The sequence below is a fragment of the Nicotiana tabacum genome, chromosome 1 (genome assembly GCF_000715075.1).
Source record: "Nicotiana tabacum cultivar K326 chromosome 1, ASM71507v2, whole genome shotgun sequence".
Classification (NCBI taxonomy): domain Eukaryota; kingdom Viridiplantae; phylum Streptophyta; class Magnoliopsida; order Solanales; family Solanaceae; genus Nicotiana; species Nicotiana tabacum.
In genome coordinates, this window is record NC_134080.1 from 216,323,640 (window position 1) to 216,395,728 (window position 72,089).

Here is a 72,089-nt window from a genome sequence, read left to right on the forward strand (position 1 = left end):
TAAGTCGCAAGCTAAAGTATGGCAGAGCGACAAAGTTTTAAGGAAACATGAGTGGGGATGAGGACATGAAAGTGAAAAAGTGATGAGCATAGATAAGTCCTCGGGATTTAGTCCATAGAAACAAGAGAGGTAATGATATCTCTAAATTATTGAAAGTTCGGTATTGCGTAAGAAATTTCAAAGATCAATATTGAAGTAAATCAATAATGGATGAACAAAAGTCACAAAGTATGACATGAGATTAGGCCATGATTCTTAAGACGAACGGTAATGAAGGGGGCATTAAAGGACTAAGATTTATACCTAAAGGATAGGCAACAAAAGTAACTGGAAACTTGGTAAGCATGCCTCAGCAAAGGTAGATTGAAGCAAAAATTATGGTATAGTACAAACCATGTAAATGCAGTAATGTCGTGTGGATGGGTAACCAGATCTATGAAATAAGATATGGCCGTATTCGCAAGTTCTACAAAGTATCGAGCAAAGGACTTCGGTATACCTATAGAGGCCTAGAGAGGCATCCTATTAAGACTTGAATATACAATGTAAGGCCTTCAAATTGACTAAAAGTTAAAAGGAAAAAGGAAAGATGAATCTCATAAGTGCACTTACAAAGCCAGGGTTATAAAGGCTGCATGACAGGAAGTAACAAAAGTTGCAAGATTAGGTAGATTTCGACCACAAGTCATGATATGAGCAAAACGACAAAAGTGGGGAATACCCTAGACTTTGAATTTATTCACACAACAACTGCTTAAATGTCAAGATGAGTATTAAGGTATTCACAAGAGCTATAAGTTACGGAAATGATAAGAGCATCAGTCAACATTCAAGGACGAATGTTCCAAAGGGGGGAATGATGTTACGCCCCGCAATATTATGTCAATATTATGTTCCGCAGTATTATATTACGACGATGTTATGCTCTGCAGTAATATGTTACAATGGTGTTACCCTCTGCAGTAATATATTACGACTGATATTACGCTTCGCAGTAATAAGTTACAATGATGTTGCACCCTGCAGTATTTTACGTTGAATTTGTCGTAAGGAAATTGACATCAGTCCAAGGAAAAGATTATTTGGGGATTATAAGGATTATGCTATTTTACAAGTGATTAGTAAATTTGTAAAAGTGAGAGGGGAAGCAAGTCGAAGAAAATGAATTTCGTTGAAATTTGGTATTTTGGGATAAAATACAGCTCGAGCTAATATACTCAGTATTTATGGACTAGTACCATACAAGGTACCACATAACCATAATAGTAAGGCATATAAGGTATGTAAAAAGTGAGTAATATTTCAAGTAAGTGGAAATAATTCTCAATTATGCGGGTAATAGTTTAATTACCGGGTAACGGAATATTATCCAATTAACTAATAAGTGGATAAAGATTAATAATTATCTCAAAATAAACATGGCAGCCACCTAAAGAAATGACTGAGAGTCATTCTTATTAGGTGTCATGTAGATATACTTCACTACATTTAAAAATCTTTCAACATTCAAGACCTTGTATTATTAAAATCAAGGTAGGACATTTTAACAAGTTCCATTTTTTAAACACAAAATTCATTCTCCAAAAACTTTTTAGCTAGTTGAGCCTTCACACTTCCTTGGAAAAAAATTCAGACAATCAATTATCAGGTTAATTATTAAATTAAGTGGGTAAGTGTAAGAATTGTCTTGTTCACGTGGGACCATGACAATTAAAGGAATCTATGACTAATATGCATGCTACGTTGGTGTCACAATTTGGGAACAAGAAATCTTGCTATGCATTAAAGTTATAAATGGGGCCTACCAACCAAGACTTTTAAAGAATGCATTTGAAACTCAAAGAATCATTTTGAAACTCAAGTCTTTGGACGTAAGCTTGCTAAGATAAGAACGGATGGAGATCACTATTTTTTTTAAAGACTTCTTTATATTGGAATCTCTTTATCCTTACTTTATTAAGGAATTCATATAAGATTATCCAAGATCTCATTATCTACAAAGTGACATATGGATTTATCAAAGAAAGAATTCCTGTGCATTCTTGAATTCATGTGAATTCTTTACAAGCAGTAGAAGTAGATGTAAACATGATTTCTTCAGCAAACACATACAAAAAGTATGTCCAACAAGAAGCCACGAAATTCATACAAGAGTAAGACGATAGCAACGTGGGTTGCTACAACAAAACATCATATGGATTCTCCTTACTCTGATTTTGCTGTCACGTGTTTTGTCACAGTTAACGTGTGTTAGAAGGATTGCTAAGAGAATTGACTCGGATATGTTAAGGCTATCCCTTCTTTTTTTTGGCATGATCCCTACGATATGAACGGAACGTGCAAATGCACAAATTCCAAAAGTGACTCTACTCATAGAAGTAATAGAAATATCTATGTTCTTTAATTTCCAGGTGTCATAATATTTTATCATCTGTTCATGGGTCTTAGAAAAATATGAAAGTTGAATGGACGTTACTTTGTGATATTGCTCAAGGGGCAAAATGGTCTTATGACATTCTGAATGGTTTTATTGACGTACTTTTCATGCATTGCATCCACGTGCATTGAATCATGACCAGATGGCGTTATATACGCGTATATATGTAAATAGATGTATATGGGATATGGGAAAAGGTTATGGCGTTATATACGCACCACCACCTGATCAGCTGGTGTATGATGATGATGTTGCCCACAGTGGCTGAAATATGATTCAAACGGTGTTATATACGCATATATGGGTATTTATTCAAATGGCGTTATATACGCATATATATGTATGTATTCAAATGGCGTTATATACGCGTATATTTGTATGTATATATATGTATATGAGATATGGGAAAGGTTATGGCGTTATATACGCACCACCACCTGATCAGCTGGTATACGATGATGATTTTGCCCACAGTGGCCGATATAATATGATGGGATGCCCTCAGAGGCTGATGATGTTATGAAACATATACCTATGCACGGCATGACATTCATACGCATATGCATGACGCTGAAAGTAATTTATGATTTACAAAGTTATTCAGACGTACGGGTTGAGTCATGTACTCTATATGTCTTCCATGTCTCCTATGTATTTATTTATGTGCCTTACATACTCAGTACATTATTCGTACTGACGTCCCTTTTGTCTGGTGACACTGCGTTTCATGCCCACAGGTCCGGATAGACAGGTCGAGAGCCTTCCAAGTAGGCTATCAGCTCAGCGGAAGATGTTGGTGCGCTCCATTTGCTTCGGAGCTGCGTATTTGGTTAGTATGATTTAGACGTCTATTGTTTGGTATGGCGGGACTCTGTTCCGACCTTTGTGACACTTATGTACTCTTAGAGGCTTGTAGACATATGTCATGTACGTGGAAGATTGTACGGCCTTGTCGGCCTATGTTTAAGTTTATAAATGATTATGTTAGCCTATTAGGCCCATATGTCACATGTATATAATGATGTAATCAGAAAGGTGCATTACGTTGGTACTCAGTCAAGTAAGGTACTGGGTGCCCATCGCGGCCCATCGGTTTGGGTCGTGATAAAAGTGGTATCAGAGCAGTTCTATCCTAGGAAGTCTACAAGTCGTGTCTAGTAGAGTCTTGTTTATGGGTGTGTCGTGCACCACACTTATAAGCAGGAGGCTACAGGGCATTTAGGATTGTCACTCTTTCTTCTTGCTCTAGATCGTGAGGTAGAGCTCACTTATAAGAATCCAAGTTCTGAAATTCTATTTTATTCGTAATAAGATGATGCCTGCTAACAACGTTTGTAATTGAGGCAGAGGAACATAAGCCTTTTGAGTTATAGTCAATAGTAACAGAGGTATATACAATTGGTCGCACCCATTCCAAATATGCCCTATGGGGATTAACAGAAGTAGTATAAGAAGATATGATGGATGAATTGTTTGCGTCAGTTGACATTTCCGAAAGACATTACAAATATGCTAATAGATCTCTTTATGAGACACCGGATGATGCCCTCTGAAATAGTGCAGCCAGCTATGAATACCACAAAGACATGCACTATAAGCCTTGATGGAATAAATATTACCTTAGTGTGGCTCGCGTCTCTAGTAAAGCGAGAATGTTAAGCAACTTGAAGAACCATTGGATAGAGCAAAGGGAAGCTAAGAGCAAAAGAATCTCTTGTTCAAGTTTTTAAAATAAAGTAATAAGCATAAATGTTAGCGGGAAATTATAAAAGAGTTAATAAAGCATTATGAGTAAGATGTGATACATGGATGACAACGGTATATCAAAAGATGACAATGTTACAAAATCTATAGTCAAGTGAAGGAAGAAACGAGAAGTGACAGGCCTTAGGACAACAAAAGAGTATAGGCCATAAAGTCATATCCTCACTTCGAGAAACAAGTTCGCGATGCTAACGTGATTCAGAAGAAAAAGTTAGACCCCAGAGTAATTGAATTCAGCATGGACTGGTGGAAAAAGACGAACTAAATATGAATTAGGGACTGAGTAATTTGATGGTGGTCGGAATTATGAGAACTTCATATTGATTTCCGGTGATAATAGAATAGACCACAGAGGAAGATTCATGAGAAACCCAGAGAATGGTTATTCAGGAAGACGTTTCCCTACAACAAGCAATGTGAGCAAAGTTCAGTTTAAGGGACTGTATGTGCCAGCTATACTAAATTTTACCATCGCGAGTGAGGAACTTTGTTATCCTTGGTACAGAAGGATTGCCGCAAGGAGAGTAAGGGTCATTGATGATGTGAAAAGACGCCAATGATAAAGAGGTAACACATCTATAGGTAGATCATCGTAGCTTCAGCTCTTAATACACCCCTAAAAGGGTGGAATATGGAATGATGTGGTATTATGTCAGAATTAAGTGGTTCTAGTGACTATGGAATGGTAAATGAAGAATGCGATAAATAAAAGAGGAATGAAACGGCACTTATCCAAATCTTACAGATACGCTCCGATTCAAGAATATTGTGCAAGCATGACGTCAAGGAGAGGAAGTAAAGGTTCCTGCCTGAACTGTTATTAATAAATAAAGAGCATGTGTGAGACGTAAGTTAAGACAAAGGAAATAACCCAAGAAAGATTACAAGGAATATTGATATGAGAATGGGTCAACGAGTAGTTAGTAATTGTTCAGGAAGATCCCAATTATAGCTAAACAGGAGGTTACAGACGAGTCATCAAACCGTGTGAGATAAACAAAGTAGAACCCAACATGGAGAGTTCATCCTCAAAGAATACCATTATAATACTTGAAATATATTCAAACAAGAGTCGGGGTAGCTAAAGATATTGTATGAGTGTTACGGGGATAAAAGAAGGTGCCACTGAGAAGGCAGTCAAAATATCAGTTTAGAAGCAACCATACGAGCACAAGGGCATGGAAGTAAGCAACTACGGATGATTACAGGCAAGTAAGGACATCAAAAAGGTTCGTAATAAGCTCACAACTTTATGAGAGTCAAGGGTTCTCCCTAAATACTACAACAAAAGACTAGCTGAAGAGATAAGAAAGAAGGCTTCAACCTAAGCACAACGACCTAAAGAGGAAATGGTCATGTAACAACAATCTCGTAATAACATTGTAAGCATTCCAAAGGGAAATGGCACTTAACGTGGCTAATGAATGGGAAGTATGAATTAAAAGTAATATTCAAGATCATATGAGTTGTACGAAAACTCTGGTAAGTGTGGGCACTAAGATAAGCTAAGTATGGATGAAACCAGGAGTAGAAAGACCAGGAAAAGTAATAGCTTACGTTGAAAGAAAGCTGAGATGGAACAAAATAATTATCCGATCAATGATCCAGAGCTAGTACATTATGGATACACTCAAGATTCTGGAGCATTATCTGGGCAACATATTTGTTGACAATCATACAGCCATAAAAGACTCTGATATAAGTTAAAAAGAAGAATTGAGCCCATGGCGTAGACACATGATTGAATTGTTAGAAGATTGTATCATGGATAGATATTCCACGAAAGATTGTATCATGGATGGATATTCCGTAATGCCCATGAAAGGCTAAGGTAATAACTGATACCATGAGCCACAAATCGGAAAATAGCTTAAGCCTACATGAAGGCTGATCGGAAGGAAGAGGATGCTAAAGAATTACATCACCCAAGTAAATCAAGAGTTTGATTATTGGACGTAGAAAAATTATAGAAGTTGTTCTTGAGAACATGACACAATCACTCTTAATATCAGATGTTCTAGAGAAATCATAACGACCATAATCTATAATGGCTCAACAAGGAAGCCAGTTAGAAGAAGTACCAGCCTTATAGGAAGACAGTATGAAGCTCCCACCAGATTGTGTATGTACCAGAGGTGCAAGTATTATAATAAAGCTTCAAGTAATGGACGTGAATTACACCTAGGTGGAAGGAAAGTTATGAAAGAGATAGAAGATATGATACGAGATTTTAAGCAAGTGAGGTAAAAGGTGAACAACATACGAGATACTCAAGGTAGAAAATATGAATAGTATATACTTCGGATAGAAGGCTAGAAGTGCTGGGATTCAATATCCATGAATGATAGTGGCATAGTCAGTGACATATCTCATAGCCTATGGTTTCTAAATACTAAGAGATCTAGTTAAGAGAGTAGAGAAAAGTTGGAGACGATGTGATGTCTCGCTTGACGTGCCAGAATAATATAAGAAAATCTATGGTTCAAGCAAGTTGAAGGAGAGTTGTGAGTAGTATAAATGGATATGTATAAGTCGCAAGCTAAAGTATGGCAGAGCGACAAAGTTTTAAGGAAACATGAGTGGGGATGAGGACATGAAAGTGAAAAAGTGATGAGCATAGATAAGTCCTCGGGATTTAGTCCATAGAAACAAGAGAGGTAATGATATCTCTAAATTATTGAAAGTTCGGTATTGCGTAAGAAATTTCAAAGATCAATATTGAAGTAAATCAATAATGGATGAACAAAAGTCACAAAGTATGACATGAGATTAGGCCATGATTCTTAAGACGAACGGTAATGAAGGGGGCATTAAAGGACTAAGATTTATACCTAAAGGATAGGCAACAAAAGTAACTGGAAACTTGGTAAGCATGCCTCAGCAAAGGTAGATTGAAGCAAAAATTATGGTATAGTACAAACCATGTAAATGCAGTAATGTCGTGTGGATGGGTAACCAGATCTATGAAATAAGATATGGCCGTATTCGCAAGTTCTACAAAGTATCGAGCAAAGGACTTCGGTATACCTATAGAGGCCTAGAGAGGCATCCTATTAAGACTTGAATATACAATGTAAGGCCTTCAAATTGACTAAAAGTTAAAAGGAAAAAGGAAAGATGAATCTCATAAGTGCACTTACAAAGCCAGGGTTATAAAGGCTGCATGACAGGAAGTAACAAAAGTTGCAAGATTAGGTAGATTTCGACCACAAGTCATGATATGAGCAAAACGACAAAAGTGGGGAATACCCTAGACTTTGAATTTATTCACACAACAACTGCTTAAATGTCAAGATGAGTATTAAGGTATTCACAAGAGCTATAAGTTACGGAAATGATAAGAGCATCAGTCAACATTCAAGGACGAATGTTCCAAAGGGGGGAATGATGTTACGCCCCGCAATATTATGTCAATATTATGTTCCGCAGTATTATATTACGACGATGTTATGCTCTGCAGTAATATGTTACAATGGTGTTACCCTCTGCAGTAATATATTACGACTGATATTACGCTTCGCAGTAATAAGTTACAATGATGTTGCACCCTGCAGTATTTTACGTTGAATTTGTCGTAAGGAAATTGACATCAGTCCAAGGAAAAGATTATTTGGGGATTATAAGGATTATGCTATTTCACAAGTGATTAGTAAATTCGTGAAAGTGAGAGGGGAAGCAAGTCGAAGAAAATGAATTTCGTTGAAATTTGGTATTTTGGGATAAAATATAGCTCGAGCTAATATACTCGGTATTTATGGACTAGTACCATACAAGGTACCACATGACCATAATAGTAAGGCGTATAAGGTATGTGAAAAGTGAGTAATATTTCAAGTAAGTGGGAATAATTCTCAATTATGCGGGTAATAGTTTAATTATCGGGTAAGGGAACATTATCCAATTAACTAATAAGTGGATAAAGATTAATAATTATCTCAAAATAAACGTGGCAGCCACCTAAAGAAATGACTGAGAGTCATTCTTATTAGGTGTCATGTAGATATACTTTACTACATTTAAAAATCTTTCAACATTCAAGACATTGTATTATTAAAATCAAGGTAGGACATTTTAACAAGTTCCATTTTTTAAACACAAAATTCATTCTCCAAAAACCTTTTAGCTAGTTGAGCCTTCACACTTCCTTGAAAAAAATATTCAGACAATCAATTATCAGGTTAATTATTAAATTAAGTGGGTAAGTGTAAGAATTGTCTTGTTCACGTGGGACCATGACAATTAAAGGAATGACTAATATGCATGCTACGTTGGTGTCACAATTTGGGAACAAGAAGTCTTGCTATGCATTAAAGTTATAAATGGGGCCTACCAACCAAGACTTTTAAAGAATGCATTTGAAACTCAAAGAATCATTTTGAAACTCAAGTCTTTGGACGTAAGCTTGCTAAGATAAGAACGGATGGAGCTCACTATTTTTTTAAAGACTTCTTTATCTTGGAATCTCTTTATCCTTACTGTATTAAGGAATTCATATAAGATTATCCAAGATCTCATTATCTATACAGTGACGTATGGATTTATCAAAGAAAGAATTCCTGTGAATTCTTTACAAGCAGTAGATGTAAACGTGATTTCTTCAGCAAACACATACAAAAAGTATGTCCAACAAGAAGCCACGAAATTCATACAAGAGTAAGACGATAGCGACGTGGGTTGCTACAACAAAATTTCATATGGATTCTCCTTACTCTGATTTTGCTGTCACGTGTTTTGTCACAGTTAACGTGTGTTAGAAGGATTTCTAAGAGAATTGACTCAGGTATGTTAAGGCTATCCCTTCTTTCTTTTGCCACGATCCCTATGATATGAACGAAACGTGCAAATGCACAAATTCCAAAAGTGACTCTACTCATAGAAGTAATAGAAATATCTATGTTCTTTAATTCCCAGGTGTCATAATATTTTATCATCTGTTCATGGGTCTCAGAAAAATATGAAAGTTGAAAGGACGTTACTTTGTGATATTTCTCAAGGGGAAAAATGGTCTTATGACATTCTGAATGGTTTTATTGACGTACTTTCCATGCATTGCATCCACGTGCATTGACCCATGACCAGATGGCGTTATATACGCGTATATATGTAAATATATGTATATGGGATATGGGAAAAGGTTATGGCATTATATACGCACCACCACCTGATCAGCTGGTATATGATGATGATGTTGCCCACAGTGGCTGAAATATGATTCAAACGGCGTTATATACGCATATATGGGTATGTATTCAAATGGCGTTATATACGCATATATATGTATGTATTCAAACGGCGTTATATACGCGTATATATGTATGTATATATATGTATATGGGATATGGGAAAGGTTATGGCGTTATATACGTACCACCACCTGATCAGCTGGTATACGATGATGATTTTGCCCACAGTGGCCGATATGATATGATGGGATGCCCTCAGAGGCTGATGATGTTATGAAACATATACCTATGCACGGCATGACATTCATACGCATATGCATGATGCTGAAAGTAATTTATGATTTACAAAGTTATTCAGGCGTACGGGTTGAGTCATGTACTCCATATGTCTTCCATGTCTCCTATGTATTTATTTATGTGTCTTACATACTCGGTACATTATTCGTACTGACGTCCCTTTTGCCTGGGGACACTGCGTTTCATGCCCGCAGGTCCGGATAGACAGGTCGAGAGCCTTCCAAGTAGGCTATCAGCTCAGCGGAAGATGTTGGTGCGCTCCATTTGCTTCGGAGCTGCGTATTTGGTTAGTATGATTTAGACGTCTATTGTTTGGTATGGCGGGACTCTGTTCCGACCTTTGTGACACTTATGTACTCTTAGAGGCTTGTAGACATATGTCATGTACGTGGAAGATTGTACGGCCTTGTCGGCCTATGTTTAAGTTTATAAATGATTATGTTAGCCTATTAGGCCCATATGTCACATGTATATAATGATGTAATAAGAAAGGTATATTACGTTGGTACTCAGTCAAGTAAGGTATTGGGTGCCCATCGCGGCCCATCGGTTTGGGTCGTGACACACCCCATATTTTAGTACGTGAAAGTATGCCATAGGTAAATTGATAGAAGCTCGGAAATGAGATGTTACACCCTACATTTTTCGTACTTTAAAGTTTCGTCGTAAGTTAAGCGACATAAGTTCAAGAATGAGAGTATTTTGGAATTATAAGCATTACATTATTTCAAACAAGTGATAAGTAAATTCGTGAAGGTGAGAGGGTAAGAAAATCGAAGAAGATGAGTTTCGTCGAAGTTTCAAAAATTGAGATAAAATATGGTCCAAGCTATAATACTCTGTATTTATGGACTAATATCATACAAGGTACCACATGACCATGATAGCAAGATGTATAAAGTGTGTTAACAGTGAGTAATATTTTGAGTAACTTGAGATAATTCTTAATTATGCGGGTAATTGGTAATTATCCAAAATGTTTTGGATAAGACATAACGTGGCAGATTTTGGCTTGAAAAACATTGTGACTCATGCACTATTAATATATGTGGCATGCTCAAATGGACCATGAGAAATGGATAAGCTGGCGACAATATGTAAAGAATAAACATAAGAATTATTTTACTCTTTTCCATTCAATATTTTACTTTAGATCTAAGGAAGCTTATATTTTATTGTCACTTGATAAGTCTTGGTGTTGGAATTTGATCCAAAAAGAAGCAGCCATGACTACTGCTATTTTAAGCATTAGTCCAAGTCATACTAGGCTTGAGGGGAAATTTACGTGTATGCTTGTTTGTTGGATTCTGCGACATGGTTCACTTGTTTGTTGGAATAGTTTATTATGCACCGTATCCGAATTATCATCCTTCAAGGGTATTAACCCTAGTCTATCAACCATTTGCACTTGGAACAATGGCATTTCTTGCCTATAATGAGGCAAAAGTTCATACAAGAATGGACAACTTAGCTGGATATACTCTTTTCACCTTAAGCACATATTCACTCATAGTGTCTATCATACCTCCTTTTTCCTACCCCCGGAGAAGGGTGTATATAAGGGAGTTTTTTTCAACTTAAAGTGACAATCGAAACGAGATTATTTTATTTAAAATCAGAGTCGCCACTTGGGATAATTTATGGTGTCCCAAGACACCGGTTCAAATCCCGAATCGAGAAAAAGATTGACTCTGTATTACAATCCGCGAACCAGAAATCTGAGTAAGGAATTCTATTAACCCGGGAGAAGGTGTTAGGCATTCCCGAGTTTCGTGGTTCTAGCACGGTCGCTCAACTGTTATAATTAGCTTAATTATCTGATTTTAGTACATGTTTTAGCCTATGTGCATTTTTAACCTTAAAACCGCTTTTATTTAAATATTTTTAGGAAGATTCAACGTCACATAAAATGCGTCTCGAACCACGTCACATAAATGCACTCGTAATTCGCAACACATTTTATTTAACATTGTTGAGATTTGGATTTTGGGTCACATAAATGCGCACCCGAGTTTAGAAATTAAGCATCACAACTACGTCACGGGAACTGTACTCGTATTCACGATGATACTTTATGCCAGAGCTAAAAGAGAACCTTTAATCCTTGGCCAAAATTCCATTGGATAGTAAGAACAAATAAGACTGTTTGCTAGCAAGAAAGAGGGGATGGAAATTTTCCCCGCTTGAAACTATTAAAAATGTCTTGAAGATGTTGCACATGCTATATACTAGATAGATTAAAAAAATAATTAACGATATGGCTAGTTCACACTTAGTCCCAAAGAGAGAAAAAAAACAAAGCGCCATCAGGCTCTATGCAAAATATATTCTATCATTTTATTCATGACTCTACCTTAATTTAAATTTATGGTTAATGTTTAACTCAAGGCAGTGGAAGGGACATCGTTGAATCGAATTCAATATTTTTACTCTATAATGCAAAACAAAAATAATTACAACATAAAACACCAATTAATCTTTGAAAAGTTGAAAAACAGCATACATCTAAAAACAGTAAACAAAACTAATATTTCTTTGTCAAATCAACAGTATAGAAAGGTGAAATCTTTAACAAAGGCAATAAGCTAAAAGGGGAAAATAGAAACACCAATGCAAATGGACATTTAATACACTTAAGGAATATTCAGTGAGAGCTAAACAACTGCCAGTTTAAAGGGGCTAACATCAATGCCTGAAGCATGCAAGTAGATTTAATTTCTAATGTTCACCAACTTGCTTAATATTAAATCAAACTGACTCGCTAAGATCGAATCATATTTAATTATCGCCGACCCCATGAAGTGATTATTAATTGACTACACTTAACAAAGTTATCAGCCAACAAACTCAAGATAAATACACCATTTTGAACAGATTATAGATTGATAGTGAGACAAGCAAAACAATGTCATAGCAACCATGATCATCCAAACCTTTAACAAGAACACACAGATGAAGCTTAAGAGGGTGATTAAGTAAGAAATGGACCTTTATGTGTAGCTTTTCAATAGCAGAATTTCTTTAAGAAACAGCTTTACACTCGAAATGTAACGAACCGCGGGCGAAATTCAAATCGGAAACCGGTAGACAGTGCCTCGACGCACGACTGAAACGGACTCCTTGCACAACGACCTCCAGTGACCTCAAAAATCGCCGGAAGACTCGAACTAAACTAGAAAATGAAACCAGCAAACTCTATGACAGTTACGGGTGTTTTTTCTTGTGTGTTTCTCGCTGGGTTTGGAGCTAGTTTTGACAGCGGCTGGCGGGGAGGTTCCGGGGTTTTGTGTTGAAGAAGAAGGGTGTTGAAGATTGAAGATGAAGCAGCAGGCACGTCTATGGTGTTCTAGCATTTTCGTTAGAGATAGGGGTCTATTTTGTGTGTATTTTTGCTCCACAAGATAGGGTCTCCAGAAGATGAAGCTCGACGGTTGATACTTGCTTGTGGCTGCGGCGGCTGTTCATGGTCAAGCCATGTTAGGTTCAATCTCCTAATGTTTCCATGGCTGCTTCTTTGTGTGTGTAGAAGAAAATGTTAGGGGGGGTGGGGTTCTTCTGAAAAGCTGCACAGTTGAGTATATTCCCTCTCCTCCTTTTTTGATTTTTTTTAAGCACTAATTTATAGGTAGAGTCTAGGTTTAGGTGTATTTTTGTGTATTTTTCCCATTAGTCCCTAGGTCTTTTGTGTTAAGTCCTTAGGGTCTTCTTTATTTATTTTTTTATTCCAAAGAAGAGTCTAGAAGGGTCCCTAGGCTTAATGGACTAATCCGAATTGGGCCAAGAATTGGGTTCTAAAACTCTTAAAATTATGATCCAACACCTTAACTGACTCATTTTAAAGTAAGATAAAAATACTACCCCATGCCAAAGGCTAACAGGAAATTATTATATATTATTTATTTTCAAAATTATATAAAGATAAAAATAAGTACTATTTTTGTATATTTTTATTTAAATTTATGAAAGATACGTAAGCTAAAAATATATTTTTTCGTAATTTTCCAGTTTTATGACGAAAATAAAGTAAAGAAGTTAAAAATAGTTAAAATAGCTATATTAGGCCTAAATTAAATATTTACATGCTAAAATATAAAAAATCTTGGGAAGGGTCAAAAATCACATGTCTACAGTGTCGGATTTGGCAACGTCTGGTAAAGGTGGACATGGAAATTACATTTGTGTATGTGCTATAATTGGTACAATCTTTCTCAAGAATATCATAAGGATTCTTCCCTACTTTGATCTAACATTGCGTGTTCTTCGCAAATCGGTCCCTAGGCCCCATTGCTAGAAAGGCTCGGCTTCAAAACCGTACGTGGAGCTTCCACCTCATACGGCTCCTCTAGGGATAGAGGTAGGCCCAGCACAGGCTTGTGCGGCTAAGGTTGTTGTACACGACCTCATAAGAAAAGAATGAAAAAAACGATGTTTCCAGTTTCTGGTCTTTGACATAAAGAAATAAGTAATGACGAGACGTGTGCTAAAGGAGTGCTAAGAGAATTGGTCCAGGTATGTTAAGGTTAAGCTCTTCCTTCATTTTGCATGATCTCGTCATTACATAAGTTTGATAACGATGCATAAAGAAAAATTCCTATCCCGGAATTTACATATATTTTGCTAGTCTCACAAGTTACAATATTTTCTTTATCGGGACTTCATATTCCATTGAGTATTTCCTTCTTCCAGTCAAGAAAGCATAGAGTTTTTATATACAATATTAAAGTATTTTCATTACCATCGAGCTATAATCGATGGGTAGGCCCCTATTGGGCAACCTCTGATCAGATGGTTAGTTATATACCGAGCCTACTGTGGCCGAGTGCTTATGAGCGAGCCCAGTTGGTCGAGATACAGAGCCTAGTATGGTCGAGCGCCTATGAGCGAGTCTACTACGGCAGATCATATATATATATATATATATATACCGAGCCTTATAGGGCCGGACAGCTATTTTACTTATTATATTAAGAGAGTTGAGTCGGTATTAGTAGGTAAGCATATTTTCAGATTATCTTTGACTTCCAGCTACTTGTAGTTATTATATTATCAGTTCAGTTTCAGCTTTCAGTATATTGCCTTACATACTCAGTACATTATTTCGTACCGACGTCCCATTTCTAGGAGCGCTGCATTTCATGTGTGCAGGTCAGACAGACAGACGGGTAGGCCTCTTCAATAAGTGTTGCCTGAGTTCAGCTTGATCGGTAAGCTCCATGCCTTTCGGAGTTTCCGGGTCTAGAGCCTTATGTACATCTTGTATATATACATATATATGTTATGAGTAGGTCGGGGAGCTGTTCCGATCATAGTATATCCATCAGTAGAGGCTTGTAGACATATCCTGTCAATTAGTACAATATGTTGGGCTTGTAGGCCTTGTATGTATATTTGGTTGGTTTGTCAGCTGTAATAGTTATGACGGCCTTGTCGGCCCAGTTTTATATTGATATTTAGTCAGCATTCGCAGTTATCTTGCAATGTGGCCCATGGCCAAAGTATGACATCATATGTTCAAAGTCCCTTAGTTGCAAGTTGGTACGCGAGGATAGGTAAGGTATCGGGTGCCCGTCGCGGCCCATCGGTTTGGGTCCTGACACCGCCCTTGAGGTATATTCAGAATGTCGTGGCAGCACCTCGAGGCTGTGGGATCGTGATTGGGCTCCTTATCTTAAGGATCATCCGCGGTCCCGTAGTGGCTCCGAGGTTGAAGGATCCGTCCGCGGCCCAGCAAAGGTTACAAAGACAGGGGACTCCTGAGGCAAGCAGCTAGAATCAATAGGTCCTGGTGTCCTGTCTAGCCGTCTCATCCCCGTATCTTTACATTTAATGCACTCTGTACCATGCTGGGTCCCCTCGCCTATATAAGAGGAGCTCATACCATCTTGTAAAGGACTGATGTTGCTCCATTTCTCCACAAGTGCAATAATATATCTCTCTCTCTCTCTTTTCTTCTAAGTGGTTCATCCTCGTAGGCTCGAGACCTCCTTAGCATTTATCATTTTCTTACTTGTTCTTCACTGTATCGTTTAGTATTGGCAATATAGAGCCTTGCTTAATAATACCTCTAACTGTTATCCCATCCCCGGCCATCCTCGATAGTCCGAGATCGATACCAACGCCGACCCCGAGGTCTCATCGACCATCTCCGAGCTCGAGCAACAGGCCCCTTTAGTTCGATTACTGCCTCGCCTTAACTCGCATTTTATCTTTATACTTCACGCTCTTAGCATTAACTGCTTTAACAACTAGCTCGGGAATAGATCATATATTTTTAGAGTCTCATTTACAAATTTAATTGTTGTTACCATTTTCACGGTAAACAAAAGCTAGTTAGAAAAATACCAGCCTTATAAGAATTCAGTATGGAGCTCCCACCAGATTGTATATGCACCATATGTGCAAGTATTATAATAGAGCTTCAAATTATGGACGTGAATTATACCTATATGGAAGGGAGGTCATGAAAGAGATAAAAGATACGATATGAGATTTTAAGGTAAGTAAGGTAAAGGTGAACAACGTAGAAGATACTCAAAGGTAGAAGATCGTGAATAGTCCATGCTTCAGATAGAAGGCTAGACGCACTAGGATTCAATATCTAGCAATAATAGCAACATTGTCAGTGGCGTACCTTCCAGCCTATGGTTTCTAAGTACCGAGAGATCTAGTCAAGAGAGTAAAGAAGAGTTAGAGACGATGTGATGTCTCTCTTGATGTTCCAGAATAACATAAGAAAATCTATGGTGCAAGCAAGTTGAAGGAAGGCTAACTAGATATGTATAGGTCTCAAGCTAAAGTATAGTAAAACGACAAAGTTTTATGACAGGAGTAAGAACGAGAAAGGGCGAGTGAGAAGGTGACGAGAATGGATAAGTTCTTGGGATTAAGCTCATGAAAATAAGAGAGCTGATGGGTTCTCTAAGTTATAGAAGGTTAAGTAACTCAAAGGAGTCTAAGACTAGTAGCATTTAGAAGAGATGGAATGTTGCCCTGGTAGTGGAATAAGGGCGTAATTGCGATAAATAAAGGATGACGTTTGGGCCTTAGATTGAGTAATGACTTAAAGAGGATTTCATGAATTGTAAGGGGATAAAATATACATATAAGGTGAGTCACATTGGGATGCTATAAAGTACGGTTATGGAAGTATAGTATCAGCCCTAGGTGGATCAATCTAATTACTCCGGATGTCCCCGATGAGACGCGAGCCCTAGCGGCGGTGTTACATAAGAGATCAAGTTATTAGTGGTAGATGATGGATCAACAATAGATGGATAAAAGTTCAACAGTATGAGATGAGATTAGACCATCAGTCTTAAGGATAAGCAACGAGAGTAACCTGGAGTTGGTTGCAGACCTCACTAACAATAAATCGAAGTAAGAGTTATGGTCTAGTATGACCTACATAGATGGAGTAAAGTCATACGAATAGATAACCAGGTCTATGAAATAAGATATAGCAATATTCATAAGTTCCACAAAATACCGAGCGAAGAACTTCAGTAATGGCTAAAAATCGGAGGAAAAAGGAAAGAAGAGATGCATAAGCGCACTTACAAGGTCAGAGTCGTACAGGCTGCATGATAGAAGGTAGCAACAGTTACGAGACTGGAAGGATTCCGACCATAAGTCGTGGTATGAAAAAGATGCCTAAAGGGGGGAATTCCCTGGCCTTTGGATTTAATCACAAAATAGTTGCCTAGATAGCAAAGAGAGTAATAAAGTATTCGGAAGACATAGGCTAACAAAGTGATAAGTGCACCAGTCAACATTCGAGGACGAATATTCCAAAGGGGGGAATGATGTTACATCCCGCATTTTCGTATGTTAAAGTTTCGTCGTAAGTTAATCGACATAAGTTCAGGAATGAGATTATTTTGAGATTATAAGTATTATGCTATTTCAAACAAGTGATGAGTAAATTCGTGAAGGTGAGAGGGGAAGTAAGTCAAAGAAAGTGAATTTTCGTCAAAATTTGGCACTTTGAGGATAAAATACGGTTCAAGCTATAATACCCTGTATTTATGGACTAGTGCCATACAAGGTACCACATGACCGTGATTATAAGATGTATAAAGTGTGTTAAAAGTGAGTAGTATTTTAAGTAGTTTGAGATAACTCTTAATTATGCGGGTAATTGGTAATTATCTAAAATATCTTGGATAAGACCACCACGTGGCAGACTTTGCCTTAACAAAATTTGTGACTCATGCATTAATTGATATATGTGGCAAGATTTGAGAAAGGCTTTTGCTTATATCTGATTTCCCCAACTTGAAGACGGTGGTATTTGTAAGGCTAAAATACAGAAACATAGTTGAGGCTTTAGGTTGGGGTTTCGTGAAATGGATAAAAAGAAAGTGTTACTGCCATTATGTAATGACATATTCTTGCTAAGCAACATTGTATACTTTGTAGTATCTAGTTGATGACTGGATTGTCATTATGATATATAGCAGACAACTTACAGTAGTAAAGAAAGGCCAAAGATTGTGTTACTTTAGAATTTTTGTGTCAGATGACCTATTTCCTTATGTATGGTCATGGGCAATACTTAATTTAGCACAAAAAAAATTCATCAAAGGTATTCTTGATTATAATTCTCTGGTGCCGCAGCAAACTAGTTTTCACTTAAAAGAAGTCTAGGGAGTACATTGCATCTCAAGAATATCATACGGATTTTTTCTTACTCCGATCCATTGTTACGTGTTTCATCACGATTGGCATGTGTTGGAAGGATTGTCAAGAGAATTGGTTCAGGTATGTTAAAGTATCCCTTCTTTCTTTTTGGCATGATCTATACGACACAAGTGAAACGAATAAATGCAAAATTTTCATAAATTACTTTATTCGTAGAAATGCTAGAGATGTGTACATTCTTATTCTCCCATAAGTCTTATTATTCTATTGTCTGTTCATGAGTCTCTGAAAATACGTAAGTTGATAAAGTCTATTTCATAATATTAATCAGAGGCAAAATGGTATTATGACACCCGAAAATTTTTATTAACGTACTTATCATGAATTGCATTTATTTATACTGACCCATGACCAGATGGTGTTATATACGCGTATATATGAAAATATATGTATATGGGATATGAAAAAAGGTTACGGCATTATATACGCACCACCACCTGATCAGTTGGTATATGTTGATGATATTGCCCGTAGTGGCCAAGATGATATGGTAGGATGCCCTCAGAGGCCTGATGATATTATGAAACATGTACATATGCACAACATGACACTCATATGCAGATGTATGATACTATAATTATTTCATGAATTACAGAGTTATCCAGACTTACAGGTTGAGTCATTTATTCTATATTTCTTCCATGTGTGTTATGTACTTATTTATGTGCCTTACATACTAGGTACATTATTCGTACTGACGTACCTTTTGCCTGGGGATGCTGCATTTCATGGCCGCAGGTCCCGATAGACGGGTCGAGAGCCCTCTAAGTAGGCTATCAGCTCGGCGAAAGATGTTGGTGCGCTCCATTTGCTTCAGAGTTGCTTGTTTGGTTAGTATGATTTAGACGTGTATTGTTTAGTGTGGCGGGACTCTGTCCCAACCTTTATGAAAATTATGTATTCTTAGAGGCTTGTAGACAGATGTCATCTACGTAAAAGATTGTATGGCCTTGTCGGCCTATGTTCGGTGTATGAGTGATTATTTTGGTCTTATAGGCCCATATGTCTTATGTATAAGTTGGTATCACAGATTGTATTCTACTTATCTCACGGCAGCCTTCTGGCTGAGTTATCTATGATAGTATGACATGAGGTACCGGGTGCCCGTCGCGACCCATAGGTTTGGGTCGTGACACATCCTTCCGCTCTTAATTAGAAATTTGCCTTAAACATGAAGAGCATTTCTGTAGGAAGTGTTTTACTCTTGTAATGGCCGTGTCCAATACAAATTTAAATTAGTCGGGTTAGTAAATTTCAACACACTTAAATAAAAAAAATTACAATTAAGCAAAGTTAAGTATGCATTTGACCATTATGAATTCTAGTTCAAACTCTACCATAACATTAGATTTATTGAGTTCAAAATTATTATTTTTTATAGTATTAGCCAAAACTATAGGGTACCGATTGTTTACCCGTAAAATGATATAGTTGAATTTATAGTGTGGTTTATAGACAAGCGAATTGATTTGATCCAAAGACGATAATAAACAAGAAAAAATAGGATCAACACCTGAATTTAAAGGAGATGACAAGTCTCACTCTGAACTTTGTTGTCACGGCCTGAAATACCACCACAAGCGTCGTGATGGCACATAGTCTCTAAGACTACGTAAGCTGATTACTATAACAAATTTTAAGCCATTTTTAAAAAATATATATTTGAAACAGGGTTTAACACAACTATCGAAACCAAAAGTAGAAATATACATGCAACCTCCCAAGACTGATAATACAAAGTCATGAATTTTAACTGAATACATGAAATGATATCAAGGATCGAAATAGAATATTGTTCAAATGATAACTGACAGTACAATATAAGGAAAAGACTCCAAGGGACTGCGATGATCAAGCAGCTCTACCTTGAATCTTTGCGATCATCAAGCTAACTCTGCCCGAGTCCGATACCTCCAATACCTGACTCTGCATAAAAATGTACAGAAGTATAGTATGAGCACATCATGGTCGGCACCCAATAAGTATCAAGACTAACCTCGGTGGAATAGTGACGAGGTACAATCAAGACACTCACTGTCAAAACTCAAAATAACATGTGCATTATAACAGTATAACGATAATAATGGAAAACAGGGAGCAGTAAATGGAAACAAGAAACAACCAGTAATATAAACAGTAAAGCAGTAATAATACTGTAAAGTACCGATCAAACCAAATAAGGAACACAAGGACAACCAATTAATCAAGTCTTCTAACACAAGTTTTCACACCAAAGTCACTATGTGGCACCTCATCTCATAGTCACAGATCACGGGTCTCAACCCACCATCATATAGTCACGACACCTCGTGCCCACATCTCAAATCACAATCGCACGGACAACTCACGTGCCAACAATATCAATATATGGATCCGCACAGATAACTCACGTATTGTACGGATAACTCACGTGCCAATAACATAATCATCATATACTCACAGAACCTCATGCCCATATCTTAAATCACAATCCACACAGACATGATTACAGGCTCAATAGTATATAAAACGGATAATACTAGAATACATGGACATAATCAATAAATGTCAAGTTTTGTACTCATGAGCTAGTATACATAACATACTATAGTGTATGCTTGTGCAAGTGTACTACTGCAGCTCAAATCAACAAGTAATATTAAGGATATTGAACAGTTCATCGAAACAACAATAGATCACGCACCGCGTATGACCAAACACAAGTAAAATCACAACATCACATAAAAATCATCAACACAATGCCCCCATATCATCACACATCATTCCTGACATTGCTACCCTTGTCTCTCTTATAACTATCTGTATCACTCCGTCATGACAATATCATTAGCCACCCTTATCTCTCCCTTATCTCTCCTATAGCCATTCGTATCTCTCATATAGCCACTCGTATCACATCGCCCTGACAATATCAATAGCCATCATTATCTCTCCATAGCCACCCATATCACTCCGCCCTAACAATATCAATATCCGCCTTTATCGCTCCTATAGCCTCTCGTATCACTCCTTATAATAGCCACCACATATCACTCCGTGTATTTAACAACAGTGAGATGCCACCCTTATGCCCCGTATAACAACAACGGTAAAATGTCACCCTTATACTCCACATAACAACAATGGTGAAATGCCACACTTATACTCCACATAACAACAATCAAACCACACAATAATTTATAAGTGCTATTATCACAACAAGACAACATAATCCACTCGTATCACAAATGCCTGTAGGCCCCAACCTTTCCAAAGGTTCAATGATATCAAATAATTTCACAACAAATAGCCCACGGCTCAACACAACGTATATAAAGATCTCAATAACAACAACATCTCTTTTAAACATAACTTCAGGTAAAATAAATCATTGCCTCTTGATTATTCAATTCCAATTAATTAATTAAGGAAAAAAATCAATAATGAAAATACCTTTCATAAAGTGGCAACTCAACAAATCACAGAATTCACGTAAAGGTTAAAGTAGTAACATGTCCAAATAAGCATATAAAACAAACTCGGTAAGTAAAGAAAGTGACATATAACAACAATTTTCAATAAAGCATGTAATGTTGAACATGGCGAATGAAAAACATAACATGTGCTAATGGTTTCCAATTAAATACATAAAAGATGTCTAAGTGTTTAAACCGATAGAATTTTCACATATAAGTCCGAGTACATACTCGTCATTTCATGTACACGGCTTTCACATTGTAAAAATTACACGGGGCGCCCTATTTGGTTGCCCCCATTTAACCTATATCCATTTTTTTAAAAAGTTTTAACTTGTAACCACTTTTTAAACAACTTCAACCCTCTTTCTCCATCTCCTTCTCCTCCTTTGTTTTCTTCTTCGTTCTTCTGTTGGTGTTGGTGCTGCTACGAAGGTTCAGTTCATAGGGATGAACTTTCTGCTGAATATTAACGTTTGCTGCTTATGTACTTCGACCAACCTAATAACTTCCAAACAAATAAATACAGAAAGCTAGCCACAAATCATCTTTGTAGTGAGCCCGTTGTCTTCAAGCACCTTCAATACAAAAAAGCTAAGGGATGATAGCAAGAGAAAAAACAATTATGGACCTCGCAAAAGAAGAAATTCCTTCGTAGTTTACACCCTTTCCAACTCAATGTTGTGTTTGTCTAATTGGTCCTTCAACTTCTTCCTCCAATTTTGAATCAGTCTCTTCTGCTTGGTTATAAGCTCAGTCTTTGTTTTCAACTCTTCTTCCATTTTTGCAATCTCATATTCTTAACTTTTGGTTATAAGCAGCAAAAGTTAAGAATGCTGAAGTTCAGCAAATATAAACAAAAACTCCAGCTCCTAGAATGCTGAAGTTCAGCAAATACAAAAAAACTTCAGCCCTAAAGTTTATCACAAACATAACAAAGCTTTAGCTAAAAAATGCTGAAGTTCAGCAAATATAGAACAAAACTTCAGCTAAAACATGCTGAAGTTCAGCAAATAGAGAACAAAACTTTAGCTACTAGAATGCTTAAGTTCAGCAATTACAAATAAAAACTTCAGCAAATAGAGAACAAAACTCCAGCTACTAGAATGCTCAAGTTCAGCAATTACAAACAAAAACTTCAGCCAACACTTGGTTCAGCAATTTATGCTACTTCAGGCTCGTCTACTAGAATGCTGAAGTTTGCGTGATTGTCTTTGGTACTTTAGGTCCGTATTCCTAAAGTTACGCTAAAAGTGGGTACGCTTGCAATTTTTTTTGCAAAGCGGGTATAAGTTAAAACGTGACCCAAAAATGGGTATATATACAAATAACCCTTTCACATTTAGACAAATTGCACATACGACTCAATGCCTAAGGGGTAATTTTTCCCCACAAGGTTAGGCAAGATACTTACATTGGCGAAGCTAATCCGATACTTTAAAATTTCCCTCGCGAGTAAAACGACCTCCGGACAGCTCTAATCTAGCCAAAATAATTTCCTAACATCCATAAAACTCATAGGTATTATTTTCGAATAATAAAATTTCGACTTTTAATTTTACACTAAAAAGTCAACCCGGGGTCCGCACCTCGGGACCCAACAAAAATTCACAAAATCCAAAGATCCATTCCGATATGAGTCCAACTATACCGAAATTATCAAATTCCGATAACAAATCGCCCTCCAAATCTTCATTTTTCTTTTTTGAAAGATTTTACAATTTTCTCAATTTCTTCCATTCAATTCACTAATAAATGATGAAAATAATCATGGAATCAAGAAATATAATCAATTTCGGATATAGAACACTTATCCAAATCAAACTCGTGAAGAACTCCTCCAGAATTGCCCAAAACCCGAGCTTCAAACTCCAAAACGAAATGAAGAAAATGACCAATTTCCGATCCTTAACATTCTGCCCAGAATCGCATTTGTGAACAAATATGCGCGCCTGCGAGCTCGCATTTGTGAGCCAAAGCATCGCATTTGCGGACTTCACTTGCCTGCCCAGTTTGTGCACATGCGAGACATTTTCTCAGATCTGCGATATCGCAAAAGCGACCATAACACCGCAGAAGCGGACGGTCAATTCGCACCCCAAGCTCGGAGAAGTGACCAAAACTTCGCAGGAGTGCTTGCGCATCAGTGCATCTTCCTCCGCAGAAGCGGTACTCGCCACAGCACCTCCCCTTTCGCAGAAGCAAAGCATTCCTCGCATTCCAAATTTGTGTGCAGGTGTGAAGAACCAACACCAGAACTGCCAACATGACCAAAAATGATTCGAAGCTCATTCGAGCCACTTAGGATCCCGTCGAAACATACCAACAAGTTCAATATCATCACGCGGATCTACTCGAGGCCTTAAATTACATTACATAACGTCAAAATTACGAATCACATCTCAAATCAAACTTATGTATTTTTAAATCTTCCAACTTCCAGAACTCGTGCCGGAACATATCAAATCAATTTCGATTGACCTCAAAATTTGCACACAAGTCATAAATGACATAATGGACCTACTTCAATTTTCGGAGTTGAAATTCGAACCCGATATCAACAAAATCAACTCCCGGTCAAACCTCACAACCTTCCAAAACTTCAACTTTCCAATTTTCACCAAAATGCATCAAATTATCCTACGGGCTTCCAAAAATCCAAATCCGGACACACGTCTGAGTCCAAAATCACCATACGAAGCTATCGGAATCATCAGAACACCATTCCAGAGTCGTCTGCACAAAAATCAAACTCCGGTCAACTCTTACCGCTTAAACTTCCAACAAGAATTATTCCTCCAAATTGATATCGAATCATCAAAAACCGAACTCGACCATACACGCAAGTCGTAATACATAACACGAAGCTGCTCGAGACTTTAAGCCGCCGAACGGGATGCTAATCCTCAAAACGACCCGTCGGGTCGTTACATTTACCTTTCTGAAGACAACAGTAAAAGCAATTGTTTAACTTGTTCAAATTGAGCGTAACAAGATAATAGACGGTAGCTTTTGTATGCAGAATGTTTCATGTCTACAATAGTATATAGAGGGACAAGATCCAAAAATCAAACTCCTCTTGAATGAGAACAACATTGTCATTGCTGGTACATAATTACTGGCTATAAATGCAAATATTTTCTGTAACGTCTGCCCAACAAATATTACTCGATGACAAGAATGCAAATCTTTGCTATGGATTGTTTTGTCTCCAGGAGCTCGCTGCTTGCATTCGGTGAAAACTGTGTGATGACCACATGTCACACCGTCATTCGCCAATAAGACCTTTACCCCATAGACCAATAAACTTATAATTTATGTACTACATCCGCCTATAAATTGCCAAAATATTATTCCAAAACAGAAGTATTATTCTAAAATAAAAGTGCGTACAGTTACCAATATTTTCCCGCAGTAAGTGTGACCCTGCTCTAATTTGAAGTAGAACAGTTCTGCCATTAAAATTCAACCAAGCTACCATTTTTTTCTTGTAATAATTCTTGTTATCTTCAAAAAGAAAAAGAAATCAAGTGTTTCAGTTATTTCAATTACAAATTCCAGCTTCTGGGGTTGGAATCAGTAAGCCTAACCCTAACCCTAACCCTAACCCTAAGTCCGTTTTTGTAGAGGCCATGGACGAGAATGAAGCTGCCGAAGGGGACGGGTTTGGGAATCGGGTCGGGGCTCCGATGGAGGAGTTCCACAGGAATGAAACTATCTCCGCTGTTGCGGATGATGGGTTTCTTGTTGACGAAGAAGATGATGATTATGAGGATCTTTATAACGACGTTAATGTTGGTGAAAATTTTCTTCAGTCAGTTCGTAAGAATGAAGATTTAGGGTTTAAGAAGGAGGCTGAGCTTGTTGCTCCACTGCCGGAGAGTAGCCGTGCCGCTCTGTCAGTTGCAGTTGGAGAGGTGAAAGTTGAGAAAGAAGAGAATGTAGTGTCTAGGGTTTTGGATGGAGCTGACTGGTTTAGGGATTTAGGGTTTAGAGAGAATGAGTTGGGAGGTAGAGATCCGGTAAAGGTCGAGTCTTGTGATCCGGTAAAGGTTGAGTCTTGTGATCCGTCGGGTAAGGTAGCTGATTTAGAGCAGAATGGGGGCGATAATGTTGTGAATCGAGGGGTAATTCAACGTCCTAATGCTGCTGGTGTGGGTGGTTTAGGCAATGTTGGTAATTCTGGGAATGATAATTTGGTTAGGCACGAAATGGTGAATGGGAATTCTGCGGGTAACAATGTTGCCAGTGTAGGGGTTTTGGGTGGAGGAGGAGGCGGAGGTGGAGGGACGGTTCTATTTGTTGGTGATCTGCATTGGTGGACAACAGATGCTGAGCTGGAGGCAGAGTTAAGCAAGTATGGAACTGTGAAGGAGGTTAAATTTTTCGACGAAAAAGCTAGTGGGAAGTCGAAAGGTTATTGCCAGGCTGAGTTTCATGAGCCTGCAGCCGCCACAGCTTGTAAAGAAGGGATGAATGGACATGTGTTCAATGGGCGGGCCTGTGTGGTCGCCTTTGCTTCGCCATTCACTGTGAAGAGAATGGGTGAGGCTCAGATGAATCGAAATCAGCAGACGGCTCAGGCTGCTCCTGTGAATTCACAGGCGAGACGGGCCCCTGGTGATACAGCTGTTAAAACTGGTCTTAACAACAACAATGCTACAGGTGGTAATTTTCAAGGTGGTGGGGATAATAACAGGAATTTTGGGAGAGGAAATTGGGGCAGAGGAGGTCCTCAGGGGATGGGGAATAGGGGTCCCGTTGGTCCTATGAGAAATAGGCCTGGTGGTGGCGTTGTAGGAAGGGGGTTTATGGGAAATGGTGGGAGCGGATTTGGACAAGGTATGGGTGCTGGACCTCCGCTGATGCATCCTCAAACAATGATGGGTCAAGGCTTTGATCCTGCTTTTGGAGGACCTATGGGGAGAATGGGTGGTTATGGAGGATTTCCTGGTGCTCCAAATCCACCATTTTCGGGTATGTTGCCGTCATTTCCACCAGTTGGAGGAGGTGTTGGTTTGCCTGGTGTAGCTCCTCATGTAAATCCTGCATTCTTTGGGAGAGGAATGCCAATGAATGGTATGGGAATGATGCCTCGTGCTGGTATGGAGGGGCCTAACATGGGTATGTGGTCTGAGCCTAACATGGGTGGTGGATGGGCGAGAGACGAGCATGGCTACAGAGCGGGAGAGTCGAGTTATGGGGAAGAAGCTGTATCTGATCATCAGTATGGAGAAGAAAGCCGTGATAGAGGGGCTTGGCCTAGTAACAAAGAAAAAGATAGAGGCTCAGAACGAAATTGGTCTGGTTCTTCAGACAGAAGACATAGAGATGATAGAGAACCTTCTTATGAAAGAGATAAGGCTAGAGATAAGAATACAGGGCATGATGATGATTGGCAAGAGGAGAGGCGACACCAAGATGATAGAGACGTTGGACGAGAGAGTGTGAGAGAGAGGGATCGTGACCACAGTCGCACACGCTCTAGAGATCGTGACCGTGACCTTGAGAAGGATCGAGGTAGTGGACGGGAGCGTGACCGTCATAGGGATGATAGAGATAGATATGGTGATCATCATAGGTACAAGGACCGTGAGCAAGAATATGATGATGAATGGGACAGGGGAAGATCATCAAGGAGACACACCAAATCACGGTTACCGCAAGAAGATGATTCACGGTCAAGATCACGGGATCTAGATTATGAAAAGAGGCGTCGTCTGACCACTGATTAATCTGCTGGCCTACTGCATTTTTCTAGGATAACTTTGGCTGTTTTTCTCTCAGTATTCCTTTTGCAAGGAGCATTGTCACTAATCATTAAGACGATGTAAGTTCAAGATTTCGCCCTTTCTTTTCAATTAATGCTTTTGGTAGATAGTTCTATATTTGTTTACTATCTCTTCCCCCTTTGAAGGAGGATATTCAGTGTAGAAAATCTGTCTCAGAATGATAACCATTATTGTTCTCTTTTCTGAGTGTATTAGGTGTCTGCTACTGCTAATTAGATGCCATATCTGTGAGCTTTAATTTCTTCTACCAAAATGATGATGGTTATGCACTAAAAAGGTATAAAGCTGTTCCGTTAGGTGTAGTTGCAGTGGATAGTTATAGAATACAAATATCTCATTTAGTTCAAAAGTTGTGCATGGTAGTCAAGCCTTTAGTCCATTCATACTGATCACTAATAGGAGCCTTATTCTTAGAACTTACCTCATAAATAAATACATATACAATAGAAACTTGTCTCTAAGGATTATATTGCATAATATTGAATATATGCTACTTTTATAGGAAATTTATGTTATTTTGCATTCTGAAAACAAGGCGGTAGCTTATCATTTCCAAAAATAAGTCAGCAGAGCTTTCTCTTTTGTTTGCACAATTCAGTTACTATTTGATAATAGTGGAGCTGATTTATGTGTGGTTAATCATTATAACAGCATTTGAGTATGATTGTCATGTGACCTTTTGACAAGCATCCATCGAGATTTTGATGTGTTAAAATTATCTATTTGTCTACCAATAAAGAATATATATATCTTTTTTCCGCTTTCTAGCTCCAACAAGACTCATGTTTTACGGTTTAATTGTAGAACAAAAGACCCTTTACTTGATTTCTTTGCATTGAACTCTAGATTAAAAATTACCACATTCACTAGAAGGTGCAAGTAACATACATTGAGAATAAATGAGAGAACATCTCTTGAGATGGTTTGGTAATGTCTTGCATTGACCTAAAGATGTACCGGATCATAGGTGGGAAGCTATGGTGAGTGAAGGTGTTATAAAGGGATGAGGGAGACCTAAAATCACGTGAAAAAAGTTCTCTTAAAAGTTGACAATTTCCTGAAATTCATGTTGACTTAACGAAAGATATAATACAATCAAAGAAGGGAATTTATATAGGGGAGACCATGTTGTTGGGAATATGTTTTAGTCATGTTAGTACGTTTACTTTAAGTAGTATCAAGTATGCTTTTGCCTTTTTGCCTTGTCAAAGATCTATGTCAGTAGAAAATATAGAGAATTCCTAGTATTTTTTTTGGTCAGAGTAAAAAAAAAAATTATTCAACCAAGTAGCAATATATACAGGGTAGCTCATTTGACTCTAGAGCTAGACCATACAAAAATAACCAAGACTAACCAAAATAACCGCTCGAAGTGCTATCGGATATAAGTGAAGTCCCCACATCCAGCAGCAAGACAGTTAGCTCACAAGGAAAACTATTCAACCTATCTAATAATTCAACCTATCTAATAAACTCTTCCTTTTACATTGCATTTGCCCTACAATATGTAACTGTAAAACTATGTCTTTGATCTTCTCAGAACTCCCTTTACTCTTTTGTTGAAATCTGTGGTTGTTCCTCTCAATACAGATGTGATATATTGTAGCAGCAAAGAGAAACCCCAACACAACACCCTTAGGCCTACTGTTGTTAACTACTGATATGAGCCATTTAGTTTCATCTTCCCAGTTTCCAGCATCCCACTTGCCTGCTCATGTCCAGCCAATTTGAAAGAATACTCCTCGAGTAAAAACAGTCAAAGAATAGATGAGTATGTTTCAGAAGCACACAACACGCATTCTTTAGCCACATGGACACCCGATCTACCCAATCTATCCACAGTTGAAAGCCTTCCTTGAAGAGCCAGCCAAAGGATAACTGATGCCTAGCAACCAATCCTTTAACCATTGTAAGATTCTTCCATGGCACTTTCTGATATAATGGAAGGAAAGATCCATAGGCTTTTTTAACTCTGAAAACAGAATTAGCAGTAAATGTATTCAATGTGTCCAATACTGAATTCCCAGTGCTTAGCCAACTTCTGCCATCTAGAACTTTCTTCACCACCCTGCTTGCCTTATTAGATATAAACATAGTATCCAAAAAATTTCCCCTTTATGTAGAAGTTATGGATCCACAACACCCAGAGCTTATCCTTCTTCTTTGCCACAGCCAGTAGTAACTTACATAGGGCAGCTTTCTTCCACAGGAAGAATACTTTTTATATCTATTTTGCATAATATTTGGGGGGAGAAGAGTCCCAAATGGGGAAACATGGCCATTGGGGATTCATATAGCCGCCCCCTTCTTGTTTGGGACTGAGGCGTAGTTGAACTTTCGAAAGTTTAGACTGTTAGCCTCTCCCTTGTATGGAGGGAAAACCTTTATATTCTTCCCAGATTTCTTTCATGCTCAACTTCATAGTTGCAAATACTTTTGTTAAAGGCGATCTCATCCAGTTATCAATTGGATGTTGTATTAGTTGGTAGAAAAAATAATTTGTAGCAATTCCAATTATAGCTGGTCTTCTATTTGGGTTTCTGTACAGTTTGTGTGCTGAATTTAGGCATCAATTTAAATTGTTTCACGTAAGCCTGGATGAATTCTTTCGTTCTGTTATCTTGTATGGTTATAAATTTGGGTACTGACTGCAAGTCTTTTCTTTCAGTTTCCTGTGATGATACCAGAGGAGATATAAGTTCGGCTACTTCTGAAAGAAATAAGGCGCGTCTCTTGAAGACGAACCAACCTTGAATCTTTCGTCTGAGAGAGCATTTTGTGGAAAGATTGATCTGCTTGTGTAACATGTGTCATAGTTTTTAACCTCTTTTATCTTATGCTTTAGTTAAGTGTTAGACTTTAAAATATCCTATGTCCGATGAGTATGACTTGAACATACTGAACTGAACTTGTAATTTTGATGTAATGTTTTAGGATTTAATCCTCAGTTTTTTGCTGATCTGCTACCTTCTAGTGTCTTTTAATCATCTGTATTATCTTTTCATATTCTTTGTGCCCAGATTTTGTTGGGCACTCTGAGGTTCAGCACTCGGTGTTCTTTTAAAGTGTATAAAGAATTCTAATTATGAAATCAAAATGCTGTCAAGTGAAGTGAAGTCTAATTTCACTTCCATTCTTTTTAGAGGCATATACTTTGTCCTTCCCAATTAAGCTTACTTATATGTTCTTTTGCTCTTTCAATTGACAAAAAATAGATTTATAGGCATGTTGTATGGTTTGAGCTATACCAAAAATTACCATAAACATCACTTATACCCTTTCTAAATATTTGCTTATTCCTATCAAATAAATACTCACAAATAAGGCTATGCACCATAAGATACAATAGTTGAAATAAAACTAATGTCTATTGAGGGTGTGATGAAATGGTTAAGATTCATCTACTCTTATAGCATGTTTGGCCAAGCTTCTCAAGAGAAAAAAAATGTTGTTTTTTTTTCAAAAGCACTTTTTTTTCCTAATTTGAGGTGTTTGGCCAAGCTTATTTGGGAAAAAAAAGTGCTTTTGGGAAGAAGCAGAAGCAGTTTCAGAGAAGCAGAAAAAAGTAGCTTCTTTCCAAAAGCAGAAGCAGTTTTGACTTTTCTTCTTACCTAAAATACCCTTAACAAAATATAATATATACCAAAATAACCCTTAAACCTAATACTTAGGATATTAATTTATAAATATTTCTTCTTATTTTTAGGAAACTTTCTAATATATAGTGACTTTAGGGGTGAATGCTTTTATATTTGTTGAAGGAATTTTAATATATTAACTTATATTAAAAGAATTAAGTACTTTTTAATTTTATTTTCATATTTTACTTAAATAAAATGAATTTTTTTTAATTATTGCATGTAATAACAAAATTTTGATATTATATATTTACTTATAATATTAATTATTAAGTAAATTTATTCATGTTCTTATTCGTAATTTGACACTTAAAAGCACTTTCTAAAAAACTTGGCCAAACACAAATTATTTCTCAAAAGTGTTTTTCAGACTGATTAGCCAAACACAAACTGATTCTCTCCAAAAGTACTTTTTTCAAAAGCACTTCTCAAAATAAGCTGATTTCTCCAGCTTGGCCAAACATGCTATTAATTAGAGAATCGCTTTAAACATGAAGAACATTTATGTAGGAAGTGTTTTACTCTTGTAATGGTCCTACCCAATACAGATCTGAGTTAGTCGGTTTAGAAATAATTACAATCAAACAAGGTTAAGTGTGCAAGCGTATAGCAGCACGACAGCCCAAGGAAAGCCATTTTGTCGCATAGAGCCGGATTCAGAATTTGGCAGTTGTAGATGCAAGGAGGCTTGCGTATAATTTGGTAAATACTGAATTATCGTACCGATATAAAAAAAATAGTATATGATATTCGATATTTTGTTATTTGATATGATATTTGATTTAAGTTTTTTAAAAATTTGGTATTAGATATAGTTTGGTATTTCTTTAAAAAATAACGAAATACGGATATGATACCGAAATATATACTAAGTCACACAAAACACATATATTTATAACATACTAAGCTACACAATACTTTTCTTTACCATTCATGTCGAGGCTGGCAGTGAAGCCCATGTACTTTAGGAAAAAAGAGGAACAAGGTAGGCAGCAGATTTTGACTCTTACTCTATATATTCTGAAACAGTCTAACGTAATATTTTTTTATGATTTTAGGGTGTTTCTTACGCATGTATTCCTGTTGCATTGTTGGATTAGTCATTGTTGTATTCTCTAAGTTCAACGATTAACTCTAAGCAACTAACAAGACATTTTCAAGGATCAAATTTATTCCTTTGTGTACCTTTTTTCGCTCTATATACGATACTTGTTGGTTTTAGATAAACATTTTGTCAATAGTCATATTAGCTTCGAACGTTTTTATTTTTGTCTTTGTGAGTACTTTATTTACACTAGGCTTGTTGTTATTGTTGTGAGTATTCTAATTAAGACTATTACACTCTACGGCTCTATGACTAGTTAGTATTCTTACCAAACAAACCAAAGTTACCAGCTCGAATAAACCAAAAACGAAAGGTACAGAACCATACCAAATTTAATTAGATACGGTAAAAAATCAAATCGAATATCTAAATGTCGTACCGTAACTAAATGTGAGTTCAAAATCTGCCACAACATTTTAATTTACCGGATTTAAAATTTTGTTATATATAATCTGAGCCAAAATTATAGGGTACCGATAAAACCCATAATTTATGCACTATAAATTTGCCAAAATATTTTTTCCAAAACAGAAGTATTTTCAAAATTTTAATAGTTAGGTGCTTGTTATGAAACAATAAAAGTAGAAGAACAATATTGCGGAGAAAGAGAGAGAGGAAATTCTTATTGAATTTTGGGATGCATTACAATGGAATAAAACCCTCTATTTATAGGGAGAGGTTGACTTAGCCACTAAGTAATAAACCCTAAAATCTCTCTAAATATGGACATTCACCATAAATAGAATTCTATTTATAACACTCCCCTTTGAATGTCTACTCGATAAGTAATGTGCCTCGTGAAAATCTTAACTAAAATAAAACCCAATGGAAAAAAAATTTAGAAAAGGAAAAAGAGTACACATCTCTAATAATATGCATTTTGGTTGCCTCGTTAAAAACCTTTCAAGGAAAACCCAGTGGGACAAAACCTTGTAAGAGAAAAAGAGTGCAACACGCATTAACTCCCCCTTATGAGAGCATCAATTCACATCTTTGAGCCATCGCATCCCGATCTTGTACACTAGCTTCTTGAAGGTTGACGTTGGTAAAGATTTTGTGAACAAATCAGCCATATTATCACTTGAACGAATCTGTTGCACATTGATATCACCATTCTTTTGAAGATCATGTGTGAAAAATAACTTTGGTGAAATGTGCTTTATTCTATCTCCTTTTATGAATCCTCCCTTCAATTGGGTTATGCATGCTGCATTGTCTTCATACAAAATCGCGGGTAGTTTGTCACATTTCAATCCACATTTGTCTCGAATAAGATGTATTATAGACCTCAACCACACACACTCTCGACTTGCTTCATGAATAGCAATTATCTCAGCATGATTAGATGAAGTAGCCACAATTGATTGCTTAGTCGATCGCCAAGATATGACAGTGCCTCCACAGGTAAACACATAACCTGTTTGAGATCGAGCCTTGTGTGGATCGGATAAATACCCAGCATCCGCATAACCAACAAGATCAGGACTGCAATTATTTCCATAAAATAAGCCCATATCGGTAGTCCCTTTTAGATACCGCAATATGTGTTTGATTCCATTCCAATGTCTCCTTGTGGGAACAGAGTTATATCTTGCTAAGACATTAACTGAAAAAGTTATGTCAGGCCTTGTAGTTTTGGCAAGATACATTAGTGCACCAATTGCACTAAGATATGGTACTTCAGGACCAAGTAGCTCTTCATTCTCTTCTTGAGGTCGGAATGGATCCTTATTCACATCAAGTGATCGAACAACCATCGGAGTACTTAATGGATGTGCTCCATCCATGTAAAACCGTTTCAATACCTTTTCTATGTAGGCAGATTGATGAACAAAAATTCTGTTTGCCAAATGTTCAATTTGCAAACCAAGACATAATTTTGACTTTTCGAGATCTTTCATCTCGAATTCCTTCTTTAAACAATCAATTGCCTTTTGGCGTTCTATAGGAGTTCCAATAAGGTTTATGTCATCAACATATACGACAAGTACAACAAATTCCGATGTTGTTTTCTTTATAAAAACACATGGGCAAATAGCATCATTTATATAGCCTTCCTTTAATAAATACTCACTAAGACGATTATACTATATTCGTCCTGATTGATTTAGACCATACAAAGATCTTTGCAATTTGATTGAAAACATTTTCCGGGACTTTGAATTATGTGTGTTTGGCATTTTAAATCCATCAGACATTTTCATGTATATCTCATTATCAAGTGAGCCATAAAAGTAGGCGATAATCACATCCATTAAATGCATGTCAAGCTTTTCATGGACAGCAAAACTAATGAGATAACGAAAAGTTATAGCATCCATAACGGGTGAATATGTCTCTTCATAATCGACACCAGGCCTTTGTGAAAATCCTTGTGCAACAAGGCGTGCCTTATATCTTTGTACCTCGTTTTTCTCGTTTCTCTTGCGTACAAAGACCCATTTATAGCCAACAGGCTTAACACCATTAGGTGTTTGGACTACAGGCCCAAAAACTTCACGTTTTGCAAGTGAATTCAACTATGATTGGATTGCTTCTTGCCATTTTGGCCAATCAAGTCTTTGTCGATATTCTCCAACAGATTGAGGTTCAAGATCCTCACTTTCTTGCATAATGCTAGATGCAACATTATATGCAAAGACATAATCCACCACTATATCCACTCGATTCAAATTTGTCTCAATATCGATTGGATTTATTGATAGTTCCTTATTTTCTTGAGCCTCGGGCTCAGTGGATTCCTCATGAATCTCAGAATCTATTAAATCGTGGATTTCTTCATAAGATTCTTTCGTAGTGTCATTTTGATCATTTGTTTTCCTTTTTCTAGGATTTTGATCTTTTGAACCTAATGGTCTGCCACGTTTTAGGCGTGCTTTTGACTCATTAGTTATGACACTAGAAGATTGTCCAATAGGACATCAATATGGATTGGAACATTCTCTGCAGGGATATGTGATTTTGTTATTCTTTTCAAATCCGTAAATGCGTCTGGCATTTGATTTGTTATTCTCTGTAAATGGATAATCTTTTGCACCTCTTTTTCACAAATAGAGGCACGTGGATCAAGATGAGATAATGATGGATTTTTCCACAAAATTTTTTGTTTGGTTTCACCAACTTCTCCCCCTAATTTTGGGAAAAGTGTCTCATCGAATCGACAGTCTGCAAATCGTGCAGTAAACAAATCCCCCGCCAATGTTTCGAGGTAGCGAATAATGGAGGGCGATTCAAACCCAACATATATTCCTAACCTTATTTGCGGACCCATTTTGGTGCGATATGGCGGTGCTATAGTCACATATACTGCACATCCAAAAATTCTTAAATGGGATATATTAGGTTCATGACCCAAAACTAATTGCAACGGGGAATATTTATGATAATTTGTCGGTCTAAGACGAACTAGCATTGCTGCATGCAAAATGGTGTGACCCAAAACAAAAGTGGGCAGCCTCGTTTTCATGAGTAACGGTCTTGCTATCAATTGTAGACGTTTAATTAAAGACTCTGCAAGACCATTTTGAGTGTGAACATGAGCTACAAGATGTTCCACTTTTATCCCAATTGATAAGCAATAATCATTAAATGTTTGAGATGAAAACTTAGCAACATTATCAAGTCTAATAGATTTAATTAGATTATCGGAAAATTGTGCCCGTAATTGAATATTTGTTCCATTAATTTTGCAAACGCGAGGTTGCGAGATGACAATAGGCACACATGGGACCATCTAGAAGATGCGTCTATTAAGACCATAAAATATCTAAACGACCCACTATGTGGGTGAATAGTTCCACAAATGTCCCCTTGTATACGTTCCAAAAACGTATGAGACTCAATTCCAACCTTTGTTGGTGATGGTCTAATAATTAACTTGCCTTGATAATAAGAAGTGCAAGAAAATTCATTATCTAAAAGAATCTTTAAATTCTTTAATGAGTGCCCATTTGAGTTTTCTATAATTTGTCTCATCATAATTGATTCATGATGTCCCAATCGATCATGTCAAAGTATAAAAGTATTGGAATCAGTAACCTTTTGGTTTACGGTAGAATGTGCCTCAATTGCACTAATTCATATCCAATACAGGCCACAAGATAAAGATGAGAATTTCTCAATAACCTTCTTTTGGCCAGAGACATTCTTGGTAATGATGAGATATTCAAGATTATTCTCATCTATTGTCTCAATATGATATCCATTTCGACGGATATCTTTAAAACTCAACAAGTTCCTCTTGGACTTGGAGGAGAACATTGCATTCTCTATGATAAGTATTGTTCCCTTAGGCAGAGTTATAGTAGCTCTTCCAGAGTCTTCAATTAAATTACTACTACCAGAAATTGTAGTAATATCTGCCTTACACATACTTAAATGAGAGAAATATTTCTTCTCTTTGAATATTGTATGTATTGTACATGAATAAATTAAACAAATATTTTTACAATTGAACTTTGATCCAAGTTTGTTTTGTGGGATATCCATATTTGCTTCCCATGGTTTGACATACAAAAGAAATATACGAATAAATATTAGTCTAAAAGGGAAATTCAGAAAAAATATAAAGAAGAAAATGTATTTATATGAAAGAATGCAAACAAATGCAAAATAATGGTAGTACACAGACAACCGAGATTTAATACACATAACATCTGGGCCACATGCAAATTTAACAAGACATCAATTTTATTTTAATTTATTAGGAGTAATAATACAATTATAAGTGCTATAGTTTGATTTTCGTGTTTGGTTATTAACACTATGAGAAATCCTTTTAACAAGATTATCACATGCTATTACTTATTTTTCACTTGTTAGCACTATTAAACAGTGAAATCATAATATGCTTTTTCATGTACTACTCTAAGATTGCGTTATCTGCCTGATGTATGCACACTGGTAAAGAAATATATTGTTATAGTTATGATGAATTTCATTATAATAGTACAATATGTAAAGGCAATAATTGCACACTAAGTTCGTAATACAGTACAAAATAGATACATATGTTTTTGACATATTGTACTCAATATACACTTTAGTATTAGAAACAATTGGTAAGAATTTATGTATGGAGACTGTTAAATACTAAAACAATATGCCACATTTGAATTCTTACTACATGCATGTGTATGTAAATAATTATGATATGGTCAAAGGCTGAAATATTGTTTAAAACGAATACTAGAACGAACTAACACTAATTCATAAAATAATATTAATTGATACTAATGACTACTACTCATGTAAAGAACTATGATTACATGATGTTTATTCACTAACTACTACGAATAAGCAAAAATAAAAATCAAACTACTCAATTATCTTTAACCACAGATCCATCACCGATCAAGTGGTCTATTTTTCCATCAGGGTGCTCAAAGAAGTCTGCCACATCCAAGTGGGTGATGTCAAATTCATTGTCATAAACAAAATTAGCTTCAGGGCCTTTATTCTTTAGAGATGCTTGATAAAGCTCAACCAAATGTCTTGGTACACGACAAATATTTGCCCAATGCTCTTTTCCACCGCAACGATAACAGTCGGTTTCTGAACCATTTGCCTTTGGCCTCTCATCTTTCATTTTCCACTTTTGGTGGTTATTTTTCTTTTGGGGTGATTAACACCAGGAAAATTTCTTCCTTGTCCACGGCCACAACCATGACCACGACCACGAATAGGGCCACGGCCTTTTCCACGCTTAGCATAATGGGAATACACCTCATCCACTTCAGGCAATGGTGTAGACCCAGTGGGTTGATTTTCGTGATTTCTCATGAGCAAGTCATTGTTTCGCTCAGCCACAAGGAGAAGAGAAATCAGCTCAGAGTACTTCTTGAAACCTTTCTCTCTGTACTGCTGTTGCAGAACCATATTGGAGGCATGAAACGTTGTAAACGTTTTTTCAAGCATATCATAATCAGTGATAGTATCTCCACAGAGTTTCAATTTAGAAGTAATTCTGAACATCGCAGAATTATATTCGGAAACAGACTTAAAGTCTTGGAGCCTAAGATGAGCCCAATCATATCGTGCTTGTGGAAGAGTGACCAACTTTAAGTTGTCATATCTTTCCTTTAAGCCATTCCACAAAATAAGTGGATCTTTGACTGTGAGATATTCTATTTTCAACCCTTCATCAAGGTGATGGCGCAAGAAAATCAAGGCCTTAGCACAGTATTGGGTGGATGCTTTAGTTTTGTCTTTAATGGCATCTCCAAAATCCATTGCATCTAAATGGATTATAGCATCCAACACCCTTGTCATATAGTTCTTGTCCGAAATTTCAAGGGTAACGAACTTTCTTTTCATAATGTCAGTCATAATTAAAAAGAGGAGAAAAAATATACCTTAATCTTCTCAAACGTTTCTTGAGACGGTAGAGTCTCGTGTTGATAACGTGTTATGAAACAATAAAAGTAGAAGAACAATATTGCAGAGAAAGAGAGAGGAAATTCTTATTGAATTTTGGGATGAATTACAATGGAATAGAACCCTCTATTTATAGCCACCAAGTAATAAACCCTAGAATCTGTCTAAATATGGACATTCACCGTAAATATAATTCTATTAACAATGCTATCTATTATTCTAAAGAATAAAAATGTATCTAGTTACCAAACTCTGCTCTGCTTTGAAGTAGAACAGCTCTTCCATTAAAATTCACCAAGCTATCATTTTTTTTCTTCACTTCATATTGTTATTTTTGTAATATTTTCAATTATATTCAAAAAATCTAGTGTTTCAATTACAAAAAATCCAGCTTCTGAGGTTGTAATCAGTAACCCTAACCCTAAGTCCGTTTTTTGAAGATTGCCATGGACGAAAATGAAGCTGCCGAAGGGGACGGGTTTGGGGATCGGGTCGGGGCTCCGACGGAGCAGTTTCACAGGAATGAAGCTATCTCAGCTGTTGCCGATGATGGGTTTCTTGTTGAAGAAGACGATGATGATTACGAAGATCTTTATAATGATGTTAATATTGGTGAAAATTTTCTTCAGTCAGCTCGTAAGAATGAGGATTTAGGGTTTAAGAAGGAGGCTGAGCTTGTTGCTCCACCGCCGGAGAGTAGCCGTGCCGCTTTGCCAGTTGCAGTTGGAGAGGTGAAAGTTGAGAAAGAAGAGAATGTAGTGTCTAGGGTTTCGGGTGGAGCTGACGGGTTTAGGGATTTAGGGTTTAGAGGGAATGAGTTGGGAGGTAGAGATCCGGTAAAGGTCGAGTCTTGTGATCTGGTAAAGGTTGAGTCTTGTGATCCGTCGGGTAAGGTAGCTGATTTAGAGCAGAATGGGGGCGATAATGTTGTGAATCGAGGGGTAATTCAACGTCCTAATGCTGCTGGTGTGGGTGGTTTAGGCAATGTTGGTAATGTTGAGAATTCTGGGAATGATAATTTGGTTAGGCACGGAATGGTGAATGGGAATTCAACAGGTAACAATGTTGGCGGAGTAGGGGTTTTGGGTGGAGGTCCCAGTGGAGGAGGAGGCGGTGGTGGAGGGACGGTTCTATTTGTTGGTGATCTGCATTGGTGGACAACAGATGCTGAGCTGGAGGCAGAGTTAAGCAAGTATGGAACTGTGAAGGAGGTTAAATTTTTCGACGAAAAAGCTAGTGGGAAGTCGAAAGGTTATTGCCAGGCTGAGTTTCATGAGCCTGCAGCCGCCACAGCTTGTAAAGAAGGGATGAATGGACATGTTTTCAATGGGCGGGCTTGTGTGGTCGCCTTTGCTTCGCCATTTACTGTGAAGAGAATGGGTGAGGCTCAGATGAACCGAAATCAGCAGACGGCTCAGGCTGCTCCTATGAATTCACAGGCGAGGCGGGGGCCTGGCGATACAGCTGTTAAAACTGGTCTTAACAACAACAATGCTACAGGTGGTAATTTTCAAGGTGGTGGGGATAATAACAGGAATTTTGGGAGAGGAAATTGGGGCAGAGGAGGTCCGCAGGGAATGGGGAATAGGGGTCCTGTTGGTCCTATGAGAAATAGGCCTGGTGGTGGCATTGTTGGAAGGGGGTTTATGGGAAATGGTGGGAGTGGATTTGGACAAGGTATGGGTGCTGGACCTCCAATGATGCATCCTCAAACAATGATGGGTCAAGGTTTTGATCCTGCTTTTGGAGGGCCTATGGGGAGAATGGGTGGTTATGGAGGATTTCCTGGTGCTCCAAATCCACCATTTTCGGGTATGTTGCCATCATTTCCACCAGTTGGAGGAGGTGTTGGTTTGCCTGGTGTAGCTCCTCATGTAAATCCTGCATTCTTTGGCAGAGGAATGCCAATGAATGGTATGGGAATGATGCCTCGTGCTTGTATGGAGGGGCCTAACATGGGTATGTGGTCTGAGCCTAACATGGGTGGTGGATGGGCGGGAGACGAGCATGGCTACAGAGCGGGAGAGTCGAGTTATGGGGAAGAAGCTTTATCTGATCATCAGTATGGAGAAGAAAACCGTGATAGAGGGGCTTGGCCTAGTAACAAAGAAAAAGATAGAGGCTCAGAACGAGATTGGTCTGGTTCTTCAGACAGAAGACATAGAGATGATAGAGAACCTTCTTATGAAAGAGATAAGGCTAGAGATAAGAATACAGGGCATGATGATGATTGGCAAGAGGAGAGGCGACACCAAGATGATAGAGACGTTGGACGAGAGAGTGTGAGAGAGAGGGATCGTGACCACAGTCGCACACGCTCTAGAGATCGTGACCGTGACCTTGAGAAGGATCGAGGTAGTGGACGGGAGCGTGACCGTCATAGGGATGATAGAGATAGATATGGTGATCATCATAGGTACAAGGACCGTGAGCAAGAATATGATGATGAATGGGACAGGGGAAGATCATCAAGGACACACACCAAATCACGATTATCGCACGAAGATGATTCACGGTCAAGGTCAAGGGATATAGATTATGAAAAGAGGCGTCGTCTGACTTCTGATTGATCTGTTGACATACTGCTTTTTCTAGGATAACTTTGGCTGTTTTCTTTCAGTATTCCTTTTGCAAGGAGCATCGTCACTAAGCATTAAGATGGCGTAAGTTCAAGATTTCACCCTTCCTTTCCGCCTTTGGTTGTTGGTTCTATATGTGTTTACTATCTCTTCCCCTTTGAAGGAAGATATTCAGTGTAGAAAATCCGTCTTAGAACCATAACCATCTTGTTCTCTTTTCTGAATAGTATTAGGTGTCTGCTACTGCTAATTAGATGCCATATCTGTGAGCTTTAATTTGTTCTACCAAAATGATGTCGTTCACTAAAAAGTATAAGGCTGTTCCCGTATGTGTGCTTGTAGTGGATAGTTACAGAATACAGTTATCTCATTTAGTTCAAAAGTTACCCATGGTAGTCAAGCCTTTCGCCCATTCATACTGATCATTAATAGGCAGCCTTATTCTTAAAACTTACCTAATAAATTAATGCATATGAAACAGAAACCTGTCGATAAGGATTATATTGCATAATATTGAATATACTCTACTTTCATAGGAAATTTATGTTATTTTCATTCTGAAAACAAGGCGGCAGGTTATCATTTCCAAAAACCAGCAGCTCTCTTTTCTTTGCACAATTCAGTTGCTATTGATATTAGTGGAGCTTATTTATATGTGTAGTTAATCATTATAACAGCATTTTTGAATTATGAGTATTATGTGGCCTTTTGACAAGCATCCATCGAAATTTTGAAGTGTTAAAATTATCTATTTGTCAACCAATAAAAAAAATATCTTTTTCCTGTTCAAAATAGACAATTTCTAGCTCCAATAAGAATCATGTTTTACGGTTCAATAGTAGAACAAAAGACCCTTTACTGGATTTTTTTTATATTGAACTCAAGATTAGAAATTACCACATTCACTAGAAGGTGCAAGTTAACATACATTGAGGATAAAATGAGAGAAGATCTATTGAGATGGTTTGGTAATGTCTTGCATTGACCTCTAAATGCACCTGATTGTAGGTGTGAAGCTATGGTGAGGGAAGGTGTTAAAAAGGGATTAGCGAGACCTAAAATCACGTGAAAGAAAGTTGTCGAAAGACGTACAATCTCTTTGAGTTCATGTTGATTTAGCGAAAATATGACACAATGAAAGAAAAGAATTTATATAGTTGAGACCGCGTAGTTGGGAATATGCTTTAGTCATGTTACTATACTACGTTTACCTTAAGTACTATGCTTTTTAGGAGCCGTTTTGCCTTGTCAAAGAGATATGTCGGTAGAAAATATAGAGAATTCCTTTTTTTCTCTATCCCAAGAAAACCTACAAAGAAGGGGATTTCTGTTATGCTCCAGATGTTTGTTATGTGGCACAGATCTAGAGACCAACAGTCATCTGTTCCTGCATTGTCCTATCACTAGTCAATTGTGGCAATTGTTCCTTAACATTGTGGGCCTCAGATGGACAATGCCTGCAACTACTCTGGAGCTAGTCCTGGAATAACATTGGAGGTGTAGTCAGTCAGAAGACATGGTGGAGAGTGATACCTGCTTGTGTATGGTGGACAGTGTGGACAGAGAGGAACTCTGAGAGTTTTTGAAGACGGATACAATACTCTTCAGAATGTTATGATGAATTGTATTCTTTTGTTTTATTTTTGGTGTAAAGAAAGGCATGTAGAGAATACAGATCCCTGGTTGACATGTTAGGTTTTTTGTAAGTCTGGTGGATCAGTTTTGATCTTCCCCCCGGTACATATGGTTTTGCACTGCCTTAGTGCCTTTTTTCTTAATATATTGGTACCAGTCTCAAAAAAATAAAATATAGAGAATTCCTAGTGCTTTTTATTTTTAATTTTTTTGGGTCAAAATAATAAAAATTATTCAACTAAATAGCAGTATATACAAGCTAGCTTATTTGACTCTAGAGCTAGACCATACAAAAATAACCAAAATGACAGCTAGCAGTGCTATCAGGGATTTACACTTAGCACTTTCTAGAAAGGGTACAATTGAAGTCTCCACATCCAGCAGCAAGACAGTTAGCTAACAAGGAAAACTATTCAACCTATCTAATGTTTATAGTGCCTTTGCCCTACAATATATAACTGTAAACTATGTTTTTGATCTTCTCAGAACTCTCTCTACTCTTCTGTTGGAATCTGCGGTTGTTCCTCTCAGTGCAGGTGTTGTATATACTAACAGCCTAAGTTGCTCGGACTCTTCACTTTCGGTGCCTCACCCGTGTCGACACGACGTGAGTGTAAGTGTGGGTGTGCGATCCGTATTTTGGGTACTTTGACTCAAATCAATGGAGAAGTTCGGGTCAGATACAATGATTTCTGAAATTGAAACAAATAAGTAGGGTAAAATTGAAAAAAATGGCATACCTTATATATGAAAATTTCTATGTCAGTTTTTTTTCTTTTTATCTCCTTTTAGGATTCTCCTCTTGATCAATATTTTGAACTTCCCGGAATACCTTGTAAGTTTTCCACATGATGTCTTAGAACTTAGACATATTTTTGTAACACTATGTGTTAGATATTTGAATTATTTTTAGATCATGAGGGATTTGACCTCTAGATCCGCACTCATATCGGACACCCGCATCCGTGTCCGAGCAACTTAGGACTAGCAACAAAGAGAAACCTCAACAGAACTCCCTTAGACCTACTGTTGTTAACTACTTACATGAGCCATTTAGTTTTATCTTCCTATTTTTCAGCATCCCAATTGCCTACTCATGCCCAGCCAATTTAAAAGAGTCTGCCAGATACTCCTCGAGTAAGAACAATTGAAGAATAGATGAGTATGTGATTCCTCAGCATCATAAGCACACAACACACATTCTTAGCCACATGGACGCCCCATCCACCCAATCTATCCACATTAGAAAGCCTTCCTTGAAGAGTCAGCCAACGGATACACTGATGCATCCTTTAACCATTGTGAGACTCTTCCAAGGCACTTTCTGATATAATGGAAGGAAAAATCCATAGGCTTTTAACTCTGGAAACAGAGTTAGCTGTAAATGCATTCAATGTGAACAGAGATAGCTGTAAATGTATTCAATGTGTTCAATACTGAATTCCCAGAGCTTAGCCAACTTCTGGCATCCAGAACTTTCTTTACCATCCTGCTTGCCTGTTTAGGTATACGCATAGTATCCAAATTTTCCCCTTTATGTAGAAGTTGTGGATCCACAACGCCTAGAGCTTATCCTTCTTCTTTGCCCCAGCCCATGGTAACTTACATAGGGCAACTTTGTTCAATAGGAAGAAGTTCAAAATATCTGGATATTTTGAACTTCTTCCTATTGAACAAAGTTTCCCTATGTAAGTTACTGGGTTGAGAGGAGTCCAAATGGAGAAACATGGCCAGTGGGATTCATATAGCTGACCTCGACTTGTTTGGAACTGAGGCATAGTTGATCTATTGAAGGTTTAGACCATTAGCCACTCCCTTGTGTGGAGGGAATTGGATGTGTATTAATTGATAGATAAAATAATTTGTAGCAATTCCTTTTATTGCTGTTGTTATATTTGGGTTTTCCGTACAGTTTGCGTGCTAAATTTACGCATCAATTTAAATTGTTTCACATAAGCATGGATGTTGTCTTTCATTCCGTTAAGTTGTATGGTTATAAATTTGGGTACTAACTGCAAATCTTATCTTTCAGTTTCTTGTGATGATGGCAGAGGAGATATGAGTTTGGATACTTCTGAAAGAAATATGGTGTGTCTCTTCATGACGAACCAACCTTGAATCTTTTGCCTGAGAGAGCATTTTGCGGAAAGATTGATCTTCTTGTGTAACTTTTATCTTAGCTTTTAACCTCTTTTATCTTATACTTTTAGTTAAAATATTAGATGTTATAGTACCCACGTCCGATGAGTATGACTTGAACATACTGAACTGTGTGATAGATTGTTGTTGAAACTTGCTATTTTGATGTAATGTTTTAGGATTTAATACTCAGGTTTTTGCTGATCTCTTTTAATCGTCTGTATTATCCTTTTATGTTCTTTAGACCCAGGTTTTGTTGGGCACACAATGTTCAGCACTCAGTCAGTGTTCTTGTAAAGTGTATAAAGAATTCTAATTATGAAATCAAAATGCTGTCATGTTAAGTGAACTGTAATTTCACTTCCATTCTTTAAGAGGCATATACTTTGTCCTTACCAATTAAGCTTACTTCTATGTTTTTCTGCTCTTTCAGTTGACGAAAAATAATTATGTAAACATGTTAGTGCATATGGTCAATGGTAGAGGGGCGCAATACATTTCTACGTCAAATTTAAGTGTTGTCCATGCCTTGATGGGCAAATTTACTTTGCACATGTGATGGTGGGAGGTCGTAGGCATTCCGTGAAATAATCAAAAGAACACGATTTGCTTGTAAGCTACAATTATAAAATAAAGTTAAATTTCGCTTTTAAATATCTCTGGTTTTTGTCTTGTTTAAAAAAATCATAATGTCTTTGTTACAATATTACTTCTTCGCATTTGTGTAGAACCTTTTAATTTAATTCTTTTTAGAGTTGACATAGTTTCAAGTTTCAATAAGTACAACTTAATAAACTTACATGATACTGCAAATCTGCAATAACCAAAAGTGCCCCTAAACTTGTATTTCCAGTTTCACACATGGTTTATTTCATCTAATGCCTTTCTATTTCCTCTTCTCCAGTGAGACAAAATAGAAACAAACATAAAGGAAGAGTAATGGTTTTATTATTGGCCGTTCAAATGTGCCAAGACTAAGAGAACGAATCTGCTGTCTCCTCCTCGCCAGTCGCCATTCTAGCCATTACATTAGAAATAATACAACCTAGATATTTAACTGCATTAAGATATATATTTAACTGCAATAACATATTCACCACCTAGTAAGGGCAACCGTTAAGAAATCTTAGAATAGATTTCACAGACATCAAGTGGAATTAGAACTTACAACATTAGCATAGCATGAATGGCATTTTAGCAATTTGTTCTCGGGCAGTGAGATCTAACACGAAAACCATGATTATGCCAGCCAACAGCTCGAAAGTCCGTCTACGGGTGTTAATCATAACACTAGCAACTATAGCACATGAAAAGATCAGTGCTTCCTACAAATGTCTGTTTACACAATACGCTGCAGTGACTTCTTAGCGAGTGTGTTTAACCACAAAGTGGAACATTAACAATAAATTACAGCTGGTCGAACTCTATTATGGAACACAATTCAGACATCAGAGGAAGAAAGGGTCGGATCTCGAGATAAGACAATATAGGCTACCTTTCCTTGCAATGTTCTATATTTTCAGGCCTCTACACCTTGGCCAGAAGGCTGTTTTTCGCCCTCTTCAGCATCTCCTTCTCCTTCCTCTTCCTCTTCCTCGTCATCAGCCTCATCAGCTAACCTAGTGAGTTCATCCTGGATCATATCCTTTACAGATGACTTTCTGGGTGTAAGATCCGTATCATACCGCTTGGCTGAAATGGAAAAAATTCGTGAGTTGAATTCTGAAATTATGATCTCTTAGCAGATGTGATATCAAGTTTCTCAAAGTTTTAACTTAGTCAACTAAAACTTATCTTTCAATAATCAACACGATCTCCATATTTTTATCAGACTACAAAAAGTTGTATAACTAAAGAAGAGCAAAACTATCTTAACAGGACACTTACCGAGTATATTCAGAATGTCAGTAAAGGTAGCCTGCAGCATAAAAAAGAAACGATGTCAGCCATATGGGAAAGTAAATCCCATCCTAGAACTGTGATGATCAAAATGTGATTGCTCAAAGCACCATCTGAAAAGGTCTAAACAGAAAATAATTCCCCTTTTGCTTCTTTATAATGGCGGTGTCTAGGCCAGCTTGCGCACACCTACACTATTCGACCAGGTACCTACTACCTCCCACCACGGGTACCGAGTAACTCTACCCACCAAAGCTTAGGCATATGGAAAAGCAATCTAAACACGGAAATTAACAATTGAGATTTGCTAACAAGGAAAGAAACAAAGATCATAAAATTGCAGAACTATGAACACCAGAACATAATAAAAGTTTATTCCTCACCGTGTTAAAGTCAACTTCTTTTAGAATTTCACAAATTGCAGTTCTGAGTTCATCATCACTTGGCCTCAACTTATCTACTTTGTTACGATCCTTTCCCTTCAGAACCTTTTTCCCTACACATTCAGAAAAGCTAATAAAGAAAGGATTTAACTTAAATAAATACATAAAGGAGAAATTTATGAAAATACTCATATATAGATCTTTGATGATCTTGACAAGAATTTTCTACACACAAATGGAAGAAAACAATGGTTCTCACCAGTATTGTTTTTTGAAGTAGGCTTCTTTGGTGTAGATGACTTTCCCTTAACCACTTCAGTTACTTTCTTCTTTGAATACACTTTGGGATTTGCATCATTGCTATCATTGTGCTTAGAGCTTTTTGATGATTTTGAAGGTGTTTTTTCGGGTGAAGGACTAGGTCGTGTAGAGACTGGTGTTCTCTTGGTTTTAACTTTTCCACCAGGTTCCTTATTTGACAATGATTTATTTAAACTTTGCTTATTCTTCTTCTTGTCCTTCTCAGACTCATCTTTAGATTCACCGTCTTTCTCCTCACTTTCAGCTTGATTTGACGTCTCATCATCTGATCTCTCATGAACACCATTAGTTTTTATCTTTCCCTCCTCTTGGTCATCTTCTTCCTCTGATTCACCTTTTGATTCGTGCACCTTCTTCTTCTTCTCAGACTTTTTAGATACACTCTCAGTCTTGCGACTCTGCAGAATATACCAGACAGAGAGATCATAATAGGAGAAGTCCCCACAAGCACAAACATATGGTTTCACGAATCTCCCTTTTCTTCTAGATTTTCTCTAGTTTCTTTTTGAAATTTGAAATGATGAATCAATCTCAGATGCAAAAATTAAAATGCATTATTTAAGGGTTCACAAAACCACGATACAAAAAACACTTACCATAATAAACAAAGGGATCGTTTGGTTATCGGGATAAGTATACAAACCCCGGGATAGAATTTGGGATTGTATTTATCCCATGTTTGGTTATGGGTATTACCTAATACCGGTGAAAAATTTATGCCAAAATGATGGTATTAGCTATCCATATAGAAGGTGGGATAGCTAATCCCGATGGGATATCCCAGCCCATGGAATATCCTTGACTATCCCACAATTGAACCAAACGACCCCAAAGAGAATAAAGTCAGACACGTATAGCATGTATCCTGGCAGGAACAACTTTAGCATTTTGTTTGATAACTTTTTGTCTTCTTTTCAGGAGGCTAAAATGATTCTACACTCGCTCATCCCAAGACCAGAACTCAGTAGCTTCAGAGGGAAAGCCACTTCAATCAGCAAAATTACTTTCAAGAAGACAGAAACAATTCACAATTTTAAAAGCCAGATGATGTGATTTACCGTCTCAAATCTCAAGGGCATTGATGTAGAAACTTAAATGCAGTAAATGGAAGGCAAAGTTAAGACTACAAGCAGATGGTGTTACAGATGTAGTAAGGCCAAACAGGTTACAGCCATTTAGCTAAAACTCATCCACTAGGTGATGGCTTGCAATTAAATCATGCTCAAATGTAAGAGTGATACCTTACTTGAACCTTTGGAACTACCAGTTGCTGACGAAGGACTTTCTTTCCTCACTCGTTCACGCTTCTTTCCTTTACTTGACTGCTAAGTGCACCAGATGAATAAGCATACTATGCAACAACTGGAAGAATTACTCCATAGCAATCAAAATGGTTTTGCAACCAACCTGGTCCTTTTCAGCAAGCGACTCAGAAGTCATAGAATGAGGAGCTTCCAGAAAATCCATCAACTGTGATACTACATCTTCCTGACACATAAAACACAGAATTAGCTAAGAACCTTTGAAGGAAGATAGCAGACAAATACTTAGCTGTACTGTCTGTTAAGAGCTGCTTAATATGGTGTGAGGTGACAAGTTTAGAACCAACATGTCACTAAAAGAAAAAATACTGACTAAATAATTTTCCAAGTCAAATTTTTTGGAAGATATCTACCCCTTCCATTGGTATACCCTCATAAGATACAACGACACAACAGTAAGAAGAAATAACTAACGACATAGAAAGCCTAACATGCAGTGGTAATACATGAACAAACCTTTTTTGATGTAGCCTTAGCAACTGGTATATCAAGTATATCACACAATTCCAATAGCTTTTCTTTCATACATTTCTCAAGCTTTTCTTTTACTTTCATCTTTTGTTTTTCCTGCAATAATGGAGTAGTATAAGACACTGAGCTCAAGCATTTTTTCCGAATCATTAGAACGAAGATTACACAAATCAAATTAAGATCCCAAGAACGAAATAATGAACAAGATATATTAGCAGCCCCGTATGAGCAAGCAATGAGAAACTTTACATTTATACATGCCCTATCCCAGCCTACCACACCCCTGGTACCAAATAAGAAAAAAGGAAGGGGGAAAAAAAGAAGAAAAGGATAGATATCTCTCTTACGAACTTTCTATAACAGGAGAGTCATTCATTACCTCATTTTCATGCCAGACAAAGCCAGAAAAACGTAAAATATTACTCTTGAACTGAGCTGCCTGCAAAGGACAAGAACCATAAGCACAAAGTATCAACAGAAAGAGAGAGAAGAAGAAATCAGGAACAATTAGCATATTGTCCTCAAGAATTCTTAAAGGCATCTTTAGTTCCATGAGTTCAGAGCAAGCAACTTGCACAAAATTCATAAACAAGACACGATGCAGCCAAACTGCTTCTACTACTATGCGTCAATCCCCAGAAAGTTCGGATATCCTAACGTTCATGTTGTTCCATTTAAGCTCATGAAACCAGAAAAAAGAACACTAGAAGTTTTCTACATTTCTACTGGCACAGAAATCTCAGACAAGACTAGAAGACTCCTACAAAACATTGGACCAAAAATAAACATACTAACATGACTAGAAGAATCTCAACTAATTGGTCTCACCTATACAAACGCACATGTTTAATCTTTAAAAACTTTTTTGCTTAAAAATTAGTAAGAATTTTTCATATGGAATATTTTCATGATTAAATTTTTATTAAAATTAAAAAAAGAATTGATTTGTTAGAACGAGGTGCCCTATATTCATGGTACTCTAGTCATTCTCATGGCCGGTTATTGCTAATACAAATACTTTTATTTTACATTTGATCCGGCATAAGTAATACATAGATTCCCACATAAGCTATTTAGGTAAGTATTATTTATGCAGAGTTCAACGCCGGAAATAAAACACAGGCAGAGAATTTGTCGAGGAGAAATTGATCCAAGTATCCATGCTTCATTAGTAATGCAAAGTTCTATGCCGAAACCAAACAAGTCCTACCAGTTCAATTCCCAAAAAAAATGGAGAATTGGACATGTATGACTGTCTAAAAGAAGCTCAAGTTTACATAATTTGGCCATAAAATGGACATAGAACACGCAACAGGAAAATCATAGCTTCTTCTTCTCTCAAATACATATCGATGTCCCCATAGAAGAGAAAATTCAACAGCAACACTGAAGACACCTAACCTTTGTCAGGAAGGGGAGAATTAAGAATGTAAGGCATTTGGTTTAGCATGTCAATCAGAACACAACAGGGTAAGCAGAAACCATACAACAAAGGGAAACTGATCAAAAGAAATAAGCTACAAATAATAATGTCACCTTTCCTCGCCGTCCAAAGAGAGTTGTGTGCAGCAATTTGAGAGTGTCATCAGTCTTCCTTTTGGATAATTTGTATGCCACTGAAGTTACATTAAGAAAAAAGAATTTTACAATAGTTGCATAAATTTATTTGCATCAACACATCGTGGGGGGAAAAAAGAAGAGAGAAACACAGAATAGCGGAAACAACATTGGATGAGAGAGACACCAAACAACTTCAGTAGCAAAGTGCCGTTCTCATACACGAAGGGGCATATGAAAGTGGTGCACAGGAAAAGAAAATCGAGTGAGGGGTAAAAAAGGCAGAGATTAAATCAAATACCTAGAGTTGTAGAACATAGACTTGCAGAAAAGAAGAAGGTAATAGAACAAAAAGTCATCAGCCCAATCAGGACTTATGCAGATCTGAGCGTACCTCTAATTGGTTATAGATAAACCCCCATACAACCTAAAGGGGAACAAGATAAAAGCAAGTAGGTAGTCGTGTATCCTTTGTCACATTCTAACAGATTGAAGTATTGAACTACTATTCAACTCATTTTCCCTTTTTCCTCCTCATTTGATGGGAAGTAAAAGTTCTACCCCAAGAAAAGTAAAGAGAGCCAAACTCACAACCGATAGATCAAGTAAACATTTCCCATACCAGTTGTATTTAGCTCACAATTAAAGTTAAAGCAATTTGCACAAATATCAATGACATTCCTCATTGTTTACTACAATGCGCTTTTTTGTGACCCAGATGAAGCTCCATCCAATAAAACAATTGAAACTGGGGGAAGCAGCTCATCTGGGTTATAAGGTTTTCATTTTCCTTGTAATTTCACTGTACATGACAGTCCACCATGTTTTTCAGTTCCAGCAACCAACTTGGGAACAGGTTTGGTTCACGCTGGCAAGCCCCGGGTAATCACAACTATCCTAATGTGCACTGTGTGGCATGGTAAGTTGGTAACAACAGGAAGGATAGTGAATTTCGTGGATACCAATTGTTCTGACCAAGTATTTTCCAATTGGCATCGGAGAGTAGACCATAGGTTTTAAGCTCTTCGTCTTGCCATCAAAATATACTTCAATGTGTAATTTTTTGGCATGATTATTCATTTCCACCAATGGTTTTGTATATGATACTGTTTATGGAGCAATGCAAGTATGCAACCCCATACCATAGCTTTCTCTCTCTCCCACATGCCAAGGGCCTATGCCTTATGGTTGCATCGTTATTTCTAAGGTACCAAAAAACAAAAGCAGACCTCTAAAACCCGAAATAGCTGGCTAGTATTGTAGACAATTCAGTAAACATACCTATGACTGGAAGCCATGAGGGAGACAGAAAGAGACTCACCATTAGAGGGGAAAATCATATGAAAAATACGAATAAACAGTAACCTCCTTCTCCCACCTCCACCCCACATGAGCACACAAAAGGATGAGCAAGTTACCCTGCTACAAGTCTAATCAAGGAAACATCAATAAATCTGATACAGACTCGTTGATCCTGCTGAAGCTAAAAGGTAGGGCAAAAGATACTAAATCATGCAAGCCCCGGTGTGATCATCTCCTTTTATTTTCTTAACTGGATGAAGGAGAATCACCAGTTTGGAAAGAGAAGAACTTGAGATGCTTTTAAGATAGATATAATCATATTCAAAGGATAAAGTCTCAGCACTGTATGAATAAAACCTTATCATTAACCCAAAAAAAAAAAAAGGAATCATTTTTTGGGTTCCTTGGCAGCTTGTTACTTCTCTTTCCGAAGGAGAATTTTCAGCAGGCAAGACTCGGATTTAAAGTCAGTTCATTGATTGCTCTGGGATTCGTTTCAATTGAAGATTCTGTCAACAGTAATTATTCTTCTCTCGGTTGTCCTTCCATGCGGAAGCTTGATTCTGTTAGTTAATAGAAACCCAAGATTCAGATTTCTTCTGGGCCTAATTATGTAAAAGGTGCTAAAAGCATACTCTTTTTGGCATAGCAACATCTGCCCCGACTCAGCAAGAATCTTTCCTGCCTAGCCAATACCCTCAAGGCCCAGAAATCTCTTGAGTGGAAGAAACATTGTACATAGTTATAACACAACTATTATGCAAAGCTCTACTTTTGGCACAAACCAACTAGTGTGATCTTAGATTTCTGTCTTAGATCCACCTTTGTTGTTCATAATTTCCCATAACGAGATCCCTCAGATAGCTCCACAAGATTCTCAGGAATAAAACACATGCTGACAATCGTCATATATCGACAGGGAAAACGAATCTGGAAATGCAATTCATACAATTTCCTTTTGCATCTAGCACAAAATAAATTACGCTTCCATCCTTTTGAGCAGAACAATTGTAAACAGGCACCAAATAATTTACACTTGGGCACCAAATTTTGAACAAACAACCAGGAAGTAACATTGTTCTGCGTACATATGAAAAAGCAAAGCAGAAATAAGATATCTAACTGGCATCTTAAAATCTATCTCCTGCGAGATATATAAGCAGATCTATGAACACAATACACATGTTATAATCAGTGAACTAGTAAGTTACCATTTGGGATATCTTTCAGTGCAGTTCCACGACCCTGCAAATCAGATGGATCATTAACTAAATGCCACGAACAATAATAAACTTGCTGTGCAGGCCCAACTTCTGGAATCATAAAAGGGGGATTAAACAACAAAGTTAGTACTGCTATCATGGAACCTTTTCAATATGGATATCCTTGGCGACTTCTCCTTCAATAGATGCAACCAGCCTTTCAACAGATTTGCGCTGGCGTACAGGGCGTTCAATTGTTGAAGCCGGAGGTGTTTTAGGCTCTTGCTCCTTCTTGTCCTCCACTTGCCTTTTCCTCTTCCTGTCTTTCTTAAGAGCACCACTCTCAGACTTATCACTCTCCTTTGATCCTCTCTCAATTTCATGCTCTTCAACACTTTCTTTTTCCTCTTTCTGTACATCAGCCACGTCTTCATCCTTGTCTTTATCTGGTTTTTCACCAGTTTCTTCTTCCATTAGCTCAATCTTGGTTTCTGGCTTCTCTTCCGCTCCTTTGCTTTCCTTGTCAGCTTTCTCTTCTTCTTCATCTTCCTTACTTTCTTTCACCTCTTCTTTGTCTATATCCATGTTCTCAATGTCCTTTTTATCACCCTCTTTTTTCTCTTCTTCTACTTCTTTCGATTCATCCTTTTCAGCATTCTTCTTCTCTGTAAAGGCTTCACTCTTGTCTTCCGCTGCCACATTTCCATTGACGGATGCCTCAGCCAATTCAGAGACAGTTTCGCCCTCTCCCATAACCAAAATTCTACTTCTAATAGGCCCAAAAAAAGCCCCCAATCACGTAGCAAAAGATAACCTGCATAAGTATCAAATCGTAAGCTTGAAGAACTCGGGAATTGGCTACTAAACTACACAAATTTCCGTGGCAATTGCGAAGAACCAATGAAGCTTAAAGAGGAGAGAAAAAAAGAAGCAATATTTTATCTAAAATTACATGCAAATGATGCACCCAACATGTTATCTCTTATCAGATACCGAAAACTCTTCACATCCACACACACACACAGAGACACACAGAGCTACACAGACAAACACACAAAATAAGTTAGGTAAGCTAGATGAATTGTCTGCATAATTTACTATTTTACACTGGCCTCAACCTGGACCGGCTATGTTCAAAGGAGTTAAGCCCAAAAAAGTCAAATGACAAAAAAATTCATTATTTTAATTTTTACCTGTCAATTTTAAAAGAAAACCTAAACTTAAAAAAAAAAAAAAAAAAGAAAAAGAAAGGAAAAAGACTTTATATCGAAATCCAACACAACATCAAGAATGCTTAATAAAGGAACTAAAATTTTAAGCTGAATTTGCATGTTATCAGTTACCTCAAACTCTTCACACACACACAGAGTAAGCCTCAATCCCTAACAAGTTAAGGTCAGCTAGATTAATCCTCTACATTATACACAATTTTACACTCCATCAACCTGAACCAGCTATATACAAAGGAGTTAACCCCAAAAAATACAATTGACAACAAAAAATCATAATTCAAATTTTTACCTGAATTTTTTATATATATAAAAAAAAGCCTAAGCTGCGAAAAATGCAAGCTTTCTACAATAATCAAACACACGGACATTAAGAATGTAAATATTAAGCTAAATTTGCATGTAATTAGTAAGAAATTGAGTACTTACAAAGAGTTGAGAGCTAAATTTTCTGAGTTCTACTCTCGTCAGTGAGAACCTTTGCCGTTTTACTTCATGCAGCGGACTTCAGTTTCGGATTTTAAATAGTGTTAATTGCCATTGTCGGATTAATATGCGCACGATTCTGGAAATAGGACCGAGACCGACGGTTGTGATCGCTTAGCCGCCTAAGTGACGGTGGAGATTGCTTTTATTTTAATTTCGACATGTAAACTATATAATTTCACAGATTATCACACTAATCGTACCTTTTTATATGTTGAGTATTAATTTTTAAAAAAATTATATTTAAGACAAGTCGAATCCTAGTTATACTCTAATTAAAATGATATCCTAGTTCGACACTTGAGGTGTGTTTGGCAGGAAGGAAAATATTTTCCTGACTCTTTGGTTGGTGAGTGAAAAAAATTTCGAAAAATATTTTTTAGTGTTTGGTTAGAAAGTATAAATTATTTTTAGGAAAGTAATTTTTTATGCTACTCTACTCAACTCATTTTCCCCAAAATCCTCATGTTTCCTATACTTCTTCCCCTCCCCCTCCTCCCGGACTCTATTTTCTTCAAAATTTTAATTATTTTTCCAAAATTCACATAAACTCAAAGGAACTAATGTATTATTTTACTTTTTCACACAAGAACAACGTTAAAATTTGAGCTTGATAACTAAAAAGAAAATACTTTATTTTGTTGAAAAAGAAAGTATCTTTTCTACAACATGAAAGAAAATAAATACTTTTTCTATATCATGAAAAAAAATACTCAGTTTGTTGAGATGAGAAAATATATTTTTACATCATGAAAAGAAAGTACTCGCTTTGTTGAAATGAAAGAAAATACTTTTTCTACATCATAAAAGAAAAGTACACATTTTGTTGAAATGAAAGAAAATACTTTTACTATATCGAAAAAAATATATTAATTTTGTTGAAATAAAAAAAGTACTCTATCTACAACATGAAAAGAAAGTACTATTAATAATAGTTCTATTTAGGGTGGGTGGTGGGTGAGGTTGGGATAGGTTGGGGGAGGGGTTTGGGGTGGGTAAGGGTGGGTTGGTGGGCATGAGGAATAAGTTAGAGAATGTTGAAAAAGAGTTTTGGAAAATGTTTTCCATCCTTTTGAAAAGGAAAATATTTTCCTCCAATTGGAGAAAAATGAGTTGATGAAAATATTTTCCAAAACATTTAAGCCAACCAAACATGGGAAAATCAAAAAATATTTTCCGGAAAATGTTTGAACTATATAATTTCACATATTATCACACTAATTATACCTTTTTATATGTTGATTATTAACTTTCAAAAATATATATTTAAGTCGAATCCTAGTTATACTCTAATTAAAATTGATAACTAAAATTATTTTCTTTGACTTGTTATTTACTAATTAATTTTGACGCCTTAAATATTTTGAATTTTGGACTGGAAAATTTCTTTTTGATCTGGGTGGTCGAAGAAATTTTAAAAAAAATTCTAGTTGATAAGCATCCAAAGCTTTCTTTCCTATTTTGTGATGTATTTGTTTACTTTTTATGGTTTAGTCTCCATAAAACCTAATAATAAAATAATTATAACAATAATAATAATGCACAAAAATTTGATGTAAAATAAAAAAGATAAAAAGTTTGAATTAACCAATATTTTCGATGAGAAAAGTAAATAATAATCTATCTGGCTTTAACAACTCACTTTCTTGTTTATTACTATTACAGTACTACAAAAAATAAAGTTTTATGTCACAATATCTGTAGCAACCTCTTTAGTCGCCACCAAAAGTAGTATTATATGTTGTTATTGTAGTAGTGACCTACTTAACATCTATTATATGGACCATTTGTATTTCTTTAACGAGCTTAGTCGCCACAAAAGCTAATAATAAAATAACAAGGGCGGGCGCACATTCACATATCCATGCCTTGGTGAAATTTTTAGACAAAGTTTGTATAAGAAAAGTTAATATATTTGGATTCAACAACTCACTTTCACGTTTGTTACTGTTAAAGCATTAAATAAAATAAAATTTTCAGTAATAGATATGCTAGGCGACCTCCTTAGTCGCCGCCAAAAGTAATTTATAAAAGGTTTTCAATGACGACCCATATAGTCGCACCACAAGTTTATGCTATATATGTCGCCTTTCCAAGTGGAGGCCTAGCTAAAATCGTTTTGTGACGCATTATTTACTTTTTGTGGCGATTTCAATTTCTGTAGCTATCTTTTGTAGCGAATATGGCGACCAATTTAGTCGCCACCAAGAGTTATGCGATATGTCAGCGTTGAGAGAGGCAACCAGCTAAAGTCGTCTTTGTGGCGCAATATTTATATTTGTGGCGACTAAAGATTTTAGTGACGACCTACCCCGGCGCCCCTTTAGTCGCCACCAAACGTTATACTATTATGTCTCCAACCTAGCTAAAATTTATGGGTGAAATTCAAAAATAGCCAGATTTACAACTGGTCGTTTAAAAATAGCCCAATTTCAAAAGTAATCGAAATTTAGCCACTTTTCATGTAAAGATAAATATGAGCGAAAACACTGTTCAAAACCCGGAAAATACACCAGTATATTATGCTGGAGTTCCACCATAAGTATACTTGAACTCCAGGATATATTATACTGGAGTTCCAGGATAAGTATGCTGGAACTCCAATATAATATGATGAAGTTCCAGTATAAGTACACTAGAACTCCAGTATAATATACTGGAGTTCCAGCAAGCATACCGGTCCAGCATAATATACTGGAGTTTGGAGCACCGGTGCGCCAGTCTCCGTTATATTATACTGGAGCCAGCAAAGTATACCGGTCCAACATAATATGCTTGAGTTGATACACAAGTGCACCGAACTTCAGTATATTATGCTGGACCGGTCTCTGCTGCAGCAAAATAGTGGCTATTTTTCATTGACTTGGTAAACGCTGGCTATTTTTGAATGATCAATCCGAAAAATGGCTATACCGTGCTGTTTTTACAAAATTTATTTGTGCACATTGTTTACTTTTGTGGTGAGCTTAGTCGCTACAAAAGCTAATAATAGAACTATAATACTAAAGGAATATATAACATTACTTTTGGCGGCCAGAAAATCATCACTGAATACTTTAAAACTTATTTTCTGGAGTGGATACTTTAATTTTGAATCAACATTCAGAACATAGTGGGTGGGAGCTTAGTGCACCGGGCTGCCCTTTTTATCGGCGGCATTATAATATCAATCATTATAGGATTTTGAGGAAGCAATGACAAAGAAAGCAACTGGGCTAGACCACAATGTAGTTCATAAATCATACATTCTTTTTTGCCGATGAAAGAATGTTCACATCTCAAATTGGTAAATCTATTTCACTGTATATTCAAAATCAAATAATGGCTTGTTGTCTTTCAAGTTCCACCAGAAAAAGGCGCTTCACAGTTTCTGTAAACAAACTTTCAGGAGAAACTCAATTCAGATTCAAGACTACAATAACCGAGTCGAATAGCCCACCAGCAAAGCCACAATAACTGTTGTTTTTACCTTAATTTACACTGCATATACATGGTGCATTCTATGAAGTGGATAAACTGAATATGACTCCGGTACCTGTTGAAAAAACACTCACGATACGATGAAATGAGCACCAGACTCAAGACTCTGCAGAAGCTCATGGAAATAACACGCTAGCTCGATATGGAATTTTATGCAGCACTGCAGCCGCCTTCCCTTTCAAGATGATTGAGCAAGTGTCAAATCTGTGGTAGACAAAGTTCCAGACTGGTCAACATCAAGATTTTCAAACTCGTCCAACAAAAGTGAAACGTCGTCTTGGTTGATCTTCCCCATCTCCTTAAGCTTATAAACCACAAATTCAGCAGCCCTTTCACATATGAAAAGTGAAGAAAAGTTAGAATAACTTGATCTTGAAGTTAAAACACACTGGAGTAGAATATAAAACTACTCCCGCCGTCCCAATTTATGAGGAACTCTTTCCTTTTATTCTGTCACAAAAAGAATGTGATCTTTCTATATTTACAAACAATTTAACTTAAAAAAATTCATTTACCCTTAGGGATCGTTTGGTTTGAATACAAGTTATGCTAGGACTAGTTATGCTGGAATTAGTTATCCTGATATTATTTTTTATTGAATGTTTCATATGTGGTATTAATCCTGAGATTGTCAATTTTATTGCTTTATCCTGGGGTTGCTATTTCACCCTCTAGCAGGTATAAGTTATCTCATACTATTTTTAATCCTAGGATAACTCATCTCAAGATTAACAACCAAACAAGGGATAAGGCCGTACTAAATTTGTATCTAAGGATTATTTTTGCTTATCTATCATACCAAACGACCACTTAATGATATGATTTATAACCACACAAATATATAAGGCTTGTTTTGAACTACAAGTTTCAAAAGTCTTCATTTATTTTATTAAATTCCGTGCCTAGTCAAATGGTGCCACCAGATAAATTGGGATGGAGGGAGTAGTTCTTATTTGACAGACACAACAGGCTAATTATTGGTGATAGGCTTTTAAGATTTATATAACTTACCCAACAAGCCCATCATTATCAAGATCAGCTTCTTCCAAGTCTACATTTGTCATCCTTCTTGTAAGAACCAACTTCACCAGCTCCTTCCGTCTCTTTTCTGTGTTGACTTCAGCAACATAAAGGAAGAACTGAGCCAAACAAATGGTGCTAGTCAAAATCCAAAACACAGCAAAAATGCGCCCCGCTCTTGTTGAGAAGCTTTTGTCTCCATATCCTAAGGTTGTGATGGTAGAACAGACACAATAAAAGGCATCAATGGTACTTAACTTTTCTACCTTGGCAAGGAACACCGTTCCAACAACCATTAACACCACGAGAGAGACCGTTGTGACAAGGCACTTGTACCTTAATTTGTTTGTTTCAATTTCTTTTAAAATTTCACTAGGACTAACTTTACGACGCACATGCATTGCTTTGATTAATAGTGTTTCCTGCTTCTCCACTAGGTAATCTGCTCCTTCACTTAAAACCAGTCCGACAAGGGCCATCCCGGAGAAAACAAAGACGGAAGCAAGCAGTTTAGAAGTTGTACTATCCGGCACAAGGTCCCCATATCCAACAGTGGTCATTGTCACAACACAGAAGTAAAGAGAATCAAGAACTCCGTTTACTTTCTTTCCCTCGATCTGGTTCTGAACAAAGTAAAAGCACATGGTACCAATAGCCAGGTATATAACCAAGTAAAACATAACTTTTCTGAAACTTGGATGGAGTTTATCCAAAATTGAATCAGAACGTGGGAGTGATTGGTTGTCCTTTGTGTCATTTATCTCTCCAGGAAAAAATTCGGCCATAGGAGCACTTTTAAATCGGCGTAATCTTCTTCTCATTGGGGCAACATTTTGACAGGTTTGAGGTGGCAGATGTAATAAAGGCTGCTTTATGTTGCTGTCTGCCATTTCAAGCAGAATCAAGTACCTCTACAAACGCCGAAAGAAATCAAGGATAAGGATGCTGTTAGTTCAAAAATCCCAACCATTATGCTAATGCATTGTGATTTTTCAGTAGAGAAGCTCCAGTTTTAAGCCCAAAAAGGAAAACTAGCAAGATTGTAAAATATATTAAGTCAATCTTCTCACACTATTCATACACAATTGCACCTTGCTTTTCAGAAACACAACCTAGCATTTAAAGTGTGAAAGGAGTCGAAGACTGGATAGGTGCAACTTATAACGAACTCATAAGCATACTACATGCGCAAAACTATGGTTATCAGTACATAATACCACAAAACTGTAATGCAACTTGTGTTGGCATTATTAAGGCCTATGACAATGTCACATACTAGGTTACCATCTTTTTTTAAGAATTTCCAGCATAATTATCAGTTGGGTCTTCCTATGCATTACTTTGCAAACTCGCCTGGTTGCAGATTGCATATCTGCTTATGTTCTAATTCTAGGATATGGAGGTATAGTCTGGTCCACTCGATGCTAATATTGATCGCAATCTGAAGAGGTAACTGCTAGCGATGCGGCCACATGCATGCTTCTTCTTGCTAGAGATAGATGAATTTTCTAATATGTTTAGTGACTATGCTGAAAAGGCTGAGTTCAAAGGGAACTTATCTATCAAATATTTTGGAAGTCTCAAACGACTAAGCTAACTCCAAATTGTTTCAGATTTAAATGGAAAAAGGAATGGTGCATACTTAACAGCTGAAAGATATCAGCTGTCTTATACTTTTTTTTGGATAAATGAAAAATCCCCGAGGGCAATCCGGCGCACAGTTAGTAGATAATAAATACCAGGCTTTTGTCTGCGGCGGGGTTCGAACCCATGAGTGCGCCTAATACACACATCACACATTGCACTCTTACCACTAGACCAAAGTCCCGAGAGCAATATGATATGTCTTATACTATAAGAGCTTTTCTATTTAATATAGTTTCTTTTGCATCCCACAGGATCAAAAGTCAAAACCTGTGTGGCAAATGGAAGGTGTTAAGCATTCCTCCGGATAAAATTCGTTGCGAGTCAGAGTCACAAACAAATGAGGATTGTGGCTTGGGTTTATACGAGTATGAATGAAGCTAAGGTTCACTAACAACCAGTAGGTACAAGTTCAACCGAACACAGTACTTTTGACACTAAACATGGATATATATGTGAAAAGGACTAATTTCAAAATTACATAAGTTCATCAACTAAGAATTCTAAAGTCTGAACTAATCAAGTTTAAATCCTGGATCCGACTCCACAAGCAATAAATCTCATTTTATGCCAAGAAAGAAAGATTTTCATTACTAAAATCTTGTCTTTCTTGGCTTTCAGTTGGAAAACTGTTTTTGCAAAATGATTTTTTTTTTCGGGCAAAAAGTCTTATTAAACTTTTTGAACAAAACGCCAGCTAAATATAAAAACTTGAGAATTGCATTGCCAATTTGCAACATTCCTCGTCCACATATCCTTTGGCATCATAATTTATAAGCAAAGGTAAACCTAATATGTAGATTCAAAAGTCAATGGATTTAGAGTGGTTGAATTATTTATAGTACTATACATTTTTAATTTTTTTTGCAAATCCAAAAGCATTCCTCATAATGTAGATCCGCCCTCGTTCACAAATCAAAAACCTATTTATTCAGCAGTCAATTCCAGCATAATTCAGCAAAATTTTCTCATAAAGCAACGGTAAACAAAGAGGAAAAGATAAACTAAAAGAAAGATTCCTGTAGCGTCAACTGTCGATATCAGCACATATACTCTTAAGATATACTAAATAGATCTAAACAAAATAATAATTCTACAAAAATTGTTCATTAGCTTGAATTACCTAAAAAAACAGAGCAACTTACTTGTTCTACTCCAATGGAATATGCTTCTGCTTGAAATTCTGCTTCAATTACAAATTAAACTGCAAAAAAAATAGTTGTAATTATCATAAATTTGTTGTTTATTAACTGCAGCTGCATTAATTCTTCAATTTGTGATGCGTAATCGCAACTTTACAGAGTCATCTTGCTGTTACTTTCAGCTTCGTTGACAAGAATGAGAATATCTTTTTTGGCTTTTATCGTTATTCCAGTGATTGAAAATAAACTTTATTTAATTTCTCCACTGCCCTTTGCTGGGTCTTTTTTATGTTTTAAATTGACAGGTAAGCATTTCAATAAATAAAATAAAATTTTTAAAGAATAACAAGCCTCCTTTTTATAGGAGTCCGAAACTGAAATAATGCTTTTTTTGGCACAAAATATGTTTCTGAAGTTAAAAAAAAAAAGTTACATTTCTACATAGAACGCAATATGTTTCTACATTTTTACTGTGTTTTACTTTAACAGAAAGTTAGCCGTTAAAGTTAAACGCAGTATTATACTGCGTTTTATTTAAAAATTAATTTTTTAATAGGAAAACGCATTACAATACTGCATTTAAGGAAAACGCAGTATTATATTGTGTTTCCCTATAATAAAATATAGGGTAATTAATTTTTTTTATAGGAAAATGCAGTATAGTACTGCGTTTCCCTATAATAAAATATAGGGTCCCCCTTCTTCTTCTTCCCCACGACTTCTGTCTCCATTTTAAAAAAAAACGCCCACCACTGCTGCCCCCCCTTCCCCCCGCTAATTAAAAAAAAATTCTTGGGCCCCACCCGTCACACAAAAGGTGAAGAGCGTAGGTCCCGCATACATCTCAAGCCTTGGATTCCTTCTTTCGGGGTCAAAAATTCGATTTGGATCTATTTCAAAAAACTTAAATCGAGATATTTCGATTTTGTTTATGTCGAAACTCGTAGAGCATATGCATATTTGTTTTGTTGAATGTGTTTCCACGTTGATTTGTATTATGTTTGCGTTTAAATTTGTATATTATTTTTACCTGGATTGAATTATTAGCTTTGGTACAAAAAATAGTTAAAATTTGATAAATAATTTTTATTGTTAATGAAATTATCACAAATATCGTTTACTGTTTTATATGTAATTTCGTGAATATTATGTTCTTTTGTTTGTTGTTTTTATTTAGTTTAGATTATTTATTTGCTTAATAGTGGCCTTTTAGCATAGTAAAATAGAGAGCTTTTTAGCGTAATAAAATATAGAGCCTTATAGCGTAGTAAAATATAGAGCCTTATAGCGTAGTAAAATATAGAGCCTTATAGCGTAGTAAAATATAGAGCATTTTAGCGTAGTAAAATATAGAGCCTTTTAGTGTAGTAAAATATAGAGCTTTTTAGCGTAGAGTCTCTGGTTTAAGTATGTACTAACTACAAACTCTATCCAATTACAATTTACAAAATTAATTATTTAATTTATAAAAATAAACTTATAAAATAGTCCAATTAAATAATTAATTATTTAATTTATTAAACTAACAAAATTTTAAACTTATTGAAATTGACACACATAATAATTAAGGATAGTTTGGTGCTACTAGGTCTCAAATATCGAGCCTGGAACCCATAGATAATTACTCAGTCCAATTAAATAATTAATTATTTAATTTATAAAAATAACAAAATTTTAAACTTATTGAAATTGACACACATAAGAATTAAGGATAGCTTGGTGCTACTGGGCCTCAAATATCGATCCTGGAATCCATAAATAATTACTCAGTCCAATTAATAATTAATTATTTAATTTATTAAATGAACAAAATTTTAAACTTATTGAAATTGACACACGTAATAATTAAGGATAGCTTGGTGCTACTGAGCCTCAAATATCGAGCCTGGAACCCATAAATAATTACTCAGTCCAATTAAATAATTAATTATTTAATTATTGTTTAAATTAAATTTATTATAACACAAACACACAATTAATATTGTTTAAATTACAGTAGACGACATGGACTTGCCGCCTGTGCATCTTGGACCAGCCGAGGATCAGATATTAGTGTTACAGGGTGACCATAGGTCCTCCTATGTATGGGAGGGACATCTATTGGATCAGACTCTCCGCGCCAGGAGACCAGACGATTTGTGGGACTTCTTAAGGCAGAGACATTTCCATCCCCGCGTAGTCGAGCGCCTAGAGGCTACGGGCTTCTTACGATTTTTTGGAGTGGGCGGATGCAACTCGATTTGTCTCTCATCACAGCGTTGATAGAGCGGTGGCGACCGGAGACGCACACTTTTCACCTGCCCACTGGAGAGGCCACCATCACGCTTGAGGATGTTCAGGTTTTGTATGGGCTGCGTGTAGATGGACTGACCGTTGCACTGCCCCAGTACATGAGAGCTATGATGCGTCCCTAGTATTTGGATTTTCTAGGTCAGTATACTGGTTACATACCACAGGGTGAGGCTGTACCTAGAGGGGGCAGTCGCGTTTCTATGACAGCTATCAGAGAGCATATGGAGGTATTGCACCCCGAGATTACCGGTGAGACAGAGGCTATCCATATTGACCGTACACGAGGTTGGCGCTGCTCCTTCTTTTTGGGGGTGTCTTGTTCCCGAACACTTCGGGAAATCTAGTGAGTATGCATTTTTTGCATCATCTGCAGCTAGATGAGTTACCCCGGTATAGCTGGGGTGCTGCTATTCTAGCATACCTGTACATGAGTATGTGTCGGGCGAGCATGGGCAGCCAGGTGGACATATGTGATTTTCTGCTGCTTCTACAGGTGACAACATTTTCGAATACTCTGTTCATTACTCTGAATTCTATATGGTCAAAATGACTCTTAAATTTTACGTCAACCTTTTATCTTAGGTTTGGGCCTGGCAGTGGATCCTGCCGTTGCAGCCATCTCTACCACTACTAGAGCCGGGTGTAGCACCTCCGTTTCTCCCTCTAGCTAACGGGTGGGTTCTCCGGCGTGGGAACTACCGAGGGACTGATGCTCATTATAATCTCCCCCTTGTCAGAGATGTATTAGATATTCTGCTGGTCGGACAGGTAAATATGTACCTAAACTTGTTATAAATTCACTTGTGTTGCGCATACTCACTTTTATGTTATTATTTGATAGTCCATCTGGACGTCATACAGCGACGAGTTGCTAGCTTAGCTGCCCGATTATTACTCAGTCGACCGACTGCTTTGGAGCACTTCCGTCCCGATGATCTTCTTTGATGTGGTTGAGCATCATGCCACAGAGCGTGTGCTTCGCCAATTTCACTGTCCCCAGCCTATAACGGGGGAACCTGCATGGGTGCCTACACATTATCAGCGGGATGATCGTACCAGGGTGGACGATGCATTTGTAGGATGGCTAGAGCAGCATGTCCATATTTGGGACCAGCGACAGTACCATATTCCACCACCACCTTCACATATCCAGGAGGCCACTATTAAGCTGCATACATCATGGTACCGCTGTCACACCCGACTGATGATCGGGAACCCCATTCATGTACTTGGAGATCGGTACAGACCATACGCTGGGAGGCACAAGGCACTGGTATATTTTTGTGGATTATTAATATCTTATAATTATGATATAGCATTATTTAATTAATATTTTAAATGTTGCGCAGGCTATTGGACATCACATGTTCTACCAGTTGGGACAGGAGATGCAGCAACATGGCGACAGTGCTGCAGTCATTGAGTATGGCTGGCGGGTGGAAGAGTTGGCTCGTCAGACCCTGTATCAAGCGAGAGATGGCGCGAGGTTGGATCACGAGGCTGAGTATGTGGCGCCAGAGGAGTACCATCGGGGTAGGGCTGTCCCACGAGGCAGGGGCAGGGCATGAGGGAGGGGTTCCTCACGAGGTTGCGGGGGACGGCGAGAAGGTGGTCCCCAATAAGGGGGCGTTGAGGCACTTGTCGACCCTCCTGTTAAGGCACATGATGAGTTGTACCGTTTGTGATCAGGATCTGGAAGGCTCATCTAGCACTTGGAGATGAGCATCCCTTGTCAAGTGTTTTCATTAGTTGTACTGTTTGTGTTGTGTTAGGTTTGCTATGTTTGTGTTTGTGTTGTACTGTTAAAATAAAATTGTTTTTCAAATGCAATTAAAAAAAATTGTTGCCATTAGTTACATAATGTAGTATTTACACAAAGTACAAACATAAGTAAATCAATGAGTCCCACAGCCTGTGTGCGTCAGTGTTGCTGCTGGCCTGAGTCGCATCCCCTGTCACCCGGGTACACTATCGGGATCATCATCATCAAGTCGCCTCTTTATGTGAGGATGCGCAGTAGCATCGACAGTACAACTGGCAGGATTGGTAGAAGAGGTCGTCGGGCCGTCAGCAACCTACAAAACAAGTACTAAGCTTAGCATTTGAAAATGTATATTAGTGTTGTACGTGTTAAGTCAAAAACATTTTCTCACCGTAGTCTCGTCGGCCTCCTGAGTATATGCATCCGTGGTGGCCTCAACATGGTTTATCAATCCATACCTTAAAATTGCATGTAGGTACATCGGGTTGTCTATAGAACTTGTTCATATACGCCCAGTAGCGGTGTCCAGCTTCTTCCCAACAATCGTACATCATGCTTTTGTTTTCGCAGTCGCACCTTGGGACATAAAGGACATTTCTTAAAGAGAAACTTTAGTTTTATGGAAATATTTGCTATAGGTTGTTGTTAAGCGCAGAAAATAACTAGAATGCAGCCGTTATTTATAGGCAAGATTTCACATAAAATATAGTATTATATCACGCTTTACATACACACAAAACGTAGTATTATACCATGCTTTACATATTAAATTTTTTCTGAAATAAAATAGCTTTTTCACATGGTTTTCAACTTTTTCAGAACGACAAGACAACTCACAAAACGTAGTATTATACCACGCTTTGCATATTAAATTTTTCTGCAACAAAACAGATTTTTCTACAGTAGTTTCAGCTTTTTTAGAACGACAAGACAACTCACAAAACGTAGTATTATACCACGCTTTGCATATTACATTTTTTCTGGAACGCAACAGCCTTTTCACTTGGTTCGCAGCTTTTTCAAAACACAAGACAACTCACAAAACATAGTATTATACCATGCTTTGCATATAGTTTTTTTTTAATTTTTAGATTGGTCTTCTTTAGTAACACCAATAAGTTGAATATTTGAACAATTCTATGAAGAAAATACTACATTATGTAAATAATGGAAATAATTCTATTTTAACAACATTTTTATTGTAATAGAATTTTATCAACAATTTTATTTTCACATGACAACACAAATACAAACATAGCAAATCTAAAGATACACATAACAAAAACAAGCAGTACAACTAATGAAAACACTTGACAAGGGAAATATAAAGATACACTACTACGCTCAACACGTATAAGCCACTGTTTTTAGTCACGACCGATTAGTACTCTCTGCTCCAACCACTTGAGTTGGTCTTCCAGCTTTTTTTTCTTCTTCCACCTCATTGAGTTTCGCCTTCAACGCCTCAATTTTTTGGTTGGATCGGCGCTTGTGTTCCCATTGCCTCGTACACGAGTTATGAAGATCATAAATTCTGTCTTTATAGTATTTCTGCTTACATGGTTCATCCATCCATACCTCAAAATCACATGTAGGCTCGTCAGGTTGCCTATCAAACTTGTTCATACACGCCCAGTAGAGGCGTCAACCTTCTTCCCACCAATTGTACACACTGCATTTTTTTTCGCAATAGCACCTTGGGACATAAATGGGTTGTTGAGACATTTCTTAAAGAGAAACTTTGATTTTATGGAAATATTTGCTATTGGTTATTGTTAAGCGTAGAAAATAAGTATAATGCGCCCATTATTTATAGGCAAGATTTCACATAAAACGTAGTATTATACCACACTTTACATACACACAAAACGTAGTATTATACCATGCTTTACATATTAAATTTTTCTGAAACAAAACAGTTTTTTCACATAGTTTTCAGCCTTTTCAAAACGACAAGACAACTCACAAAATGTAGTATTATACCACGCTTTGCATATTAAATTTTTCTGCAACAAAACAGCTTTTTCTGCAGTTGTTTCAGCTTTTTTTAGAACGATAAGACAACTCACAAAACGTAGTATTATACCACACTTTGCATATTATATTTTTTCTGGAACGCAACAGCCTTTTCACATGGTTTGCAGCTTTTTCAAAACGACAAGACAACTCACAAAACATAGTATTATACCATGCTTTGCATATAGTTCTTTTTTTAATTTTTAGATTGGTCTTGTTTAGTAACTGTAACGACCCGACCAGTCGTTTTGAACTTTCGCACTTTGATCGCCAGTTCCCGGGAATGACTTTCCTCGTATAACGTATTATGACTGATGTAGATCGTTGATTTTGGTTTTTAGGAAAAATCGGAATGAATTTGAAGGAACAGTCTCAGTTGAAAGCTTTGAATTTGAAAGGTTTGACCAAGAGTTGACTTGTTTGTATATGATCTCGGATCAGAATTTTTATGATTTAATTAGCTCCGTTAGGTGATTTATGACTTAGGAGCGCGATCGGAATGCATTTTGGAAGTCTGTGGAAGGATTTGGCTCGAATTGACAAAGTTAGTATTTTGGCGAATTCTGGTTGATATGTGAGATTTTGATCCGATGGTCGAAATGGAATTCTGAGAGTTTTTGTAGCTTTGTTATGTCATTTGTGATGTATGTGCAAAATTTCAGGTTATTCGGACATCATTTGGTCAGGGTTTTGATCGAAAGTGTATTTCGGAAGTTTTTGGAATCTTAGGCTTGAATTCGATGAGTTTTGGGTAATTTGATATTGTTTAAGGTGTTTTGATGATTGGAACAGGTTTTAATGATGTTATGAATTATGTTGGTATGTTTGGTCGGGGTCCCATGAGGCTCGGATAAGTTTTGGAAGAGTTTTTGGAAGATTTTGTCATTTTGAGCAAAAGCATGTAATGATCCAAAGGTCCATTTTTAGTTCTAGAGATCGAAATTTGATTTCGAGACTTCCGGAATTTTGATAATGAATTATAGGAGTGATATGGAAATTTTGGTCTAATTTCATCAAATCACGATTGGGTTTTTCACGCGAATCATATGTTAATTGTTTAACGAGTAAAATGGGTATCGCACTAAGCATACGAGCTCCGAATTGAGTTTCGATTGAAGGACTATGTTCATATCATTATTTGTGACTCATAGAAACAAGAATCATTAAATTCCGAGGTCCCAGGCCCGAGAAATGAATTTTTGAGTAGAATTATTTTCTGAAAATATTTAAGGAAAATGGAAATGAAATTTGATTAGAAAGTGATGATATCGGGCCCGTATTTTGGTTTCGGAGCTCGGTACAGGTTTTATATATAGTTTAGGCACTTTCTGTAAAGTTTGGTTGAAAACGGACGTCGTTTGACATATTTCGGACTCAAAATGGAAAATTTGATGTTTTATGAAATTTGAAAGAATTCTTAGATTTTAAAGCTTAATTCGTGGTATATGATGTTATTTTGGCGATTTGATCGCACGGTTAAGTTCGTAAGATGTTGTTGAGTTAGTGTATATGTTTGGTTAGGAACCCCGAGGCTCGGGAGTGTTTCAGAGGTGTCTCGGAGTGATTTCGGACTTAGGAAAAATTGCGGAAAATTGTAGAAACAGTACCGTGTACAGTACCCCACGAACAGTACCGTGTACAGTATTGTGAACAGTACCTCGTGAACAGTACCATGTACAGTACCCCATGAACAGTACAGTGTACAGTACCCAGTGAACAGTAAAAACGTATGAACAGTACCCCCGAAAATTCCTGGACAGTGTATAATTCGGGCAGTCCGAGAGTTTTCTCATTTTTTGAGCTATGAAGCTCGGACTGAAGTGATTTTCGAAGCGATTTTCACCATATGGATTGAGGTAAGTATTCTATATCCAAAAGTGATTATATTTAATGATTTCATGGTTATTTTCATCATAAATTAGTGAATCAAATGGAAGAAATTGGAGAAAATTGTAAACCTTTCAAAAACGAAAATTCTAGATTTAGAGGACGAATTGTTGTCGGATTTTGGTAAAATTTATATGGCTGGACTCGTGGTTGGATGGGGTTTCATGTTTTATAACTTTTGCCGGGTTCTAAGATGTGGGCCCCACGGGCGAATTTTGAGTGTAATTTCAAATTTTTGATGGAAAATGAAGAATTCCATATGAAATTAATTCCTATAATTTTTATTAACTGAATCGAATCATTATGGCCAGATTCGAGGCATTCAGAGGTCAATTCGAGGGGCAAAGGCATCGCGAGCTAGAGAATTAGCCGGTTCGAGGTGAGTAATGATTGTAAATGATGTCCTGAGGGTTTGAAACCCCGGATTGCACATTGTAGTGCTATATTGAGGTGAGACACACGCTGGATGATGAGTGTGGGGTCCTTTTCTACTGGGGATTGTGACTTGGTCCATCCCGTATTGATGATTTTACTGCATATTTGATTGAAACTGATTTGTTATCATCATGATTTGGGATGATTGTCGTATTTGGGCTTCGTGCCAATTATTTGAACCCTTCGGGGATTTTTATCACTATTTCCTCACTGTTTTGACTTATATTTAAACTCAGTCTTGTTGATGATTATTATTTTACAAACTCAACCACTTTTATACAGATTAGAAACTCAAATGATATTTCTAAATGATATTTTGGACTGAGAATTACTGTTTTACAAATGCCTGAGGGGCTTATGATGATTTTCGGACTGAGTGAGGCCGAGGGCCATATGTGAGGATATGCTGAGTGATATGAGGCTGAGGGCCTATGATACTTTATACGCCACGCGGTGGTTTGAATGATGTGAGGCCGAGTGATATGAGGCCGAGGGCCTATGATACTTTATACGCCACGCGGTGGCTTGAGTGATATGAGGCCGAGTGATATGAGGCCGAGGGCCTATGATACTTTATATGCCACGCGGTGGCTTGAGTGATGTGAGGATATGCTGAATGATGATGCCACGAGGTGTTTGATATAGCGCTTGGGCCGTAAGGGGCCCCTCCGGAGTCTGCACACCCACAGTGAGCGCGGGTACCTATTAGCTGAGTGATTGATACTATGCCCGAGGGGTTGATATGAGTGTTTGTGAGGTAGCCCGCGGGGCTAATACTGTTCTGAGAGTTAGCCCGAGAGGCTGATATTGTACTGAGTGACTGATACTGTGCCCGAGGGGCAGATTTCTACTTGTTATTTTGATACGGTACCCGAGGGGCAGATTTCTACTTGTTATTTTGATATCGTGCCCGAGGGGCAGATTTCTACTTGTTATTTTGATATTGTGCCCGAGGGGCAGATTTCTACTTGTTATTTTGATACTATGCCCGAGGGGCAGATTTCTACTTGTTATTTACTGCCAAATTACCTGTTTTAATTGTTTTAAAAGAGATTTCATTTGATACTTCACTGATTTACTGGTTTTAAGTGATTTCACTGCTTCCATATAGAATGCTTTGTGACTGTACGTGTTTTCTTG

The 72,089-nt window shown here is 37.1% G+C and overlaps 4 protein-coding genes across 6 annotated transcripts; 2 read left to right on the forward strand and 2 right to left on the reverse strand.

Moving 5' to 3' along the window:
* The first annotated feature begins 25,247 nt into the window (after positions 1-25,247).
* LOC107808695 (uncharacterized) lies at positions 25,248-30,776 on the forward strand. The gene is made up of 2 exons (XM_016633232.2): positions 25,248-27,666; positions 30,297-30,776. The coding sequence occupies exon 1, from the start codon at positions 25,469-25,471 to the stop codon at positions 27,569-27,571; it is 2,103 nt and encodes a 700-aa protein (XP_016488718.1). The 5' UTR covers positions 25,248-25,468; the 3' UTR covers positions 27,572-27,666; positions 30,297-30,776.
* An 8,276-nt stretch (positions 30,777-39,052) lies between these two features.
* On the forward strand, positions 39,053-45,310 carry LOC107819894 (uncharacterized). The gene is made up of 2 exons (XM_075256792.1): positions 39,053-41,409; positions 44,993-45,310. Exon 1 carries the CDS (start codon positions 39,193-39,195, stop codon positions 41,314-41,316), a length of 2,124 nt encoding a protein of 707 aa, XP_075112893.1. The 5' UTR covers positions 39,053-39,192; the 3' UTR covers positions 41,317-41,409; positions 44,993-45,310.
* Positions 45,311-46,251: 941 nt separating this feature from the next.
* Positions 46,252-55,339, reverse strand: LOC107819895 (DEK domain-containing chromatin-associated protein 4). 2 transcript variants are annotated; one of them, XM_016646074.2, is made up of 12 exons: positions 55,215-55,339; positions 53,722-54,370; positions 53,566-53,599; positions 51,032-51,111; positions 49,875-49,934; positions 49,481-49,591; positions 49,110-49,190; positions 48,944-49,024; positions 47,641-48,100; positions 47,382-47,494; positions 46,987-47,017; positions 46,252-46,791 (listed from the first exon to the last, which is right to left on the reverse strand). In XM_016646074.2, exons 2-12 carry the CDS (start codon positions 54,307-54,309, stop codon positions 46,619-46,621), a joined length of 1,812 nt encoding a protein of 603 aa, XP_016501560.1. In that variant the 5' UTR covers positions 54,310-54,370; positions 55,215-55,339; the 3' UTR covers positions 46,252-46,618. The 2 variants fall into 2 exon arrangements, with proteins under 2 accessions (XP_016501560.1, XP_016501559.1); XM_016646073.2 differs by having other exon boundaries at positions 48,944-49,027.
* Positions 55,340-58,658: 3,319 nt separating this feature from the next.
* Positions 58,659-62,823, reverse strand: LOC107819896 (two-pore potassium channel 1-like). Of its 2 annotated transcripts, XM_075256800.1 has the most exons (4): positions 62,710-62,807; positions 62,561-62,619; positions 59,763-60,682; positions 58,659-59,080 (listed from the first exon to the last, which is right to left on the reverse strand). In XM_075256800.1, exons 3-4 carry the CDS (start codon positions 60,659-60,661, stop codon positions 58,930-58,932), a joined length of 1,050 nt encoding a protein of 349 aa, XP_075112901.1. In that variant the 5' UTR covers positions 60,662-60,682; positions 62,561-62,619; positions 62,710-62,807; the 3' UTR covers positions 58,659-58,929. The 2 variants fall into 2 exon arrangements, with proteins under 2 accessions (XP_075112901.1, XP_016501561.1); XM_016646075.2 differs by having other exon boundaries at positions 62,561-62,823.
* Positions 62,824-72,089: the final 9,266 nt, after the last annotated feature.

Excerpts from the sequence above, each read along its gene's own strand:
- LOC107819894 (XM_075256792.1), top strand. The coding sequence starts at position 39,193 with ATGGACGAAAATGAAGCTGCCGAAGGGGACGGGTTTGGGGATCGGGTC.
- LOC107819896 (XM_016646075.2), bottom strand. The coding sequence starts at position 60,661 with ATGGCAGACAGCAACATAAAGCAGCCTTTATTACATCTGCCACCTCAA. Across the intron at positions 59,081-59,762 it reads GATAATGATGGGCTTGTTGG|GGCTGCTGAATTTGTGGTTT; the intron begins GTAAGTTATATA and ends CATATGTGAAAG.
- LOC107808695 (XM_016633232.2), top strand. The coding sequence starts at position 25,469 with ATGGACGAGAATGAAGCTGCCGAAGGGGACGGGTTTGGGAATCGGGTC.
- LOC107819895 (XM_016646073.2), bottom strand. The coding sequence starts at position 54,309 with ATGGGAGAGGGCGAAACTGTCTCTGAATTGGCTGAGGCATCCGTCAAT. Across the intron at positions 49,935-51,031 it reads TCTTTGGACGGCGAGGAAAG|GCAGCTCAGTTCAAGAGTAA; the intron begins GTGACATTATTA and ends TGTCCTTTGCAG. Across the intron at positions 49,191-49,480 it reads CTAAGGCTACATCAAAAAAG|GAAGATGTAGTATCACAGTT; the intron begins GTTTGTTCATGT and ends TTTATGTGTCAG.